Source organism: Haemaphysalis longicornis, unplaced genomic scaffold (genome assembly GCF_048455015.1).
Source record: "Haemaphysalis longicornis isolate Haplotype H1 unplaced genomic scaffold, Haemaphysalis longicornis Haplotype H1 scaffold_9, whole genome shotgun sequence".
In the NCBI taxonomy this organism is placed as follows: domain Eukaryota; kingdom Metazoa; phylum Arthropoda; class Arachnida; order Ixodida; family Ixodidae; genus Haemaphysalis; species Haemaphysalis longicornis.
The window spans coordinates 147,215,381-147,287,469 of NW_027526460.1; the positions used below are offsets into that span (position 1 = coordinate 147,215,381).

Here is a 72,089-nt window from a genome sequence, read left to right on the forward strand (position 1 = left end):
TATCGAACCGTATTTTTCCCGACATTGCGTATATCGAACGCCGCGCGAGCTGGAAGGTACTCTTCGGCGGTCGCTGCACCCCCGATTGAGGTTGAGGAGAATGTGGAGGAATGCGCGGGCATGGCGAAAACTGGCTCGCGGAACTAATCCCCCCTACCGGCCTCCTTCTTTTGCATTTTGCTGCTGTTGCTGCTGTTTGGCGAGTTGTCCCGCACCTTTCGGAGATCACTGTTTCTCTTGAAGATGACCATCGCGAGCGCTTTGTTGGAGTCCGTTCAGAGAGCCTTGGAATTGTTACCTTCAAAGTTCTTGTGGTGCGCGCGCTGCTCTTCTTTTGCGTGCGTGTTGTGCATGGTGTGCGAGGGCGCAGCATACTGCTGGAATGTTGTAGTTGTGCAGCCTCGAGAAGATTGAGACCAGCTTCTTTAATTTAATTTACAGGACGAAGAAGCAGGCCAAGGTCAGCGAATTTTCTTTTTCACGGAAATAAAGCGTCCTGTTGCGTCGTGAGTGCGGAATTAGTTGTCATTCTTGAATGCGACGATCGGTAAGTGCTCGTCCGCCATAGGTGAGGTCTCAGAGCCCATATGTTTTATATCGAATTTTTTATATATCGAACTATTTCGCGATCCCCTTGGAGTTCGATATATCCGTGTTCGACTTAGTCAGTACTGCTAGAAACATTTGAGTAAATACGAGAGTAGCAATTCCGCAAGTAGCAAAACATGTTCCCGCTGACGGAGGTCCATATTTGCACGAAACTGAAGTCGCCTTCAAAGCGGCGAGCGCATTGCCACGGACACGAACTCCTCCTAAAATCCAACTTAGTCCAATCCACAACATTCCGTTAGCATCAGGGGAGTACATTTTGGTACACCCATTGTTAATGAGCATGCCTTAGCCGCTGTTTCACGTAATTCTGATGCTGCAATTAGCGCCCCTTTTAATTATCTCGTTATGGTATCTAAGAGGCATACAGTGATAAATAGAGAGTAGGAAGCGTGAAAATCAGAAGCCAAAAAATACAACATAGGCTGCTTCACTCTGCCCCAATAGCCTGGCGTACGAGGTCGGCCACACCAGAGAGCTACGGATTTATATAGGACAACACGAAGGGTTGTTCTTCGCCTCGATCTGAACGGCCACAGTGGCCGGGAATAGAGCCTGCGTTATCCTGACCAACCACGGCAGGGGATGCTCACATCAGCTAAGCATAAAGAACATCGCCAAAAATTCGACAGAGGCACTTCGCCATCTGTACTCTAATGTCTCCTCCTGCAAGTTTATGTTGGACATGCAGTACGTACCACGGAGACATAACTGTTACATGGCCGGCTCGAGGGAAACCTAGTTTCCACCGGGCGGCTGTGACTGGTAACACCATCCCACACGGTCGAACTCAAATGGTTCCCGGCTCACACGGGCACTGGAGGGACCGAGACGGCCCACACGGCAGCCCGAGCACTTGTCACCCGGGCATACGATGTGGACTCTGCCGTCCACGGAGCCAGATCAACCAGGGATAGTCTCGTGACCTTCAGGGAGGTGACGCAGCATCACCGCCTCTCCCGCCGCAAGCTTTCTCCGGCCCACTCATCCCTCACTCTAGAGGAAGAACGCCTCTGGCGTCAACTACAAACGGAGTCCCTGCCCTGGAGAGCCGTCCTGCATCATATCCACCCCTCCTGTACCCATCCCCACTCTGACCTCGCTGCGGTGAAAGGACCACGGTCCAACATCAAATTTGGGCTTGGGATGAGGATCCATTCCATACTATTAATTCCCCTGACCAGTGGATGGACGCGTTGGGCCGCTCGGACCCCGACTCTGGGAGCTCGTGACCCAGGCGGTGAAAGTCGACGCAACCCTCAAAGTTGCACCCACAGCGCCCTAATCTGTTACGTCAATAAAGGGCATCTTCCCTTTCTCTCTCTTTCTCTCTCTCGCTCTCTCTCTCTCTCTCTGTCTCTCTCTCTGCCTCGGTACGAATTTTCGGTGTTTCTTTTGTTTAATTGGCCATCGCGTTAACCTAACCTGCAGTTAATTTCATTTTACACTGTCTCTGCGGTGCATTGCATACAAAAACTTGCCTACATATGTTGCCGTTTCTTTCCTATTTTTGATCACCTTTGTTTTATTCGATTTTTTTAAAATTTTGGTGTCTTCCTTGATTGCACTCAAGCATGTATGTCCCCCTTGTTTATATTACAGAATTCGCTACTATAGTAGTAACTATTATAGCAACCCTTGCGCAATATTCTTTACATGTACAGTATCGGTGTATTTAAGTTGGCGTTGCAAAATGCCCTGCGTCATGGTTCATCATTACGTGATCCGGTATTGTCCTTCCGCAATTTTTCACGTGGTTTGCACATGACTCCTACTCGCATCATGTGGTCACATGGTGTCCTTCCGCAATTTTTCACGTGGTTTGCACATGACTCCTACTCGCACCATGTGGTCACATTGTTTGTATAAGGAGACATATCGTGCTAAGAACTTTGGAAAAATTACTCCTATATAAATGGAACAAGGGGAGGATGGGGGGTTCCGACAGTGAAATTACGTGTGCCCCAATAGATTGGTAGAGTCTAAGAGAACTCGTCACGGCCAACTCGTCATAGGCGAACTCGTCAAGTAGGACAGGTCGTCATAGCATCTGTTGATCATGCTCAAATAAAACAATACAGGGTTTTGTATAATTTTATACTTATGCGCCGGCACTCGTACGCCTCTCCTTCGATTCACCAACCTTACGTTTCTTTGGTGGCCTTGGAGGAACAGGCAGGACCAAACAGGGCATTTTGTTGGTTTTTGTGTGCTTCGTTCAGCGAATCGCACGGGCCATATTACATTTTGTTTGCTCACTGTCAATTTTTTTTTTCAATTTTACTTTTTTATTTCCAGGTAATCGGGTGATAGCACTCTGTTGAGTAAACCTTCACGAATTCTCTCTCTATGGTGTTAACTATTTTGATCTTAATCTTTTTTATGCCTTATGATAACAAGGTAAAAGAGAATGGGCTAAAAACCCCAGACATTCTGGGGTGCAACGGGGCGGGGAGAGATGAAAACGAACCAACCTGTAGAATGGTGACTAATTTTGCAACTAACTTTTTCCTCGTTAGTTCTAAGCAAAGCATCGAGAACAGTAGGACAAGGCTTGGTAACCTCTTAGCAACTGAACTCAGGGCCCATTAAAAATTAGGATGGCAGAATTCTGGAAAGACTTTTGCTGGCGTTCCAGTGAGGTTTTTGACATTGGACTCACAAGCTCCAAGAAGTGCCTTACTGAAATGGAACATACGCGGCGAAATAATTAGATTGTGTGTAGACACGGAAGCGGTGTATAAAAGAAAGTACGATATCGTGGCATTCTAGTCTATACGACACAACGCTGTGATATGCTACGGGTCAGAGTGGGGACTAGAGACAAAAGGAGATTCGTTATGGAAGTACCACCTGCGCAATGAACAGAACAAAAAAATTGTGGAGACAAATTTCGCGCATCACAAAAACAAAAAGAAAGCTCGCTTGAAATAAAAGACAACTCGTACAAAGACTACAAATTCTGTTAAATAGGTTCGCTTCGGAGACAGGATTTGCAAATTACACAGCGGGGAGGAAACTAAAAAACGTACTGCAAATTTTGTTACAAGAAAAGGCCGAAAAAAAAACACTTTCGATAAAACGTATTCGATTAAACGTCCGTCGATAAAACGGCGTTCGATATAACGGCGTTCGATAAAACGGCTTCGATAAAACGGCGTTCGAGAAAACGGCGTTCGATAAATTGCCCGGATCCCGTTTAGAATAAGAATTAACAACCACCGAGCACACATTAAGTCCCTACTACGGTTCCCAGACAGTTTATCGAACGCCGTTTTATCGAAAGAAATTCCCCTTTTATCGAACGCCGTTTTGTCGAATGCCGTTTTATCGAACCACCTACGTTCGTTTTATCGAAAGTGTGGTCTTCCGGCTTTGATTGTAATTTTCGGGGTTTATTCTGTTTAACTGGCCATCGCGTTAACCTAACCTGCAGTTAGCTTCATTCTACCTTGTCTCTGCGGTGCATTGCATACAAAAACCTGCCTGCATATGTGGATGTGTCTTTCCCGTGTTTTTGATCACCTCTGCTTTATTCGAATTTTTTAAAAAATTCTCTGTCTTCCTTGATTGCACTCAAGCATGTATGTCCCCCTTGTTTATATTACAGAATTCGCAACTATAGTAGTAACTATTACAGCAACCCCGTGCGCAATATTCCTTACATATACAGTATCGGTGTATCTAGGTTGGTGTAGCCAAATGCCATGTGCAATGGTTCATCATAACGTGATCCAGTATTGTCGTTCCCCAATTTTTCACGCGGTTTTCACACGACTCCTACTCGAACCATGTGGTCACATTATTTGTATCTGGAGAAATATCGTGTCAAGAAATTCGGAAAGATTACTGCTATATAAATGGAACCGGGGGAGGATGCGGGGTTCCGACAGTGAAATTAAGTGAGGCCCCAACAGAGGTGGTAGAGACTAAGAGAACTCATCACAAATGAACCCGTCACGGTGAAGTCGTCATAGGCGAACTGGTCAAGTAGGACAGATCGTCATAACATATGTTGATCATGCTCAACTAAAAAAAATACAGGGTTCCGTATAATTTTTTACTTATGCGTCGACACTCTTACGTCCCTCCTTCGATTCACCAACCTTACGCTTCCTTGGTGGCCTTAGATGAACACGCAGCACCAAACACTGCATTTTGTTGGTTTTTGTGTGCTTCGTTCAGCTAATCGCACGGGCCATGTTGGATTTTGTTTGCCCGTTGTCAATATTTTTCAATTTTACTTTTTTATTTCCAGGTAATCGGGTGACGGCGCTCTCTTGAGTAGACCTTCATGATTTCTCTCGTTTTTTTGTTAACTATTTTGATTTTAGTGGTTTTCTCGTGTCTTATGATAAAAAGGTAAAAGATAATGGGCTAAAAACCTCACACATGCTGGGATGCAACGAGGCGGGGAGAGATCAAAACGAACCAACCTGTAGTATGGTGACTAATTTTGTAACTAACTTTTTCCTCGTTAGTTCTAAGCAAAGCATCGAGAACAGTAGGACAAGGCTTGGTAACCTCTTAGCAACTGAACTCAGGGCCAATTAAGAATTAGGAAGGCAGAAATCTGTAAAGACTTTTGCTGGCGTTCCGGTTAGGTTTTTGACATTGGACTCACAAGCGCCAAGAAGTGCCTTACTGACGTAGAACATACGCGGCGAAATAATTATTCGCGCATCACAACAACAAAAAGGCAGCTCGCTGGAAATAAAACCCAACTAGTACAAAGACTACAAATTCTGTTAAATAGGTTCGCTTCGGAGACAGGATTTTCAAATTACACAGCGGGGAGGAAACTAAAAAACGTACTGCAAATTTTGTTACAAGAGCGGAAAAAAAAACACTTTCGATAAAACGGCTTTGATAAAACGTCCGTCAATAAAACGGCGTTCGATATAACGGCGTTCGATAAAATGGCTTCGTTAAAATGGCTTTCGATAAAACGGCGTTCGATAAACTGTCAAGATCCCCCTACCACACCTTCCTCTATCTAAACATGTAAATAATCTAGGCCACCCTTTCCCCGCATTCACAGCCACGGTGCTTCAGTCCAATTTCAAAACGCATTATGATCGTGAAGCCCGTGAATCGTACCTTATTTACATGTTTAATACTGTCTTGAGCGGCATAAATGAAAACACAGGCCGATTGTCTTGCTCGCCCAATCAGGCACTGGAGAAGGCCGATGCAGCGAGCAAGTCAGAAACTTTGTTCAGAAAGAGAAGCGTTCTTACTTCTTCTTTTCTCTCTCTTTTTTTTAAATTGTGTATAGTGTTGTACTTTGTACTGTGTCAGTGTATTGCTTGGGTGTAGTTGCCGTACCGCACAGGCACGAATGTACATCGACTTCACCAAAGTTCCCCTTGCTTGATATTTTTTTAATTTTTTTATTTGTATGTTTATTATTTTGTGTCCTTTTGCACTGAACAATTGCTATCGGGTAGATAAAACCGCTTGTCTTTTTTAAGGTGACGTTCTGTTTATAGTTTTTTCTGTGTGTCTGTATGCGGGTATCTAAAGAAATATGATCTTGCGTGAATGCTGTTCAAAACCTTCATGTGGCACTGTATGTCTCCTTTTTTCTATGTGTTTTAGCCTTATTTCTATTTATCTTTTGGTATTTATGTGATCAAGCTTAAGTTAGCGCTACTTTGCAATGTATTTTCCTTGCATTGCATGACCTCGTGGACGCCTCTTGGACTGCTATCACTTTTTTACGCAGGAAAACGTTTCCGCGATTTCACGTCATGTGAAACCATGAGTCGCTTGGGTCTTTTTTTCAAAACTCTTTCATTCCCGCATTCCCCACGTGCGGTTTCCCCCACCCCTCCCGCTAATCTCAATCCCCCTCTTCCCTCCTTCGGTTTATTTTTTTACTTTTTTTCCTTTGTGTGTGTGTGTGCTTCAGTGTGTTACTGCTTGCACTAGGCATCCGTAATTACCTCTGGGCTCTCCCACCCTATTATCCTCAAGCGGGATTCACACGACGGAGGAGGAGGCGCGCGGAGGCGGACGGATATGTGACGTCAACAGCACGTGGCCCGATTATCCGGCCTGGCGGCGCATCCACACGCGCGGAGCTACGCGGAGTGACTAGCAGACGACAGCGCCGAGGAACAGGTTCCATTCCCCCGCCGAGGGCCACCGCCGTCGAGCGAAAACACGCGGAGGCATTTTCTTTCCCGGAGCGTCCGCGGGCTATCTCCACCGAGGGGCGGAGACTAAAACCAGTCACGTGAGTGGGTCCCGCGGGCCAAAAAGAGAGGGTTTCTCCGTCGTGTGAATCCCGCTTCAACAGTCAATTTCCTCTGGTTATTTGCATATTTTCTGTATTTTTGAAAGTCCCACACCCTGCAGGTTGCCCTACCAGGCACTTGCCGCCAGAAACAGGTCAACAAATGAGCAGGAAACGAGACCCTCCTTAGTTCTCACCTTCTTGCTTTCCCTACGTGACTTCAGTACTTTGCAATGCTTTCCTCTTATCCTATAGCCTCGCCTGCCTTGATTAGGCTTACTTTCCCCTCTGTTCCCTGGCACCACTACAACGGCCCCCCTTTTTTTCCCACCCCTTGCGTTCTGCGGTTTTGTATGCATTTTGTGTCGCGTAGAGCCTACGTTGTTTGCTTGATACATCTTCTTGCCCCGCCCACAACTTAAATGTATATAAACCCAACTGATCTGCACTGTTTGTATCTTTGAAAAAGACCGCCCCCCGGTCGAAACGTTAGAATAAATATTGTTATGTTTTTCAGTCTGACTTCTCTATCGTACAGATAACCTTACAGCCAGGAACTTTTTCTCTTAACTTTACCGCAATGGCTAGAGGCACAGTCAACGCGAAAAACATAAGTTTGAAATTTGCAAAGTACCTACCTACTTCAGTTCTCCTTGGAGACTCGCACTGCAAGCACCTGCACAACCACTTCCACCCAGGGCGGAAAGGAACGCCAGCGTTCATCTCTCAATCCGGTGCGAAAATCTACGGCGTCTACTCCCTGCTGGGCTTCGTCCCAAAGACAACAATTGCCATCGTGCTACATGTCGGCACCAACGATGTGGCCAAGTCCTCAGCGGGACAGGCGTTCGGGCGCTATCGCAACTTTTTGGACGTCATCGCTAGAGACTTCTCGAGCATCAAGAGGGTGTATGCCACCATAATACTGCCCCACTCCATGAATCGCCGCCGGGGCGAAACGAACACTCGTTCCTTCGGGAAATGCAACAGGGAGGCTGCCCGGTTCAAATCAAATCAAATCAAATCAAAGTTTATTTCAACATCAACATCAGGCGATACAGATGCTGAGGGCAATGAACAAAAAGCCACTAGAACGGGCTTGAAGGCGTCCACTGCCCTGTCCACTTGGCAGGAGGCAAGACAACAATATTTGAAAAGCAATAAAGCAGTATGCAATTTGAAAGTAAACTTAGCATGCAGAACACATCTTTGAAAAATTGCACTCATCACAAATATACACGCAAAAGCACGGAAAAAGCAAACCGTAATTAAAAACATCTTGAACAACTACGCTCGTCACAATACGTCAAAACACGAAGGAAAAACAGTAATTTTGGAGCATAGGCATAAATAAACAAAAAATACGCGCACTGTAAAGTTTCCAGTAGCCGTGTCAAAAATACAGGTGAAACACAAAAAGAAATTATGTATAGCATTCGCAGGAGACACTAGAAGATATAAAAAACAAGAAAACATCGAACGGAAACGTCCGAAATAGCCTATGGGGTGATTTTCCGAGCGAAAAAACACAATCCATAGAAAAATATACGCGCACTGCAAACGTCCAGATAAAATGTGCAAAGAATAAAATGGTTATTCATTTAGTACGTGTGGCAGTTAAAAGCGTAACATCTGGTCCCCGTAGTTTGTTCGGCTGCGTGGTACGTTCCAGTTTTCACGAAAGCGTGTGTCACGTATACTATTCTTCAGGGTCAACCTGGATGTAGTTGTAAGAAAATCGTTTTTTCTTTTAACTCCGATTTCAAAACGTTTCGTTAGTGTGTTTTTGTAAATGTCAGGGAGCGGATATAAATTCAGTTCTTTAAAAAGTGGTTTAGTATGACTGTCAAATGGCGCGTTCATGATAGCTCGGACAGCCTTTTTTTTTGTATTTTGTGTAGTTGACTTATATTGGAACCAGTCGTCGTCCCCCACACCAGATAGCAGTAGTTCAAGACCGACATAAATAGAGAATTATAAATAAGAAGTTTCACACTCCTTGGCAAATAAACTTGTACTTTGCAAAGTATACCCGAGACCCTAGAAATTTTAGCAGCTGCAGATTTTACCTGCGTATCCCAAGACATGTATTCCTCGAACAATACACCCAGACACTTAACCACAAGAGCAATTTCAATATCTGAATTTTCAAGTTGTAAGGCAGGCAGCGAGTCTATTTTCCGATTTTTAGGCCTGAAAAGAACGGCCTTTGTTTTAGTACCATTTATCACAAGTGAATTTGCCCCGCTTTAGGGTGCTAACTTGATTACCACCTGGTTTGCCTTAATAACCAAATCACTGGGGTTTCGTCCGGTTAGCAGTATAGTGGAATCGTCAGCGTAGATAACAAAATTAACTGAAGCTTCAATGTTCACGAGATCATTAATATATATACAAAACAATAGAGGCCCGAGAATACTTCCTTGCGGCACTCCTGCAATTATCTCTTTTAGATCAGACGCATGGTTGTTAATAATTACTTTCTGCTGGCGACAATTTAGATACGACTCAAGTAATTCTAGAAATAAACCACGAAAACCATAATGACTCAGCTTTTTTAACAACGTGACGTGGTTTATCCGGTCAAATGCCTTGGAATAATCGATAAAAAGACCCAATGTACATAGCTCGAGCTCAAATGAATCCAAAATAATTTTTTTTGTGCCAAAAGAGCACTTTCAGTTGAGAGACCTTTCGTGAAACCAAACTGCGAATTTGTAATGATGTTATGTTTCTTGAGAAAAGATGTCATACGGACGTGGATTAGTTTTTCTAAGCCCTTTGAAAATACAGGTAATATTGATATAGGTTTGTAGTTTGAGAAGATGTTTTTGTCCCCGCCCTTGTCCAGGACTATAACCTTAGCAACCTGTAGCTTCTTTGGGAACTTTACCGAATAAAATAGGCAGTTTAATAGGTTCTCCAATACAGGGGCGAGTGGATATACGACGTGCTTAATTGGCCGTATTTTAAATCCATCCACGTCACAGCAGCTACTGTTTTTTATGGATGCAAAAATGTTAACTCTTTCATATGCGGTTCTAAAAGCCAACAACGCGCTTTCTTTCTGCTGAAGACCTAAATACTGCATGCAGTCAGAATTATGTACAGTGTTTGTTAAAAAAACAAAATATTCGTTATAGAAATTTGCTAGAACCCTGTTTGAAAATAATTTGCCGTCTACGTTGATTTCCGTTAGCCTGTGTGCTTCACTGCCGCCGCGACTGAGAAATTCATTTAGTCGCCTCCAGACTGTCAGTTTTTTTCATTACATCCTTGCTAAACCGACAATACATTTAGCGTCTCCTTTCACTCCGCAAAAGGCTATTTACCCTGTTTCTTTGAGCCTTAAAATGTTTTAATGCCTCTTGGTTTTTGCTGCGTATAAAGAGCTTGTAGAATTTGTTTCTAGTGCGTATTTCTTTTAGACACCTTTCCGTTACTCAAGGTTTTTTGCATTTTTTTGAAATTTTCAGAGTTTTGTACACAAAACATGTATCATAAATTGCTTTAAATATTTCATGAAAGCGTTCATAAGTGGTATCCGGCTCACTATCACAACAAACATCTGACCAATCCACTAACAATAATTCATTGGGAAAGGCGGCTAAGGTGGTCTCACATATATCTCTAATTTTAATGGGGCTGTTTTTTATGGCTCGTCTTTCCCACATGCTATAGCTGGTGATAAGAAATATAGGGAGGTGATTACTTATATGGGCACTGACAACACCAGACAAGAGATCTGCGTCGTTAATATTAGTAATTAATAGATCAATTAATGTCGACGTACCATTTTGAATACGTGTTGGTACAGTTATTACGTTATAAAAACCATTAACTTCTAGGGTTCTACACAGCTAGGCTTTAGGTGCTGAAGATTGCAGAAGGTCTATATTCAGGTCTCCCGCTAGGAATAACTTAAAACCATTTTCATTGTTCCACGCTAAATATCTGTCAAAAAAAGAAACAATATTTGGGACATTTCCTCCTGGGGGCCGATATAAGACACAAAAAACAATATCGTTACATTGGACAGTCAATATTTCATAACCGTACGTAACACACGTGTACGGCTCTAGGAGACAGCAAGTTATCGTTTTTTTTCACCATCAGCATTATGCCTCCTCCTAATCGTGAAAGACGATTCATAAAATAAGTTGTGTAGCCTGGCGGCGTAAGAACATCAGAGTCATTTCGGTACCACGTTTCAGTCATAAAAAAGACATCAGGTTCGAAACCAAGCGTAGCGATCAGTGCAAATATTTCTTCCTGTTTATTTCTTGCAGATTGAGCGTTAAGGTGAATAAAAGACATGTTATTTTCATGTCTAGCGTGTAGAAGGCCTACTTCACCTGGTGTGAGATAAGAGTTATTCATTGTGCTGTCGAAAGGGGAGGTCATTTCTACAAGTTATAGATATTTAGTTTATCTTCTCTAGATCACTGACGCACCCAACGCGTAGCGTTCGTATAGATTCTGACTTCCTTGTAAAAAGTTTTCCACCCTTGGTCCACACAAAGCGGCAGTTTTTTCTTTCTTTTTTGCCACAGCCATGCCCAACAGTCGTTTTAGTTCCGGGCACAAGTGTTCGTTGATGCACATTGCGGACAACTGCGCATAGCCGATGTCTTTGGTCGAAAAGCGCGATTCTTTCGCTTTCTCGAGAACTGCATCTCGCTAGGATCGGCTCAGGAATTGAACCACAACGTTCGTCTGCGATGCACTTTTTGTCGGAACTCGGTGACAGACGTCAATATCGCTATCTGAGATTGGCTCCCCTATGGCTTCGCCAATCTTGACGAGAACATGGGACAAGTTTTCATCGTCAGAGGCCGGAGTACCTTTAATTTCCAAATTCCTATTTCGCGAGTACTGCTCTAGATCTAAAATCCTGTACTCATGTTCTAGCACGTGTTTCCTCAGTTCGGCACATTCCAAAACGAGAGAGGCGTTTTCAGCTCGAATCTGGGCGTTTTCTTTTTGAACTTCTTTCAGTTCACTGGTCATGTTGACAAGGTTCTTGCTCAAAGTGTCTAAACTACTTTTCACATCTCTATTGTCCTTTCTAAATTCCCTCTCGAGCGAAGCCCGCATTTCTTTGAAATCATCGCGTATTTCTTTGAACCCGCCGCGGTGGCTCAGTGGCTAGGGTGTTGCGCTGCTGAGCACGAGGTCGCGGGTTCGATTCCCGGCCGCGGCGGCCGCTTTTCTGATGGAGGCGAAAAGCAAAAAACGCCCGTGTGTACGAGATTTCGGCGCACGTTAAAGATCCCCAGGTGGTCAAAATTAATCCGGAGCCCTCCACTACGGCGCGCCTCATCGCCTGCGTTGCGTCGGCGCGTTAAACCCCACAATCAATCAATCAATCATTTCTTTGAGCGCCTTCGCTAAGTCAGGATTCATAGCAACAATTTCAGCAACAACTAAAAGACACTCATTGGCAGCAGCGGCAGCAGCAGCAATGATCCATGCAAGAGAGAAGAACGCCAATGCTCAAAAACAATAAACAATACCCAACCTGCAAGACGAGTGAAGGCAGGGGTTGAGATGCAATGCTCAGTTGCTGCAGCCGCTGCCAAGTGAGGCCTCCCAGTCCCGGCTGGCTTCTTATGTCGAGCCGCCCCTAGTGGCCATCGGTTGTCGAACAGTGACGTAGGCTGTGTTGTCCGTGGCCAGCACGGCAGTAGATAGTCCGTCGGTTATAGTCGGTGATTTGGACGATGTCGCCAGCGAGCGGCGAGTAATCTGCAAGACGAGTGAAAGCAGGGGTTGAGATGCAATGCTCAGTTGCTGCAGCCAATGCCAAGTCAACGGCCTTCTTCGCCGGCATTGCAGGCAAACGAGGGGCCTCTTCCTCCTCGACCACGGCTTCCAGTGGCTCCCGCCGGCTCGGGTGCTAGCCGCTGACGGGCTCCACCCACGTTTTGAGGGTGTGGCCATCATGGCGAGCCACCTTCACCAGACCCTACGCCGATGATACGCACACGGAGACGACACGTGGCAGCAGCGCTCTGCCGGCCAGACAGCGGCTGAACCGGCTCCGACTTCCCCTCCATCAGCACCGGCCTCCCCAGCGGCAGCACCCCAGGCTTCAGCCCAGGCTTCATCGGACCAAGCGGCAGCACCTCAGGCTTCAGCCCAGTTTCCATCAGAACTAGTGGCAGCACCCCAGGCTTCAGCCCAGGCTCCATCGGAGCCACGCTACAACTTGCGAAGGAACTCCTCGGCGGTCGTGAAGCAAAACCCAAGGAACTGACTAGAATCAGGTGAGTCTCGTGGTCAGAGCAGACCAACCGTGTAAAAACATTTTTTGAAGGCTAGAAAAATGGTCGGAAAGCGAGTACGATATCAGTGTCATGTTAGTACCCTTATTTTGTAACGCACAAGTGACGTAGTTCCGAAAGGGCTGCGTATTTACTTTAAAGCAGCCACCTCCGAGATGTCCCAAGAGTTAAAGGAGCCATGAAGAGAAAATGCAAGTTGGTTTTATTCGAAAGATTTCGTGTTTTATAGTGCCCCCAGCGCTTGTCCGGATACAAACGGTGCTTTATTCACTGAAAAATTAAACAATTTAGGTTAAAATTTTGATTTTCCCGGTAAATCGTTTGTTTTCGGGGTCTGCAATGACATCACAGGAACCGACCGCTCTGCAGCCTAGAATACCTTCATTCACGCATCCGCCGTACAGGGTAGAGACACGTATACGCTGGCGCCGCCATTTTGGGTCGCTCACTCGCCACCGAAGCAAGTCATTGTGTCAAAACCCCGCTAAAATAATCGTCGCAACGCGGTATAATGAAGATGTTTGAATCATATTGTCTGTTTCGCGTTGCTAGGTCTCGTGGGAAACGAAAAGATCAACGCGTTGAGCACGTTGGCCCAATTGTGGCGGCACGGGACCGTTCAAAGGTTGTCTCCACCCTGTACAGCGATGTTGGTTTGTTCCCGCGTTTCTTCACGTTACCCGAACCTAGATGGCGCCACCATATCATGGCAAGCGTTTCGTTTGTTTTTGCCCGTATTTAAACCTGGCTTGTTTTTGTTCTGGGAGAAAATATTCGTTCCCTGAAACAGTGCTCGCTCGACAAATGGGGTCACGTACGACACCGTTGCTCGCGTCAATCGGCCAGTGACGTCTTAGACAACCCCAAGCCCCGTAGTGGTGTGCAGCTAAACCAAGCATGCTGTGCGCAGTACGAACAGCAGTACGCATCAGTACTTCTATGTTTACATGTGCTTTCGTAACTTCCACTGTTTGTCCCATCATTCTTATTGCTTTGTAAAGAATGTGCTCTAAATTTAGCGCAAATCGCTCGTTCGGCTAGAGTGTAAGCTCTACCTAATTTGCGTCTGCTTCTGCCGGCCTCCGCCCATTGCAGATCTGGCTCGAATGACATCATAGGTTCTGTTGCGAGAAATGAGCTGCTGGGTCGCATGGCCATTCCCTTTTTTCCTAATTATGTAGCTTATTTGAGCGAAGTTTACGTTAAAAGGGGTGTCAGTATCATTCTAACGAGGCAATCTTTTGAATGAACAAAACTTGTGTTTTCTCTTCATGGCTCCTTTAAGGCTAGGTGGGCGCCATGCATACATGAGGCATCCAAGCAACTTTTCATTATGGTTATTGACCACGATAACTCACAAATAGAGCACGTCCTCAGTGAGGAACAAAAAATTACACCATCTTCCCGCGGGGAACCCTGATGAGGATGCGAAGCATCGTGGCGGTTCCGTGTGGTTCCATTGTGTTGCCGTTATGTTGAGTGATCTGGTTTTTACTAGCGCCAGAGCGAATTCCGCGTCCGGGTCCACACTGGTGGCAAAGGCACGCAAGTGCTGTTGTGTTACGGTGAGTAGGCGGTGGTTCTCGAGGCGCCAAAACTCGTCCATCATGTTCTTGTCGATGTTGTCTCTGTAGTAGAATCGGTAGTCTCCGTCAGCTTTGGTGAGGTAAAGGTTGTTTACATTGGTGCACCGGCTGAGAGCAATGTACACGCCCTCCTCTTCGCAGCTTTTTCTTCTCGTTCTTCTTCTTTTTCGGCGGTTCCCCTACGGGAAGATGACGACGGTGGTTGAACGCGAACCTATCTCGTGATGGGTTCTTTGGTTGGCCAATCCCTTGGGGCATCCTGCCACAATCAGCATCAGAGGCGCTGCGGACGGGGCTGGTTGAGCTGCAAGGCCCGTGGCGCTTCCCGCCACAGCTTTCCCACGGGAAATTGAGCATCCCCCTCTAAAGTTTTCAGTTCGTCGTTTCCGTTGACTTTCAGCTTCGCGTGCCTTCGTTGTATCAGTAGCTTCTTGACGTAGTTTGAATGAGTCAAGGACATAAGGCGCGTTCGTAGCACTTGCTCCTGTTCCGGATTTGTAGCGTAGTGGGAAGAGCACCGCGTACCTCCCGTTGCGGCCAGAGAGTCGTGGGATCGAAACCGGGCGCCGCTAACTATTTCTTTTTTTTATAGTTTTTACAGTTTTTTACCGTTACAGTTTTTAACTTTGGGACCCTCGTCTGTATAATAATATTACTGTACTACTTTTTTGGAATGAATAATAAACTGAAACTGAAACTGAAACGCAAGACGGGCTTCGATGTTGTACTGCGCGAGAAAAAACCCTCGTGCCGCGAGAAGCGAGCTCTGATCGCGTGCTGCGAGCTCAGCCCCTCCGCGGCATCTAGCTGTCTTCTTCGCCGTCTTCCTCCGTGCCCCGGAGAACCATGGCGATATTTTCGCAACCGTATTTTGACAAACTCAAGAGACTATGCTGCTCAGTTAATTACGATATTGTCACGTTGCCAAAGACGAGGCAGTTGTCTTCAAGAAAAACAAGTTTATTGGAGCGAACTTGTGCTTCCCTAAAAACTCAAAGAATACAAGGCGGTGATACCGCAATCAACGACGTGACGTGCGTAAACTAGTGTCAGCGATTCGAATGGCATGCTGTCTGCTCTGCAGGCGTTTATCCCTTGGCGCGAGTGTTTCTGGAACCGTCGATTTACATCCAGAACATTGTAGATCAAAGAAGATCATTCGGGGCTAGTGACGTTAGGGCGAGACAGTCGGCTTATCTGAATGTGATAGCCTGTGCGGCATAAAAATAAAGAATGCTACGCTTCGCTTGGGACGCAGACAACACAGCCCGGCATGGCCAAGCAGCAAAATAAAACAATAAACTTATACATGGTTAGCGGCAATATTCCGCCTCAATATATGTGTTTTCAATCTTTTACATATGCTGAAACATGTCGATAGCGCAGGAATTTCAAATTTAATTTCTGTTGCCTCCATTGTAAACCACCGGTACTTTTTGTGTTCCTACGTATTACTTCAGACGCCTTTGTTGAGCAATAATAAATAGAGTGTTTGCGTCAGAATGGGCCGAGAATGGGAATGACGATGGAGATTATGCCTTTATGCGAACACCCCCGAAAGCAGTCGAATTACTGCTATTGAGACTCACAAATTACACAGTAATTTCGTCTTCCAATGCTTCCTGTAAAATGTTCAAATTATTGTTTCAGTTCATGTAAGTTAAACCACGGATCTGGTCAGGTGCTCCACCAAGCTATACCTTGAATACAAACTACGATAAGAAGGCAAGAGTGAATCCGCGATGAAAACAACAACTCGGCTTTTGCTGTAGCATGGTTCCCAGCGTAATACTCTACGTGCAATAGGGGAAAAGTGCCATAAATATATAGCATAAGAAACAGGGGCATTAAAACCGAATATTTCTGGCTACCTAACTATTTCCTGCGATAATAAGTGGTTAAAGAAGATTTGTGAATAATTGGGCATTTAAAGGATTTTCAAATGGTAGTGGAAAGTGCTCGCTCTATATTTGTTTAATCAGCGCTTAAATGAGAACATCAGAAACCAGTTTGCAAAATACATGTCCGCGCTTTTTGAACAGCTTGGAAGCTATCGGCATGCTTGACATATCAACAAATATTCGGGATTTGATAGTGTCGTTGAATTCCTACATTTAGGTTGTCGCTTAAATGTCCCGAACCGCGGGAGAAAGCTTGTGAACTTTGTAAGCAGAAAGTTCACTGTAGGCAGTCATAGTGTCTAAGCATCGTTAAGAAAATGTCCTAAACGGCCGAAAATACCACTCCCGACTACTTCCTTGCCCACGTCTTCACGAATGCTTTACAGCCTTCTGTACGGATATTTTGTTCAAACATAATGTATTTGTAAACACACAATTCATACCAGCATTGAGACTTCAAAAGGTGGGAAGGTCAGGAACTAAGCGACAAGAAGATTCATTTTAATCATACTAGACGAGAAGGCAGCGGGAAAGACAGGGCAGAAATGACACCTGGAATCTCGTTACTCACTTCACAGCAATGGCAAAACTAAAAAACAAACCGATGGTTAGACATGACGCGTTTTCTGGGCGCCCACCATCATTAAGATTATTGTGAACCGATTTTTTTCCCTTTCCCTATTTGCTGTCTTTAAATTTAAGGTCCAGAACGAGAACCTGTCAGTTTTAAGCACTTCAGGAGGGTGTATCTTGCCATGAGGCGAAGCACCTCGGCGTTCATACCTACTGGCTTTTTTGTGGGGGCTGTTTCTTATCTTGTATTGACATGTAAGTTGTCCTTTCTAACATATTTAATATGTCTACATTCGCGAGATGAAGCAGCCTGAGCAGCTGCGTGGGAATGTCGGCATGTTGTTTGACTGTACGGTGTGTGATGATTTCTGATCCAGATCAGCTGGTCGACAGCCACGGGGCGCACAATGAGAGCGCCGGGGACACCAGCCAGATAAAAAATGGACCTGCTAACAACACCATCGTGACAGTGGATGATCTGCACCGCATAGCCCTGCTCAAGTTGGACGCTACCGTGAGGGATTACTACGAGAGCGGCGCTGACATGGAACAGACCTTGCGGGAAAACGTCGAGGCCTTCTTAAGGTCAGTGCTTTGTGCTGCCCTGGCTCTCACCTATTGCAGCTGGGTATTTCGTGGTAACGCAAGGACAACCAGGAGAGACCGGAGGAAAGTTTAGCAAAGGAAAGGGGGAGGTGGAGAACTGGATTATGGTGACATATATCGTAGGAATTGGTGCTTGCCTTTGAAAGAGACATTTATCCTGAATCTAGCATCACCAGTGTAATTATGCTATCTCTCATAATAATGACAATAATAATAACGGTAATGTTGATTATCGCTAGGATATAACACGGGTAAAGATCTATTTTAAAAAATAATAGAGAACTCACCCAAGTAAAGCTCACCCAGCTGATGAAATTTTAAAACAGGTATCGAGGCAAATGAGAAATAAACTGACGGCCAAATTAAGGCTGGCGATATTATGAAAACAAACTAAATTAGCTGCCGAAAAGATATAAGAAAATTATGGCAATTACTAAACTCGTTAACGGGCAGAAAGCCGATAAATGGCATAGACGAGGTTATTACGATCAACTTCCCTGAAAGACAAGCTGACGAATTAGCCAATGAATTCAATGATTGTTTTGCGGACACGACCAGACAATCGAGAAGTCACAGTATCGTACAACAGTCACAGATATACAGTCCTAAAAGCGTTCAGCTTATCTACCTGAAATAACGAAGCAAGAAATATGGGAGATATTTAGAACATTTCCTATTAAAGGAATGCCAGGTTATGACGGAATCCTAATTAGAGACCTGGTTGTGCATTTCGAAAAGCTGAAAGCATTTCTTGAGTACATTTTTTCAAGAATACTAGAAACAGGAAAAATTTCGAAAGGAGTGGAAATTGCATTGATTAGACCTGCCTTCAAACAGGACAAAAAAGACCAATGCGAAAAATATAGGCCCATTGCTATATTTTCCTCCGTGGCCTGTATACTCGAGAAACACATTTATGGGCGCATGATCTCATTTTGCGAAGATTTTCATCTTCTGGCGAATGCACAACACGGCTTTCCTACAGGAAGAAGTACAGTATTTATCAGAATTTCGTGGGCCACGGCGACCGTGGCAGGAGCAGGCGCGCGGCCGAGCAAGGGCACGGCGCTTGCCACTGTCGGCTGGTTGCGCGGCTAATGAGAGCGAGGGGAACTTTTGCTCTTGCTTCTGTAGTGTGTCCGGCGCGACTAGTGCTGCGCGAAGTGCCTGCGCTGAAGCGAAGAGCGCCCGCTCTGAGGAACCGACCCCGCTGCACTTATTGCTCCAGCCATACTACGAAAGGAAGCATGATAGTTACCTTCGCTCTCCTACGGGTGATAACTGCCTACGGATGATAACTCCAAAGAAGTTATTACTATCGAATGGTAGACTCGAGAGCTTCCGGAAAAGGCGGGGTCTTTTAAGTGCGAATGCACTTTATAAGCTACCCCAAACCTTCCACCGCCGGCGGCGGCGGCGGCGTCCGCAGTCCTCCTCTCCCTAGCAACGGCGTGGAGCGGAGAGGAGCGTCGGTAGCAACGGCGCGGTGACGTCACTTCACCACGTGACCGCGCTCGCTCCGCCTCCTCGCCGTGGCTGCGCGGGTGCGCGCCGCTCCCCGCACCGCTCCTCGCGCCGTGACGTCATGGTATGACGTCACAGCGCGCCTCCTCTCCCCAGCAGCTGCCGCGCGCCTCTCTCTCCACCGTGACGTCACACTCTCTCCTCTCCCCCTCGCTCGGCTGCAGCTGCCGTGCGCCGCTGTCCCTCTCCCCTTGCGCTCGCCTCCTCTCTCAGCCACCTGGCTCGGCGCGCTCGGCGCGGCGTACCCCCCTATATATGCAGCGATAAACTGCCAGACCTCCGTGGGTCGGCTCGCGCGCGCTCACGGGCGAATGCCAACGGATTTTAACTTTACTCCCCCTCATAGCATCACCCCGTGCATTCGCACTTAACCATGTTCACCCTCGGGGAAATGCTTGGGAGTTTTTTTAATTACGCCGCAGATAGGACACTTACCCAATGTTCACGTGGTGACATTGCTGTCTAGGAATTACATCTCAAACGTAATTGACTTATGTGTACCTTAGAAGTAGACCGTTTTTTAGCTCACAGGGACAGCTTCAAGTTACGCTGTAAGCAGTAAATATACAAAGTATAATTTTCCGAGCCACACCTTGTCGTTGATACTGAGAGCGTTTTGGCATGTTACGCGCAGGGAATCAAGAGGCCATTTTTAAATTACGGCAATCCTTTTTATTTATTAGGAACGAAATTGTAAAACACATTTGCATCCTTAAAAATGCATTAGCTGTTGCTGCTCACACCTTGTTTAAACGAAAAAGAGTGTTTATGCTGTCTATGACGGCAGAAGATTTCTAAAGGTTGTAGTAACACTGGTAAAATCTGGGAGCACGAAAACTCTAATTCTCCCCGCGCGGGCCACCTTGATTATTCATGGTGACGGTGAGCAGCGACACCGCGGACCACGAGCTCCCAAAATAAGCCGTGTCCAACCGTGGCGAGGTGTTTAAAGTTGAAGGGTAGAAGCCGTAAACGGTGGCCGTCGGAGCCTTCGTCAAGCTCCGGCCGATGGGCTCCCTGCTTGTCTACCAGGCAGGGAGCTCCGGGACCTCTTTGACTACCAGGGTAAGGTAAAAGGAGAAAGTACCCCCGTCTCCCTGCTTTTTCCTATGCCATATGGATAATTCAAACCCCCCCCCCCCCCCCAGACGTGATTGGCCCCCGAAAAGGGGCCGCACCGAAGTTTCCTTTCCATCCCTTCCAACAATCCACATTCCAAAACCTGACAACTGTCCCCGTTTTTTGGTCCGTGAATCAGTAGATAAATCTAAACCCGTCTCCTCCCAGTCTGTATTCCTCGTCTCCAAGTTCCTTGAAGGAATCATTGGCAAATCGTTCCAGGCAAAAAAACTACGAACAGGCGAAGTACTAGTTGAAGTAAAAACTCAGCAGCAGTGCGGAATCCTCCTGATACAAACCCGCATGGCAGATCTGGAGATCAGGGTCACACCCCACCGAAGCCTCAACAGCTCTCAGGGTGTGATCTCTGAGGCAGATCTCATTTCCGAAACTGATGCCGGCCTTTTGGAAGGCTTAAAGGATCAGGGTGTCACGGCTGTAAAGCGCATATCCATACGCCGCGATGAGAAACAAATAGCCACTAAACACATTATCCTGACATTCGATAGATCCACTCTTCCAGAATCTATAAATGCTGGGTATATACATTCCAAAGTCCGCCCGTACATCTCGAACCCACGGCGCTGTTTCAAGTGCCAACGGTTCGGGCATGGCACAAACTCTTTCCGTGGCCGACTTACCTGCGCTAAGTGCGGTCAGCATGACCATCCCTCAGAAAATTGTGAATGCGAAACCTTCACCTGTGCCAACTGCCAGGGACCCCATGCAGCGTACTCGCGAAAATGTGAAAAGTTCAAGCAGGAAAAGCAGATAGTTAATGTCAAGGTAACGGAAAACATCACCTTCCCAGAGGCGCAGAAGAGGTTCGCCTCTTTTCTTCTGGGGAAGTACGCCGACGCAGCTCGCCGTGGGGCGGAGGGGCGTCTTGTTTTGGCGGGAACCCAGTACCGTGAGTCGTACTTGGTCCCGCCGCCGCCCCCCCCTGGGTTGCCTCCGGCAGCTCAACCCACCATCGCGCCGCTTGCTCAGGCAGCAGCGGCTGTGGTGGCATCCACGTCCGTTGGGGATGCTGCACCCTCTTTATCCTCCTCTCAACCTGCCGAAAGCACACACGAGGGCCCGGAGGAGATGGAGACGGAGGAAACCGCAGAAGTTCCCAGCTCCGCCGCTCCGCCTGTGCCACCCGGGGCGCTCCTGACGCCCTCGGCGGTCGCGGCCAAAACGAAGGGCACGGCAAAGGGTGCCAGGTCCGGGGGGTCCGGTACGCCGGGTACCCCTTCCAAATCACATGATGAGGTGGATGTGGGACCCTTCCTGTCTGCTTTGCAGCGGAAGGAGCGGGTCCCTCCATCTAAACCTCCAGAGGAAGTAAAGAAACCCCGTCCAAGAGTCCAAGCCCCGAAAGACCCTACATAAATAGTCACACTCCAGTAGCTCTAATACATCATAATGGGAAGAGAAAATATTGTTCAATGGAACTGCAGAGGCCTTCTGAATAATCTTGAAGACGTGTATGAGATTCTGCATGCCAATCAGCCAAGTTTAATGTGTGTCCAGGAAACACATCTGAATTCCAAACACACAAATTTCTTAAATAGTTACCTGGTATACAGGAAAGACAGGGATGGCTGCACACACTCTTCTGGCGGTGGGGCCGTAATCGCCCGCAAATCCTTAGCATGCCACCCTGTCACCTTGAACACCGTCCTTGAGGCTGTAGCCGTTCGCACAATAATATTTAATAGGTTGATAACGGTATGCTCCATTTACTTTCCTCCTGATGTTGCACTTACGAGCTCCGACTTCGAGGCGCTGGTTGACCAGCTGCCCGAACCATACATCCTTACAGGCGACCTTAATGCTCACAACTCTCTTTGGGGCTCTTCCAGAACGGATGCAGGAGGTCGCCTGATAGAGAAATTCCTTACATCTTCTGGAGCATGCCTTTTCAACAATAAACAGCCTACATACCATAACATAGGTCACAACACATACTCATGTCTTGACTTGGCTATTGGCTCCGCAGTTCTCTTTCCTCTTGTCGAGTGGGGAGTGGGAACTGAACAATATGGCAGCGACCACTTCCCCACCTCACTAACATACATAGGTAAAGGCCCATGCAGTCCATCTTCCCATAATAGGTTCAATGAAGCACGAGCTAACTGGAATACTTTTACAGAGACATTCAAACTACACCACACATCCATAGGACACCTATACGTTGAAGAAGCTACCCAACTCCTCACAGCGCACATCCTCGACGCCGCCGAAAAGTCCATTCCCCACGCCTCTGGTGCCCCGCGACGCCAGAGGAGGCCGTGGTGGAATGAGGACTGTAGGCGGGCGCGAGAAGCCCAGAACAAGGCGTGGGGTATCCTTCGTCAGTACCCCACATCGAGTAACCTCCTCGCTGTTCAAACGGGCCAAGGCGTTTGGAAAACGTGTGCGTCGTGGGGCAAAACGAGAGAGTTGGCACTCCTTTTTGACATCCATAAACTCATACACGGACACACACAAAGTCTGGACACACATACGTAAGCTCAAAGGACAACAGACACACAGCGTTCCCCTGGTCATTACAACAGGGGACACAGTGGAAGACAAGGCTAACACACTTGCACAACACCTCGAACACGTGTCCAGTTCATCACACTACACAAACACTTTCATGAAACACAAAACATCCGTAGAAAAGAAGTCACTGCGTGATAGCAACAAGTCGCACACTTCTTACAATTGTCCTTTTTCAATTCATGAGCTGAAAGCAGCCCTGTCAACATGTAAGCCTTCAGCTCCAGGTGCAGACAAAATCACATACACCATGATACAACACCTACACCCGGACACTCTTGAAACACTTCTACATCTATGCAATAACATATGGCTTTCGGGGCACATTCCTCGCTCTTGGAGGAAGGCCGTAGTAGTGGCTTTCCAGAAGGAAGGGAAGGACCCTTCCTCTCCCGCTAGCTATCGGCCCATCGCCCTTACAAGCTGCCTGTGCAAGCTCCTCGAGAAGATGATAAACAGGAGACTTGGGTACTTTCTTGAGTACAACGGTCTTCTCGAGGGCTGCCAGGCAGGCTTCAGGGCGGGGCGATCTACAAATGACCAACTTGTCGCCCTTGAATCATACATAAAGGACGCTTTCATTCACAAACAGTTTTGCACAACGGTGTTTTTTGACCTTGAGAATTCATATCACACCGCCTGGCGCTACGGGATCCTCAGTGACCTCAATTCATTTGGCGTCTCAGGGAACATGATGAATATTCTTGCTAGTTATTTCTCCGAAAGAACTTTTCTTGTGAGAGTTGGTAGCGCACTCTAAAGGGTCCATGTACAAGAAAACGGCGTTCCGCAAGGTGGAGTTTTAAGCTGCACTCTTTTCATATTTAAAATGAACTCCCTTGGGAAGGCATTGCCACGGACATTTCTTATTCCATGTATGTAGACGAAGTCCAGGTATCTTTTAAATCATGCAATATGTCCATCTGTGAGCGTCAAGTCCAGCTCGCTGTCAAAAAACTTGCCAGCTGGGCAGACAAGAATGGGTTTCAACTTAATCCAGAAAAAAGCACCTGTGTTGTCTTCTCCAGGAAGCGTGGGATCCATCCGGACCCAGACATTACACTTAATGGCGTTTCGCTTCCTGTGAGGAAGGAACACAAGTTTTTAGGAGTGGTGTTGGATGAAAAACGTACATTCATCCCTCACATTAAGCAATTGAAACATAAATGTTTAAAGGCTCTCAACATTCTTAAAATCTTGTCACACCAGTCCTATGGAACGGACAAGCAACTCCTCTTACGTATTTTTACAAGCCTAGTGGGTCCCGATTGGACTATAAAAGCGTCATTTATGGGTCTGCAACAAAAAGGGCACTGAAAATGCTCGACCCAGTGCTGCATCTGGGTGTTCGCCTTGCATGTGGTGCTTTTCGCACTAGCCCAGTCGAGAGCCTCTATGCCGAGTGTGATAAATGGTCCCTCTATCACCAGAGGATTTACATGGATTTGTTGTATGCCTCAAAAATCATGGCCCTGACTGACCACCCTTTTAATTCCACCATTAATAACACATCCTCACAACAACTGTTCATAAATCTCTCCATCTCTCTGCCTTTTTCACTTAGGGTAAGAGAGGAAGCCTCTGAGTATGAGGTACCCTTTTTAGACATTCACAAGACACCCATCACTGATTTTATACCACCATGGAATCTACGCCCTGTGCTCTGTGGCCTGTCTTTTACGCATCTTGATTAAAACAGGGCACCAAGAATTGCGATTCAACAGCATTTTATGCATCTGCAGGATAAATACAGGGCTGCAGAGTTTTTCAGTGATGCTTCCAAAACGTTCACTGCGGTGTCTTGTGCTGCTCATGGACCCAATTTTGAAGGAGGTAGAACCATGAATGCAAAGACAAGTATTTTTTCGACAGAAGCATGTGGCATCTTTCTGGCTTTAAATCACATAGTTGAACATAATAATCCTAAATCCATCATCTATACAGATTCGCTGAGCGTCGTCCGTGCATTATCATCCGGAAAGTCATCGAAAAACCATGTAGTTAACCTTGTCCTGAAATCACTTATGGTGGCGTATTCTTCAAACCTTGAGGTGACTGTGTGTTGGGTGCCAGGCCACTCTGGCATCGGCGGAAATGAAGTGGCGGATGAAATGGCCGCCAATGCTGCACTCCGAAACACAGTAAACATAACAACATTACCTTACACAGACCTCAAGCCACACATAAAACAGCAACTCCGTAAAACTTGGCAAGCAGACTGGAGCGAACAGACAGACAGCAAACTACACGTCATAAAACCACACTTGGGACAATACACTACTGACTCACACAACAGGCACATTGAAGTTACCTTAGCTAGAGTACGGATAGACCATACACATGTAACGCACTCGCACCTGCTCACGGGATCTCCAAGACCCCAGTGTAGCAGGTGTGGGGAGGGCCTATCCGTAGTCCACATACTCATACAATGCAAGGCACTTCACACAACACGACACAAACACTTCAGAGAACTCTACAGACAATATATTCCCGTACACCCATAGTTGTTTCTGGGTGACGATGCCATGGTTTCGGTGAAACGCGTGTTCAAGTATTTGTCAGACATTAAGTTTTTAAACCTCATTTCTTATCATGCATAATCAAATCTGGCCCTATACACCAGCCATCACCATTATCTTTTTTTTTATCTTACAATGTCCGGTTTACACGTTTTATACCTATCTTTTGTGGTAATCACTTCTTTTCAATTAATGACTTTTGTGGCGCTCTTTGCCCTCGTTGGCCTTGCGCCATAAAACACCAACCATCATCATCATCAACTCTAATTCTTTGTCCCCCCGTAAGCCCCACTATCCTCCTCTCCTGTATGGCTTATTCCAGCAACACAGCTAAAGGAACTACAGATGTTCGGACACTGGCCGTGAACGGCGAATGCTGTTTTTGAAATATATTCGCCTGTAAAAACCCGTCCTGAAAAACAGCCATGCATGTCTTTTTCCTGTTCCGTTTGGCGGTAGGTGGCGCCTGCGGTTCCGTGTCCTCGTAGACGTGCACAACAGGAGTCTCAAGACCACAATGCTAGGGAGAGAGGTGAACATGCCCGTCGGCATCGCACCATCAGCCATGCAGAAGATGGCACACGCAGACGGAGAATGCGGCACTGCCAACGGTAAGTTGGCTTTGTTGGTTGAATAAATAAAAATCATCGATGCTAAAATGGTCATGGGCGGGGAATGAAGCAGTCTGGTTGATCAAGGCATTTTACTAAAGAGTTACCATTGTTCAAATCTAACTTTTCAGGTACTTTTTTTTTTCAATTTTCAAACACAGAAGGCAACGTATGCTTGTCTTCACTGGAGGTATGTAATTCTGGTTGTATCACGCATTCCCTACTCGAAATCACGAATTGAACCAGAGTGTAAGAGTGTTAAGACGTAGTTGCCTCCACTTTTACAGTGCTATTATCGGACACACAAAAAGGCTCCCAATTTCACAAATATTGCAAGCTCCCGAGCGTGCTTGGCCGAACTCGACAATTCATGTAGTCTATTTTTACGACACTTTTTTCGCAAAGAATTTATTGCCTTGCTTTTGTCACTGCAATTTTAGCTGATATGCTCTGTGCCGTTGCAAAAATACTACTGTCTTCTGTTAGTATGGATACATACAAGGGGTACAAGGGACTTAAAAGGAAAAGCGTGAGGGGGTATACACAGTTATGGCGTCATCTTTCGCATCGTGAAATAACAAAACTCGAAGAATGTTGCAGGTTGGTTGTAATTTATAAGAAATTTCCATAGCACTTTGCCGGATGTGTACCAAGTGACGCAATTGTGTGCTGCATAAACGCCAGCAAAGTGACAACGCAAAAATTGCCACTCCACTAGGAAACTGGATCACGAATAAGAACATTTTTTATTCTATTCCCGCATAGAGAACGTGTGAATGAGATCTAAATTTATCGTCTTTGAAGCAGCCGCTCAGTGATGTATACGTGTCACAGTACGACGTATGCGAATATAGTCTTAATGTCGCAGATGGTTTGACGTCACTTCTGAATAAGGGACGTCATTTCTATGATCAGCTACGCCATGCAATCCACGATTGTTGCGCGCGCTTCATACATAATTATTGTCAACTTGAATTCCGTCATATTGCAAGCGCTAGCACACTTGCATCGTGTTTTGTGGATCATGTAGAAAAAAATAGACATAGCTTTGTTGAAGGATGTCCGCGGAAAGAAATATTACATAGAAAAGATTCGCATGTGTGACGGACTTCACTGGCTTGCTCAATTTTTTCCGAAAATGAAACCGCAGGCGAATCTGATCACGCGCAAAACAAATGTTTGAATAATTTTTGTAACTCAACTAAAATTGCCGTGTAACATAGATGTTTATTGATAAGAAGCCATGGCCCGACGGTTTCAATTTAATTCTTCGTTCGAAATTGTTGCGACCAACAGGCCTCTCTGAGAAGTCACGTGTGCATCATGTGGTGTCATTTCGCAGGCACCACATTCAGACTTACGGAGTTACGGATTTCCTCCTACTGAAGGCGCAGTCGCACTAGGCCGACATGACGGCGATTACGACGCGACGGCGACAGCGACGAGTCGCCAAACCATCGGCCAACTGCCGAGTTGCCAGACCGCGTTGTCATACTACGCCGACGGCGACACAAACAAGCCGGTCGATGGAAAGTGGCCGTGTGCAACTGACTTGCCGACCTAAGACGCTAACAGAACCGGTCGCCCGACGCGTCGTCGGGAATCGACCGAGAAGTGACAACTGCGCCACGGAAACATTCCTGCCACAATGAATGCAGCTCTATTTTGTTAGTTTATGGAGTTTAATAAACTCCGCAAGGTCCCTGAAGCCCATACAACTTAACATTAGCGCTAATGCGATCGGTATTTTGGCGTTCGACGCTTCGGCGCTGCTCTTCGGCGCCGCCGCTACCCCGGAGCTGCAAACTGCTAATGCGTGTGCGATCGCCTCACCTGTAGAAAATATAAGGTCAGTTTCGCGCTGAAGAAGAGTTACGTAGGGTAATTTGGGTAATAAGAGAATAATATCGGCCAGGGTATTTCACGTAAAACGTAAAACCAAAGTACGGCAAGCACTATCCCGGCAGTGCAAAATCGCAGTCGCAGCCGGGCACACTTATTTTTGCGAGCGCTTTCGCGAAGCGGCAGAGTTGATGGGTATAAGCTATTGCGGGGCTTCGCGGAACCTTTCTGCGAAAACGCTATTTAAGAAACTTCAGTTTACCAGCCAGGAGTTCTGTAAACCAGATAGTAAACACCGACGGATGACATGAAGAATGGGCCTCCATCTAGTACACCGGCTATTTCAGGGCGGGGCGCGTAGCGCCCGCTCGGTGAACGTTGCGGGTCCAATTCCCCGCCGGGACAACTTTTTTTTTTTGAGCGGTTTTTTAAGGGGCATCGTTTGCGTATCCAATTCGCGAACCATTTTCTGCGTGATTTTGAAAAGGAACTACCTCCGTAATAAAAAATTTTATCCGAAACAGCGGGTGACTTCTGGAGCCAAAACAATTAATTTTACTTTTCTTGCTCCATGTTTCTCGAAAATGTGGTTCCATGGGGCACTCTAAAGCCTTGTCAATTAGAGGAGGTTAAATTTCCGCTGACATATGCACTAATTTATACGCATATTCTACGTGCTACAGAGGTCTTTTAGCCGGGGGTTCATCCACATCCGTATAATTACTGCCGTGGCAGCAGCAAACACAGCTCTTTTTTCTTCTTTGCCAGTGATCCAACAAGAAGCTACAAGCAGCGCACACGCGAGTACGCATGAAAGCCTTCAGTCGCGGAAGCGACGACGCGATACTCCAAGTTTGACTAGAGAAAGAAAGAGATCTCCGGCGGAGAGGCGAGGCGGTGGAGTGGGTCGTCGCGTGGTCGTCGGCGTGGTGTGACAAGCAAGTCTCCCGACAGCGTGCAGACACCGACGCCCCACCGATTTCCCGCCGACGCAGATGGTTGGCCAACAGTCGGCGTCTGCGCGGTATGACATGGCCGGCGACAGCTCGCCGACACGGTGTTGGCCGACCAAATCGGCCCATGGTCGACCAAATCGACCACGCCTAAAAGAATGCCGTTGTTGCGTTAGGCGGTGGCGATGCCGCTGCAAAAATATTCATAATAAATAGTAGCAAATCTCGCTCAAGTCCATTCACTATAAAGCGCTCGTGCGAGTAACCATATTTTCATGAGTCATACGAACTTGCAAAGTGCGAATGTCGCCGTTTCAAAACGATGTGTTGTTTTGTAGCAACCTCCGAAGTAGCCTCCATATGCGCATACTGAGTACACGGACTCATTACTGGAGCAGTAGTAAGCACCTACTTTACGTAACCTACAGTCCGACTTCATTTTAAAGGAGTTAAAATCACCAAGTCAAATCTCTCTAGTCAAGAACTTAGTTTTTCTTCCGAGCGACCATCCCGTATGTTCGCGTGTGCAATGTTTGTGTTGCCGTTCAACATACAGGCTAATCGGCATTTATTTATTTACTTATTTATTTATTTATTTATTTATTTATTTATTTATTTATTTATTGTTTAAGCACAGTTTTCGGCCGCGGCAAGAGGCGTCAAAACGAATAAAAACAGCACAAATACAGTTAGAAACCAAGAATTAGAAAGAACAACAATTACAGATCCCGCAGAAGCTTCTTAAAAGCGCGAAAGGAACACAGTACACAACAACAGTAGCAATTTATTCGAAACACTTACGGAATGAGCAAACATACAAGCCTTAAATGCGCTGACACGGCAAAATATTGTTGTGGGACTAAGGTGGGCAATGCCTCGCAGCGCCTTGACCGAAGAACCATTACGACGATGACGACGTTCCTGACACGCATCTTGCGCGAGGTCGGTGTCATGGCCGCTATGTACATTATGTAAATAGACCGCTTTACCCCATCCCATCGTTCTTCTCATCTGTTTCCTGCCGCCAAGTAACATTTTGGTGGAGTGCGCGGGATCATGCCCATCCTGGCCTCCGCATCGCATCGTCTCAGCCTATGGCGAAATCGTCGAGGGAACGTCGGCCATGTCGGGCAGCCCCAGCCCACTGCCACCTGCCTTCGACCACGTCCCCCGCCCCGTGTCCCCAGCCCGTGTGCAGCCACTGAAGACCAGCCGATACAAGACGAGAACAGACCAAAGAAGACGCCGTGTCCCCAGCCCTTTCGTCCGACGTGGTTGGAATTCCGCAGACGGTTCGCTTCTGCCTCGAAGACATCGCTTCTGTGGGGCCAGATATCAACAGGGATGTCATGTTCATCGGTGGCGGCAGGCAAATATTCACTGTATGTTTCCATCGCATCGCTCACCGCATCGCAATCTTCAAGTTGCCTCGGCATCGACCGGGACTATCGCCCTCGAGCCGGGGGGGAGGGCGGAGGTGATGTTGCGGGACTAAGGTGGGCAATGCCTCGCAGCGCCTTGACCGAAGAACCATTACGACGACGACGACGTTCCTGGCACGCATCTTGCGCGAGGTCGGTGTCATGGCCGCTATGTACATTAAGTAAATAGATCGCTTTACCCAATCCCATCGTTCATCTCATCTGTGTCCTGCCGCCACGTAACAATATTTTGCGAAAATTCCAGCTGTTGTCCCAACGTCCATATACGAGAGGTGGCATAAAAAAAAGCTATGTTTATTTCCTCTGTCATAGGAATTAGTGAAAGACGAAAGTAAAATGAGCAGCGAAATCTCCAGCTGAGCATGATTTGCGGGTCGGCGGTTGTCTTGTGGGTGTGCTTGGCGAGCGACGTCCTGGTGGCGGGTCGCTTCTGCAAAAGTATACTGGCGGGCGTGATTTTCGGAATGGATATGACGCCCGTGAAATCGTGCGTTATCGCTGTATAAAACATTTTCAGGTTAAAATATAAAACCTAAAAACTAAAACTGATAAGTATAACGTACTCTTTAGTACTGGAGGTCGCTTTCCCGCAAGAAGACCCTGTGTGCAGGGGTGCACCTTTTACAGGCCGCTTGCTTCGTTGTGCTGGCGTCACTTTCGTGACGGATATGACGTCAGCGAAATCTTCAAGTATCGGGGAACAAAACACTTTCGTGTTGAAAACAGAAATTATTTCAGTTTTTAACAGACAGAATACGGCAAATTAGGTTGGATACGCATCCTACGCTTACTTAGAGCAGTTGTAAACTAGTGTAATGCTGGTGCTGTAATAGCAAACACCCGCGAGAAAGCAGGCGATACGGTTTTGGAGACCATTTTGAAATAATGGGGAAGTCGTGGATCCCCATTAAAGAATGGGGATCCACGACTTAAAGAATGGGGGGGGGGTAGCCCTAAAATTGCCTCGAAGGGCGTAAGCGCCCGGTACGGAGGAAAAAAACACAACTACATGCGCTTGTCGAAGTCAGGTTAGACAATAAGGAAACAACCAGGTAATAAAAGGTGCAACTTTATACAAGGGCATATTGTGAAGTACAAAATTTTATGACGTTTAAGCACTACTTCGCGGAAAATAAATTTGCTGACAGTTGTCGGCATTTCCTAGTGCGGTTTTTATTTATTTATTTATTCTTCTAAATCTGTGTATGAAAGAAAAATTCCTAGAGAATTTCGACGTTAATATCTACATTTTCTCAGACCTTCAGACCTTGCTTTTCTCGAAAACCATAGGGCTGAAATTTGTGAAGTAATCAGGTGTGTAAAGGCTTATTTATTTCCAATCCTGGGGAAAATGTTTCAGAGAAGAGGCGCATTCGTTGGTTGATGCGGGAATTCGCAACAGGAAGGGTGTCGCTCAGAATGATAGCTCTGGACAAACGTGGGCGATTGCCTACTAAAAAAAGTTCAGCTAGAGGCCACTGGATAAAATATCTATGGTGAAATTCAAAAATACGCTCTGTCCCACCTAAACGACCTACTACAGACCATAGCTACTTTTACTGGTGGATGTGAGAGCGAGGCAGAATATATTTAATTGAATAGAGCGAAGCAGTGGCGCTGGATACACTGGCGAAAAGAAATGAAGAGAAAACATACTTTGAAAATACAAAGATATTACATGGTGCACACAAACTCCTCAGTTTCATACAGAATGACGTTCTTTACAACACTCTCTACAGCCCTGTGCTCTGAAGAAACAGCAAAAGAGATTTGGTTGCACGTGAGGCCGACGGGCACCCGACGGAAGACCCAAAACCGACCTGAGCTCAAGTCCCACTCTAAGTCTTACCCTCAAATACCACAGGTTCACAATTCGATGAACCTTGTACTTGCACATTAAATGGCACAGGTAGAGACTTTGGCAAGTTAGTTCGTGGTTGAAAATGTGGCAACATTGCAAAGCAAACAGAAGACAAAGGAGTGTCTGTTTTTTCTTTGTCTTGTCTATTGTTCATTTTGCCCTGTTTCCTTCTTTACTACTCTGGCCCTGCCGCTGATCCCTTCAGGAAGGCCTGTTACCCCTTGTTAGCGCCATAAACCTAGGACAGCATGCTGTAGTCTGACGAATGTGTGGATTGATTGATAGAATGCGGGAAAACGAATCAAGACTGTAGGAAGGCGCAGAGTATGCTGAGTATCCGTAGTATGCATAGTATGCCATTGTACTATGCATACTATGCATACTATGCATAGTATGCGTAGTATGCCATTGTAATCTTAGGGACTGCTACTGCTATAGGTTACTGCTTAGCTTGTAAGTATTTTACGTACGTATTGTATGTTTTTTTTTTCACTTCGCAGCGTCTCAAGAGGCCGGTACGGTGATGATACTGAGCACGCTCTGCACGATTTCTCTGGAGGAAATAAGAGAGAAAGCTCCCGACGCCATCCTCTGGCTTCAGCTGTACGTGTTCAAGAACAGGAGCATCACGGAAGACTTGATCCGGCGCGCAGAGTGCTCGAACTTCTCCGCTATCGTCTTGACCGTGGATGCGCCCACGTGGGGACAGAGGATTGTAGATGTGCGCAACAGATTCACCATACCGGAGAACCTCTCGTAAGGACTTCTGGCGCAGTGCCCGACAGGAAGCCTGGCCTTTCATTTTTGGCACGATAAGCGGAGGAATGATCACGCAGCCATTTGGGGATAAACCTGCGCAGGCTGACAGGTGGCGTGCTTACGCTACGCAGTATTATCGCCATTAGCTGTATTACCTGCTCCAGCCACCATAAATAGCAGTAGTATGAACGTATCCCTCGCATCCTGCTAACACTATCTTTTCCGAACCAGATCTTTCGTTAGCATCCAACTTTTTATCTCAGATATAAACCTAGTTCCTTCTCGTCTTCTGTGTCTCATACCATCCCACGGTATGATATTGTTACCAGTATGACTCATCTCCCAGATGGCCCATCCATACGACATATGTGACTGATCTGCCCTTTTTACAGCGTAGCTCTATACTACCCCGTCCCAGGGATTTTTTCGGTTTGCCGTCCATTGACATAACATGGTTTCCGGTAAAGCCTACTGTCTACGTAATCCCCTGCAGCTCTCAATGCAATTCTACATCTTGGCAGAGATCATAGTTCGTGGCTCGCTGAAATGACTCTATCCCTACGCTTAGTTTTATTTGCTTGCAAAATTTAGCTCACCATTGAGCAGTATACAATATGGAACATCCGTCTCCTGTTCACACAGGATCATTATTGATGATGATGCTGACCATAGGATGAGTGTCAGACGCTTCCCGTTCCTCGATGTTTGCTCGGCTTCCGGGGAACGAAATTCATTTGTTTTGGCAGCACGCCTACCCTATCATTATATTATTTTATCAGTTTTCAAAATCACTTAGTTCACCGCGGTGTTTTAAGAAAATGGGAATTCCTGCATGCCGTGAATACTTAAGGAAATACGTAAGGGCGATTACCTATTCATATCAGTATCAGGAGAGGCTTTCTCTTCATTTTTGTTCATTCTAGCCCTGGGAACAACCTTCATTTGTTGTGGCCACACAGCACACCTGGTCGTATTGTCCTTAATGATCCTTCGCCGCGATTTGCATTCACGCCGCTCTTCGCCACGTCCAACTATGAGTTGCCTGCGAGTACGGTATTGCAGGGACAATAAAATGAGTTGCTAGAAGGCTCCCCTACCACAATGTAACGGGTCTTCCCCAATTTAATAGCGGATAGAAATACGATCTGCCACCTATTCCAGTGGTGAGAGGGGAAAGCAAGGACGCCCAGCTCCGGTTCACCCTCCGGAGTTAATCTTTCATGGTCGTACATCAGGAACGTAGGCGGGGCGTTTCGACCCCCTTAATTTTTTTCAGGTAGAGCGTAAACATGGGCTTCTGTTCCCTTCGGAAAATCCCATAACCCCCTCTTCCCTCCCACCCGGAAAAAAAATTTCTGCTATGGGCCGGCCGTACGTAGATCTGATTGTGTCTAAGCCCTACACTGAAGTAATAGTATGTAACAGTTATCGCAAGAACAGGCCGTGGTGAAGAGGAATTTTATTTTGTGCAAAAAACCGAGAAATCGAGGTCATGGAGTGCAGATACGAGACAAGCTTCGTCCCTCACACGGCGGCCCCCAGCGCTTCACCACAGGCGCTTCGAAGGCTATTCGGACAGAGAGAGAGAGAGAGAGAAATAACTTTTATTTACATAGTAGATTAGGGCGCGGTGGGCGCAACCCTGAGGGTTGCCACGACTTCAGCCGCTCGAGTCACGAGCTCCTTCTGGAGCTGGGGGTCCGAGCGGCCCTACACCTCCATCCACTGGTCAGAGGAATTAATGGAAGGGAATGGGTCCTCTGCACAAGCCCACATTTGGTGCTGGACCGTGGCCCTTTCGCCGCAGCGGGGGCAGAGGGGGGATGGGTACACGGAGGGGTGGATATGATGCAGGACGGCTCTGCAGAGCAGGGACTCCGTTTGCAGTTGACGCCAGAGGCGTTCTTCCTCTAGAGTGAGGGATGAGTGGGCGGGGGAAGCTTGCGGCGGGAGAGGCGGTAATGCTCGGTGACCTCTCTGAAGGTCAGGAGACTATCCCTGGTTGATCTGGCTCCATGGAGGGTAGAGTCCACATCGTATGCCCGGGTGACAAGTGCTCGGGCTGCCGTGTGGGCCGTCTCTATCCCTCCAATGCCCGTGTGAGCCAGGAACCATTGGAGTGCGACCGTGTGGGATGGCGAATTTAGACAGAGAATTTTGTGTGCCTGGGCCGAAATGAGACCTTTGGCGTAGTTTTGGACGGCCGTTTTCGAATCGGAGAATATAATTTCTGGGGTGGGCCTTTGTATTAATGCCAGCGCGATTGCCGCCTCTTCTGCTACATGCCGGTGTCGGGTACGAAGGGTGAGGGTAGCAAGAGGAGGAGATGACGAGGAGTTAATAACGGCGATAGCGAACGCCTCTTTATGGCGATATTCTGCAGCGTCCACATAAAGGGTAGCTCTGGAAGGGGGAAATTTTCGAGCTAATGGCATGGCTCGATGCGTCCGCCTTTCGGTGTGGAATGATGGGTGCATATTTTTTGGGATGGGTTGAATGACGATAGGATTCCTGATTGATGATTTAATGCTGCACACTAACGCATGCCCTTGAGCTGAGCCGATCCCAAGTCTCTCTAGGAGTAATCTGCCCCCGGATGGACTTGGCCAGTGGACTTGGCCAGTGGACTTGGCCAGTGCGGTGGACTTGAAAGATCGACTTGGCCAGTGCGGTGGCCTTCTATAAGTTCTGCTGTCGTGCTGTATGTCCCTGTTTCCCCCTGTCTGGCAGTGGAAGCGTTCGGGGGTAACTGCAGAGCAGCTCGGAATGCTTTGCGAATTAGGCCATCTACTTTCCTTATCTCGCTGTCGGTAAGGGATAGATAGGGAAGAGCTATGTAATCCTGCTGATTAGGAACGCTTGGAAAAGTCTCAGGCGCTCTTGCTCTTTGAGGCCGTGCTCTCCAGCAACGATCCTTCGGAGCAGGCCGATTACCTGGGTGACATGCGCCGAAAGCTTTTTGAGCACGTCCGTGTTGCGCCGATTACTCTGCAGTGTGAGTCCTAGGATTGTGAGGCTAGTGACTCGAGGTACAGGCTTTCCGTCTACTGAAACGTCGATGGACGCTTCTCGGGAAGGTCCTGATCTTTTAGCGGGCAGAACTAAAAGTTCTAACTTTGTTAGGGAGCACTGCAGGCCCGCTACTCGGGCTCCTTGTACGACGGCTCTAGCGCCAGCTTGAAGGGTTTCTTCGATGGAGGCATCACTTCCCCGAGTGACCCATGGGGTAATGTCATCTGCGTACATACTGTACTGGAGGCCAGGCACTCGGTCCAGAGCGGAGGCTATGTGTGATACTGCTAAATTGAATAATAGGGGAGATAGAACCGACTCCTGTGGCGTGCCAAAAGATGGAAGCCGGAGTTCTGGTGATTCCAAGTCTCCCAGCCTTAGCGTGGCTGTTCTGTGAGATCGAAATGCGCGAACATAGTTGTATGTCCGTACGCCCGGTCCTATACGCTCCAGCCCTGCCAAGATGGCTTTGTGAGATACTTTATCGTATGCCTTTGTTAGATCCAAGGCCAGGATTGCTGCTGAGTCTCGCGACGGAGGGTCCTTTAGCAGATCGTAAATAGTCTCAGGTGGACATCGTTTGTCGCAAGCCCGGCCCTGAAGCCATATATATTGGGTGACAAGAATTCCTGTTCTTCTGCTAACCTGTTTATTCGAGTTAGAATGATGCGCTCAAATATTTTTCCTATACATTAGGTGAGTGATATTGGCCTAAGATTTTCTATCGAAAGCTGCTTGCCCGGCTTGGGGATTAGGGTTATGTTAGCATGACGGAATTCTCGAGGAAGAGTGCCCTCCATCCAATGCTTATTAAACAGCTTAGTGAGGTAGGCTATCGAGCCGTCGTCATGATTTCTCAGCATTTTATTTGTTACGCGGTCTTGCCCTGGGGCGGAAGACGTTCGCACGTGCTGTAGCGCTCCTCTGACTTCAGCCTCTGTGATTTCCTCGTCCAAGGAGGGGTTAGGCGGCCCAGAGTAGTCCGGGTGATTTTCCTGTTCGCCATGTGGTACGTATCTTCCGATGAGGTCTCGAATTGCCTGGTTCGGATCAGTCTCAAGATGTCTGGTGAGCTGGGTAATTTGGTTGGCCTGGTCCATTTTAGAGCGGCTTGGATCAAGGAGGTGCCTCAGAAGTGACCAAGTCCTCTTCATGCTCATAGAGCCCTGTAGCCGATCGCATAGCTGTTCCCATCCTGATCTGAGTAGTTTGGCAGAGTAACATTCGATTTCCTTGGTTAGAGTGGATATCCGTTTTTTTATGCGCTTGTTGTGCTTTTGAGTGCGCCATCGCCTTTTGAGGCTTTGAAGAGCTTCCCACATATGCTGCAATTTAGAGTCGACGTGTGGCGTCGGTATTTCCAGATCTAGTTCTTGTTGATGATTTCTTACGTCCCCCAGGAGCTGATCCGTCCATTGAGCTACGTCAAGCGTCGGCGAGTAGGGCAGGTCCTCAGCTCGTCGTGCCTCCCGGAAAGCGTGCCAGTCTGTGATGACAGTCTGCATGCGTTGTGGTGGTGTGGGGTGTTTGAGTGTCGTGTGTAGCTGTATTACGTGAGGAGGAGGAAGAGGAAAAAACTTTATTCAAACGCAACATTAAGCGTCGAGAATGTCCCGGGCCAGATTCACCAACGCCAACTGGTCCGAGAGCTCGTCCGAGGCTATCCAAGTCCGCCACGTTGAAGGAGGTGGGTGGGGAAAATGTGGGGATTGAATTGCAATGGGGCAGGAGAAAATGCAGTGTTCTAAATTAGCGTATGGTTCGGTACAATTGGGACATGCTGGTGAGTGTCGGATACGGTAGGGGAAGGAACGAGCAGGTGTAAGGATGGTGTTTAACTGTACGCGTCGAAGAATGCGTAGTTGCGCGGTTGTTAGAGATTTGTCTGGAACAGGAAGTGTACGAAGAGTTTCTCTGATGTTCTTGTAGTGAAGCTTTATTTCTTGTTTGTAGTGGAGAGTAGTGTCCCACGTCGGTGGATAAGGCGAGGGAATCCCAGGCGCCCGGTGCAGAAGTTCGCGGGCGAGGTTATGCACAACTTCATTGCCTTGGATTCCAGCGTGACCAGGAATCCACCTCAGTGTGACAGTGTGGGGACGTAGCTTTGTTAAGGCTTTGCGTAGATCATACTGCAGTTCTTCAGGAATCCTACCCATGTGAATGGCGCGAATAGCTTGCATTGAATCAGTGTATATGGTATATCCTGAGGGGTTAGGGGGCCGTAATGAGAGGTCCTGGATACTGGTGATTATTGGGAGAGTCTCTAGAGTCGCTGTAGGTGGGGGATTAGTGAAAGGACCAAGGGTGTGTGTCACTACTTCATTGCCACTTGCGATGGAATATGCGGCTGCTCCGACGTGCGTCCGTGATGCATCCGTGTAGACTATCGTAGAATCAATTGGATGGACATGATTGACAACGCAAGCACATCGTCTCCCTGGATTGGTATCAGCTGCAACATTTTTTGGGATGGGAGCTATCCTGAGGTTATCTGGGAGCGGTGCAGGAGGGGTGATGACAGGCAAGTCAATAGGCTTGAGAGCAACTTGGTGAAGGATCCAGTGTCCTTGTTTTGTGCTAGAAAGGCGCGCCATTTGCCGGTCTTTATGTTGTTGTATAAGATCTCCCAGGGGCAAGAACAGCCCCGTAAAGTATAGGCGCTGAGTGGACGTATTAATGGGAACGTTGAGGGCGGTCTTATACAGTGTAGGAAGTGCAACCTCAATCTGATGTCTTTGGGGACAAGTCAGAGAAAGATATGGTATTGTATAAAGAAGTTTACTTAGAGCTAAGGCATGTACTAGCTGCCTAACTTGACCCTCATGTAGCCCAGCGTAAAGCTGATGGCAAACTTTAACTGTTGTAGCCACATTAGCCTGATTAGATGATTCATGGATATGCAGTCCAAGAATTCGGCAGGATATTACGCGAGGGATGGGGTGACCTACCATTGTGAGTGTGATCAGGTGATTGTGTTGGCGCTGATGGCGAGTTTTCGAAATGAGCAGCGATTCGGACTTTTCAGGTGAGGGAAACAGGCCTACAGTGTCGAGATACCTAGTGACTGCATTGATACCTTGCTGCAAGGTGTCCTGCACTGACCCAGGAGACCCAGATGTGCACCAAAGAGTAAGGTCGTCTGCGTAGAATGTATGTTTGAGGTTCGCGATCGATGCTAAAATACGAAACAGGGGCGCCATTCCAAGGTTAAAAAGGGTGGGTGAGAGAATAGCACCCTGTGGAGTACCACGCGTGATGGGAAAAGGATCGGAGACCGAATCAGGGAGACGGAACTTAGCCGTGCGGTCGCGCAGAAATGCAGCAATGTAAACGTACATTTTCGGCCCACAGCCGGTAGAAGCAAGTATATTTAGGAGAGGATCATGGGCGAGGTTATCGAAGGCTTTGCGCACATCCAGGGTAACTATGGCCTGTATCTGGGAAGGAGGAGGAGGGTCAAAGTCATGAGCTAGGAGGAAAAACAGGTCTTGGGTAGACACACCCTTGCGGAAACCAATTTGTTGAGGAGGAAAGAAATCTGTGGACTCAATATAGGCCTCAAGTCGATTGAGAACCATCCTTTCCATGGTCTTTCCCACGCAAGAAGTTAAAGAGATTGGGCGGAGATTTTCAAGGGAAGATTTTTTGCCTGGCTTAGGTAGTAGGGTAATAAGGGATTGCTTCCAAGACGATGGGAGGGTGCCTTCTCCCAGTGGGAGTTTATAATGCCCAGAAAATGTTCCTTGTCCTTGCCGGATAGGTTTCGTATAAGTGTATACGTAATCTGATCCTCACCTGGCGCCGACTTTCGCTTTAGTTGTTCTAGCGCCCACTCGAGATCCCAAAGGGTGAAAGGCTCATCGAGTTCTGCATTGGAGGCGCCCATGTAGTTTGGATAAAGGCTAGGTAGAGAAGGAGGAATATAAAGGTCGCGGAGCTGGGTTGTTAAGGCGTCAGATCCCAGCAATGAATGGTGCTTCTCAAGAGTGGGAACAGGAGCCGGATGAGGCCCGAGGAGCTTTCTAAGTAGGTGCCAGGTTCTTTTCTGATCCAGGCTGCCATTGATGCTGTTACAAATTTCATTCCATTGATTTCTGGCCAGCGTAGCACAGTGCTCTTTGATATGCTCCGTTAATTCAGCGACGCGCTCGGCTAGCCGATTATTATTTGGTTGGGTGCGAAGGGCGCGCAAGAGTCGTTTTCTCCTCTTCCAGATACGGACAAGATAAGGGTCTGGGTCATCTGATGGGGCTGAAGTGAAACATTCCTGTGTGGCTTGTTTGTGGGCCTGTTCTAGTGCTTTAGTCCAGTTCTTGAGATTACCATTCGTCTGACAGGTGTCGCGAATATCACGAAAGATTTTCCAGTTTGTGAGCGAAATTTTACGTTTAGGTGATCGGATACCGGTAGGGATAGTGATTTGAATAATGTAATGATCACTTGGTAGTCTTTCATCTGTAACATTCCAGGTGACATCTCGCGCTCCCCGGCCTGCTGTGAGGTCTGGCATGGTCGACTATTGATGTTTGTTACCCTCGTGAGTAATGGAATCGTTGTTGTTGTAAACTGTCGTTTGAGCTCCGTTTAAAGTGTCGTTGAGTATGCGGCCAGGTCGTAAGGTGCGTGGGTAACCCCAAATAACGTGCGGGGCATTAAAGTCCCCACCTATAATGAAGTCGCAGTCGCGATACAACCTCGAACTAAAGTGAATAAGTGGCTTGAAAAGTGTGTACTCTTTAGGGGGATTATAAAAATTTAGGATTGACAACAGGCGAGAGTGTTCTGGGTACATAGTAAACGCAGTGAGATACCGCTCAAGACGGGAGGGGACATCGATGACCTCAAATCGAAATCCCGGCGAATGTAGGTGCTAACTAATGGGGCACTATCGCTGTCGTAAGCCGCATGTAGGACACGGTAGCCAGGAATACCTTTAAGAGCACGCGATTCCTGTATAAGTATGACGTGAGGTTGCGAAGGCAAAGTCAAAAGCCATTGGATTAAGAGGGTTCGATTGGTGTTAAGGTTTCTACAGTTCCACTGTACAATGTGGGTGTTATTGTTGTCTGCCATCGTTAAGCTACGTTAGCCCGTTTCTCTGGAGGGTTGGAAGAGGATGTAGCAGCTTCTTCGGTGGATGTAGGTGGACGGGGACGTTTGAGTGAATTGGTGAGGAATTCCATGCGTTCGTTATCCTGTAGGATATTACTAAGGAGAGTGTGCATGAGCTCGAATGCTTGGCGAATGGCAGAAATTTCTTCGGCGAGATACCAAAGTATCGGGTCATTCCGGTCTTTTATGTGCTGCAAATAATTGTCAGATGTGATGACTGGTGTGGGATTTGGAGATGTGTAAGAGATAGGCATGGATGGGGGAGGGGGAAGAAACGGGCTCAGCTCACCCGCTGGTAGAAGCGTAGCCGGCTTGAGAAGTGGACGTGGTGGAGCTGACTTCTCCTGAACTTCCAGATGCCAGGGATTGGGTCGAGGAGGTCTTGCAGCCTCCTGTTGGGCTGGGGGTAGTGGGGGGAAGTCATCACGGTTGGGAGTTTGTTGGAGCTGCACATGCTTCTGGTTGGTGCGGCCAGATGACAACTGCCAAGTAGTCGATGTTTCCTTTGGAACGAACTGCCGGGACTTAGATAATTTTCTGTGTTCTTCTGGTTGTGATGTTTCCAGCTTGATCCGGAGGCTTTTCCTGCGCTCGTATGCGGCTTTTATCTTGCTGCTTTTGTACGGGGCAGGAGTTGTCAAAGGTCGGGTGGTTTCCTCCGCAGTGGAAGCAATGGGCGGAGCAACGATGCGGTTCATCCTGTGCGTTGAGCTTGGTTGAGCAGGTGGGGCAGCGTTGATATGTCGGAGGGTGAGGGCAGTTCAGCATCCGATGTCCATATTCGCGGCACCTATTGCACTTCAGGGCATTGGGTCTCTCAGGTTTGCATCTATACAAGACGCGGCGGAAGAGAACGTTGTGGGGTACATGGGTGCCCTCGAAGGTTATTAACACCGACTCAGTCTCTCCCATCATGCGGGCAGACAGGATGGTCGCATGCCACGATTCAAGGCTTTCTAAAAGTTGGTCGTGGAAAGTCCTTTCTCAATCCCGTGGATGACGCGACGGCACGAAACCACGGGGGCCGTCACATAGGCTTTCACGATGTGAATGCACGCTTGAATAGATAACGTGGTGATAGCTGCTACCTTTCGGGCAGTGAATTCATTGGAGGTCTTGAGGAGGATAACATTCTAGCGGTACCGAACTTGGAGGGTCAAAGCCTGCTGCTCGTGTGGTGCCAAGTTTACAGCTGAAGCAATTGCTTGAAGGATTTCGTAGTGTCTCACCTGGGCGATTTTGAGCGTGTTTGGCGTTCTGATGACGACGGTCTTCAGTGTTGCGATTGGTGCTGCGGGAATCTTTGGCTTGGCTTTCCTCGTAATGGTAGTCCAGTCCCTTGCATCGATGTCTTCTTCGATGGAATGAGCGGGTTGATCACTGCCTAGTGTGTCATCGAGCCTTCTCCATTCTGTATGGCCCACTCTGTAGGTTAGGGTGAGGTCGGGGGTGGTGTCTCGTTGTACACTTGTTCCCACCCTGGTTGGTAGGTCCGGTGGAGTTTCTAGCGTCAGCTGCTGATACTGAATTACATCCCAGAGTTGCCTGCCCTTCTTGCTATCCCTAGGATAACCCCATGCCGTGTGTGGAGCATTAAAGTCTCCAGTGACTATGAGGGGTGAGCCCAAAGCGGGTTTTTTGGCGGCCAGGATCAGTGATCGAAAATTATGTGCGTGTTACTTGGGGCTACTGTAAACGTTTAGTATGTGAATGTCCTGTTGTGTCCTACGCTTCGGGTAGACCGTTACAAAGTCGTGAGGGATCAAACAGCTGTCAAAGTGCGTGTGGTGGGCAGATATGTTTCGTTGTACTAGTACTGCAGTGTCGTGTTGTGTTTGCAAGGACTGGCATCCTAGACATTGACCCGCTTTCCAGGTTCCTGTAGCGTAATTATGTCAGGGGGATTATCTACTTGTTCTAGCAGTAGCGGTAGTTCCGCCCGTTTCCGAGCAAAGCCCCGACAATTCCACTGCCAGAGCACGACTCCTTTTTTAGAGGCCTTCATCAGTGATGTCATACATTTGGGCATTTTAAGAATTTATCCGTGCAGCCAGATCTCTGACACTCGACAACATCTCCTGGTGCATATTTTCAAATCGAGCCTGCATTTCGGCCTGGGCGGTGAGTATGGCTTGTACCGCTTGAGTGTATTCATGCTTGTGCTCCGCTAGCGACCTTTCTAGACGGCCTAGTCGCTCCTCCGAGGGGGGCTCGGGAAAGGTAGGCATTTCCCCTTCGGGTGGGCTGGGTGCTTTCCGTTTTGGCGGGGGCTCCTCTCGCTTCGGAATTCGTAATAGATTGATCAATTTTTTGAGGGCGGCATTATCAGCTCGCAGCGCGGCCATTTCGAGGCGCATGGCTTGTAATTCGCGTGCTATGTCAGATGACAGGGAAGGGGTGGGTTGGATGGGGTTGGATGATGAGAGGGGAAATGCTGGCATGCAGGTTGGGTTTCTGACCAGGGGAGTAGAGGCGCTGGGGCCGCTCACTTGTTTCCGTGGGAGTCTTCCACCTTGTCGGAGGACGGCTTTGTAGGTGCCTTTGGGCCCCGCCCCGTGCTGGTTTCGGGGTGGGTGCTGCCCCGTTTTGTGCTCGTTCCCCTCAGGAAGCTTGTCTCCGTCCTTGGAGCTCTGGGCCTGGTGCTCTGGGTGGGCAGTCCGTGTTCCGTGATGGAGTCCAGGAAAATCTACGTCCCGGCCGTCCGGACCTTGGAGTAGGTGTCCTTGTTCAGAGACCACCTGAGCATACGAGGAGGGTGGCTTGCGGGGTTGAAAGCGTTTTGGGCAGCCGCGGAGCCCGCGGAGTGAGGGCCCTCGCACACTATGCACCGGGGGGTGGTGCACGGGTGGTCATCGGAGGGATTCGTCGTGCCGCAGCGGGAGCAGCACGGGTGGGATCTGGCGTTCGGGCATACGTCTTGTCGGTGCCCGGCTTGCCAGCACGCGGCGCATGCCTCCGTCTTGCGGCGAAAGGGTTTGCAGCGGTACGTCGTTGCTCTGCATCGTACCCAGAAGGGAACTCGGTGACCGTCGAACAGAATTTGCACCAAGTTGGAATTGTTCAAGCGTTTGGCGTCGAGAATTGGTAAGTCCTGGTTATAGTTGAAAATGCTGTCCTGCACTTGTTCGGGGGTGTCGTCTTCTGGAATATTGAAGATGATTCCCATGGTCGTATTAGCTGGCACAGACACGTGAGCGGCTATTTCGAATTGCTGACCGCGAAGCACGACACTTTTAATGCCGGCATATTTGGTGGAACGGTCTTCTGAAGGTGTGCTGATGAGGAGATAATTAGCCACATGGTGCACTCGAATTTGATCCTCACGGTTCGGTGGCACTCCCGCTTGGGCCAGGATTGCATCTGCTAATGTGGCTTGCGCTATAGATGAGAGCGCGAGTCCTCTTAGGGGGCGCAGGACAATTTTCACATCAGAAGATGGAAGAGGCGAAGCCGGCGGCGGGCGACGCGGGGAACGCTTTTTCTCTTTCCTGGGTGCTCGTGCGGCGCCCGAGGCGTTCGTGGATGCAGTAGACGCACGTGCTTGCTCGCGCAAGGCGTTTTGCCGGTGGCGAATCGTAGCCCACCCGGGCTGCTGTAGCTCCTCGGGTTCGATGTCCTCCCCTTCCACGATGCTTTCCATGCTGGGTCTTGCGCTGAGCGGCGATGCGCCGGAGCTCGCGCCGCCGCTTGCTGATGTTGAGCCGGCGGCGACGGCGACTCCCTAGGCCTGTTAGGTCTAGCGGAGCTGGTAGCGTGGGAGATTTCCGAAAGGCTGTAACTGACCGTTGGGTTGGTCCTCGGCCACGATGTTGGTGTCCTCAGTATTGGTGTGGCTTACCGGTTCTCGCGGTGCACAAATTGACAACGTGGAAATGAATTAAATGGCAAGACAGGGGTCCAAAAGCGGAGCCGACGAGAAATGGGTTCGCATCGCGTGGCCCCCTAGCGGTCTTCCTATTCGGACAGAGGTTTTTCAAGGTGAGCAGGGATGTTTCCCGCGGCTCTGATGTCGGGACCAGGGCACGTGACAAATGTGTGGAGGGTATACAAGCGCATTCCTGTGTGATGTGCCGGAAGAATTCGCGCATCTGGCGCCATTTACATGAGCCCTTACAGGTGTGTGTATAAGTCACTCCGGGTTAAGGGACTATTAAGAGAAGTACAGACTTTTAGTTAACTCCCTCCGGTGGTTGTCGTGCTTATTTATGATTGGATAGGGGTGTGGGAAACGTAGGCTACCCACTGGCTGCCAGTTTTCCTTTACAGCGTGCGTTGGAGCAATTTATTTTTATATTTGAGTTGAAGAATTTGGAAAGACAATATGTTCCCGAGCGCAAGAAACTTGCTCCTTATGCCTAAGAGCGAAACATATCCCTTTTCCATGTCTCTTGTTCACAGAAGTGTCCCTAAAACGTGTGTAAACGCAATTACTTATTACTTAAATCATGCATCATTTCTCAATCATTCTTTATTGAGACAGTTGCGTTAACTAGGTATCTGGCTTTAATCTGGTTGTGGTTATACGCAAAGCTGCGTGATCACTACAAAAGGCCCATGGACCTACCAAAGGCCTGGGCTACAGTTTATGCCATTGAATATATGTACACCAAAGGGAAAGTGTGCATAGGCCTTTTATGTAGGGCTCCCCCAGAGGTATAGTGGCGGAATGGCAGTAATTGAAACGTTCCAGACATCCGGTTATATTTTTAACACCAGCTCCTCGCGCCGAACATGATATTTAGTAATAATGAACTAATTCAGGTTTGAGTGGCAACGGGGCATGTTATAACTGAATAATTTCAAAAAGTGTGCATGTGTAGCTTTATGCGTCACCTAAATCTGCATCTGTGTCTTTCAAGGCTGGCAAATTTCGAAGGTTCTGAGAGTGCCAAATTTAGCAGCGCAACGGGCTCGGGTCTGACGAAGTATACGGAGGACTTTTTCGACACTTCGTTAACGTGGGATGACGTCACCTGGCTCAAGAACGCCACCAGGCTCCCCGTAGTCCTCAAGGGAATCGTAACGGGTAAGCGCCAAATTGAGGATAAACATTTCGTATTGTTTTTTTGTGCATTTCAGAATACGGAAAATCAGTCGCATTGCAAATGGCGCGGGAAGAAATTTCCCACCCACACTGCTATTGTTAAACCCGTGAAGAAAAGAACTTCCATAAGGACGCTCTTTATTTTACCTTCCATCCTAGTCACGATCACATAGCAGCGAAGTTTACTCACTGACCTACCGCGCTATTTCAGTATAGGAAAAGGAAATCCTTGACCGGCTCGCTTAAGCAGGAACTGTGGAAAGCGAAAAATCGGAAGGGTAAAGGGGGCAATCCTTCTTGGTTCAATTTTTGGAAAGCGGCTTTACTCCAGTCTTATTTCCATCAGAGTGTTTTGCTGGGCAGTAACATAGCGTGTTCGTAAGGCATAACGAAATTAAATGAGTTTAAGCAACGAAATGCCACTAAGTTAACGCACAGGCCCACAAGTCATGCTTAAAAGCAAGTGAGGAAACTAAAGGCATCCACAGACGAATGCCTCGAGTTTATGAATTGCCGTTATTTCCATGACTCCCCCTACCAGTCTCGACATTGCTAGCGCTTTTCAAGACACCTTTGTTTTCAAGGAGTAATGCAGACAAAACGCAAGTTTGTTTTATTGGTGCGATTTGGTGTTTTATAATGCCCCCAGTGCTCTTCCGGCAGGAAACAATGCTGTATTGACTGAAAAAAAAAATAATTTAAGCCAACATTTCGATTCTCCCGCTAAATCGTGTTTCGTATCCAGAGGAGGTGTTCAAGTGAAAGTTAGTGCTCAGTTTAGTGATCAGCAAACTGCGAAACGCCTTTTTTTTCATCCGTCATCCTAGACAGTGCCACCATACTGCGCAATGCCGCTGTCCGCACTCGCTTTGTTTATGACTGTCTTTGCACTGGCGTATTTTGTTACAGTACGTGGTAACCGTTTTATGAAACATTGGGTATGCTCGACAAACAGGGCCACGTAAGACAATGTCGCTTACGCCAATCGGCCAGTTCCGTCTGAGACTACCCCAAAGCGCTGGGCTGCTGTGGAGCTGTAACAAGCATAGTGCGCGCAGTACCAACGGCAGTGCGCGCTGGGGATTTTATGTTTACATGTACTTTCGTAACTTCCTTTGTTTGCCCCACCATTCTTACTGCTGCATAGTGGATGTGCACTATATTATCTTGCTGATAATATTTTGCGTTTTGTTGATTGATATATTTCTTCTTATAACATGCGTTTCTGTCTGTTTAATGAATAACAGGAGGTCCCCCCTTCAGTCTCTGACTCTAGGACCTCCTTCTGAAAAATTTTATTGCAAAATTTCTTGTTGTGACACAAAAACGAAATAATCCAAATTCAAATAAATTCAAATTCGACACATTTAAGCGAAAATAGCGGGTTTTGATGGCTTATAAGCTCTGTGTAACTTCCGTTTGCTGTTGCCGGCCTTAGCCAATCACACAGCTGTGCATATTACGTCACATACTCTACAGCGGGCGTGGCCGACGCCAGCTGCAGTAACCGTTGTTGACGCCATGATGTGAACGGCGTCTAAGTAAGACTCTATTCATAGTTTTGTCGAGCGCGCTGATAAGCCCCACTGCTCTCACTCCAAGGGTCATACTCAAACTGCTTTCCATCCTAATTTAAAGCTAAGAATTAATGCATTTTATTTTTAAACGGTATGCCCAGTCAATAAAACCCATTCTTCTGCACCCTGTACGTTTATCTACGCTGCTACCAAAATTGTGCTTGCTCAAAACAGACCGATTGCACTGCTCCCCCCGTGCCACTGATTTCGTAAAGACGCCACAGCTTGTAGCCAGCAGTTGTTTGCTATAGCTAAAAAAATTTGTCTGCTGCATATATATCACGCTTGTAGCAGATTAGCAAAAACTTGTCAGTGCGTGCGGCAAAAGATGATTGACGAAAACGCCGCCGTCATGACAGTGCGACACTCTCGTGCATGCACACTGTCCTTCGTGAAGTCGGTTTCACAACTCTTATGTTTAGTACGATATATTTGAAAACCCAAAAAACTATCCCAAAAACCACTAAAACTGTGCATACCTCTATATAGTAAATACTTCTGGCATGTTCTGATCTGCCCCTTTTAAAATGATCTGAACTGTGGCCTTTCTTCCTGTTCTGTTCACAAGTTTAGCTGTGTTCTGAAAGTGACCCCCTATTTTCAATGCAGCGGAAGACGCCGAGCTTGCAGTGCATAGAAAAGTGGACGCCATCATTGTGTCCAACCACGGAGGCCGACAGCTGGATGGGTCACCGGCCACAGTGAGCAGCCGTTTCTAGACATCGAACGGATCCCCATCTGAGTGGGGTCTTGTTACTCTTTCAGTAGTTGGCTATGTATTTTTGGCGTCAAGCAAGCACAAACGCGACAGCCTTAGCCCATAGACTATGACCATAGCGCACGATGGACAATGGACGCAACCCTGTTGGCCCAACAATCACTACCTCACGCGAGCCAATTTCACTCTAAAACTTTATGACAGAACTACTTCATTTAAGAATACGCTGTGTCACCCTAAGTTCGACTGTGCATTAATTAACCCTGCAGAAGATATGTAAAACATTACTGCGTGAATTTATTACTCATTTCAGGACAGGGGGTGACGTAAAAAATAGAAAGAGCAGGGATGCCTCAATTGAGGTGGCAAAATGTCAGCCCCACCGTGATGCAAGGTGTCTCTGTGCGTTTGTCGGCGCTATTGCTTCAATGTACCCATGCGCGTGGCGTGCAGGTAGAAGCTTTGTCCGAAGTCGTGGAGGCTGTGCGGGGCCGCATCGAGGTCTACGTTGATGGCGGCGTGCGGAGAGGAACTGACGTCATCAAGGCGCTCGCACTGGGCGCGAAGGCTGTCTTCGTTGGCAGGCCAGCACTTTGGGGTCTTGCCTACGATGTACGTATGCTGTCTCAAAACATCACAGGCACTTGTTGAGAAGTTTCCAAAAGCTAGTTCACTTGCGCCATCAATCATTGTTCGAAATTATGTTTATTTCCTTTTTGCATTTAAACTAGAATGGCATGATTACCTCTTAGGAGCGAACCGCACGTCACGTTGTCTCGCCGGTCCAGTTGCTTTGCAACCCCTGGTGCCCAAATGGGACCACAAGGGTGTTTGGTAAACTGGCTCGATTCGTTGACGCCGTATGGTTGGCGGCGCGGTCATGCAGAAGAACTAACTGCCTTGGTGACGTATGCAGCATATCACATTGTTTGCAACAGGAGACTCGCGTGTTAAATGGTTCAACTCCATGCATTTGAACGGACACAAAACGACACAAAGGACCAGTGCACCAGACGTAATATTTCTCTGCTGGCTGGTATGAGGTTTACACTTATGCTAAAGGAACGGGTCATGCTGATAATCACAATGCTGATAGAAAAGGTAATGCACCTTCTAACCTTTTTCGTTCACTTGAACAAGTTTTTAGAGGCGAAGCCCCTTACGGTTGGACTGTTGGCGTCTCCGTCGTCGTCGTAATCGTCGTCTCATGTAGTCACAGTACTAATACAGCGGGAAAATCGTTTACGCCTGGCGCTAGAACGTAACGCGTACTAAAAAACCCCGGTACACTCGTTTACGCCTCGAGCTGGAGCACTTGATAACGCGTACTAAAATAAACACCGGGACAATCGTTTAGGATTAGGATTAGTAAAAACTTTATTTGTTCCCGCAAAACGACGGTTTTTAAGCGCCGCGACGCGGGCCCGGCGTCGGCCTAGGGTTTGCCGGTACTAAGTGCAGCGCCAGCGCTTCCCGTTGCCGGGTCGCCCGGGATCGCCTGCATGTCGAGCGCACCCATGACTTGCTGGACGGCCCAGAATAAGTGTCCTTGTCATTACTGTGTGCAGCGTCCTAGAGCTGCGTTGGATAAGTCCTTGATTGAGCTTCGTTTGGAAACCGGGCCGTTTCAGGAAATGTGCCACTGGTCTGCCAGACACACACCACACACTAGACACACACCCGCTGAATAGAAATTGGGGATGAACCATGTGCAATGTTGCTGGAGCGAGGATGTACCCGGTCTGAAGCTTCCGTAGTAGCACTGCCTCCTCCCGGCCCACACCTTTGTGTGGGGGGGGGGGGGCGAAGGGGGGGAAGGCGTGACCCGTCGAGCCAGGAGGTAGGCCTTGGTGATCTCGTTGTAGCTTGTTCTCGAACCACCACTGACGGTCGGTCTCGAAGGAGCGAAGGGTAAGTGCTCACGCCTCTGAGTGAGCCGTCTTGTAGTTGGATGCAGTTGCGCATTCGCCCATGTGCGCCAGAAACCAACCACTTGACATGAACTTCTCTGCCCTGGGGCCTGGCCTTGCCGATGATGGCGGCCGCCTCTGCGCAAACTCGAGATTTCGCGCAGTTGAGTACAGCCATTCTCGAGTCACAGAGCACTGTGGGGCACTCAGTCTCGGACACGGCCAGGGTGACGGCGGCATCCTCGGCGTCCATGGCATCGGTGCACCGTACACGTCTAGTCGTGGTCTTGGTGCCCGTGGCGGCCTTAACGGCTGCCGCGACGTAGGCTTTGCTGGTACTCTGCCGCATCGACGTAACGCGCGTGCCCATCTTGGGCGTGCATCTCGACGAGGTCGTGCATCTCCGGGTAGGTATTGGGTCAATGCGTTTGTGTGCCATCGCTTCCTCGTTTATGCCTCGCACTGCAGAATTTCGTGATTCAAATACAAGAGACTGTTACAGCAAAGCAGTATACCTCTACCGCCCAACGGTTTCATCTCCGTTGCGAAAAAACGCCAAGGCGCAAAGATTACACGTGTACACTGCATGCTTCGTCCCTCCCCATGTTTTACGTTAGTGGAGATCGCCCGGGATTTCTTCTCAGTACTAGGCACAAACCAATTCCTATGAACAAGATAAACCATCTGTTTTATGGAGGAAAAAGGCGTATCTCCTTACCCAAAGGATAAACTAGCAATGGCTGCGCATTCCAGGCGTAATCGTAGCTTTCCCAAGTTAATGTGTTCGCACTCCAAAGACCGGTGCCGTCCTGGCATGTCTTCAGTGCAGCTCTCGGCACATGCTCATTGCTCGGCATGCTATAATAAGTTACCGCCTGGTCTTAACGCGAACGTCCCACATTAACTACTCAGTGTGATCAAAAGTGCAAATATGGGGAATGGCGATGCCAGCATCCCATTATGGCAAAAAATAGAATCCGTGTTCGGACAGCAGCCCAAGACGTACATGTGCGTTGTTGTCCCAGCGCAGATTCGACTTCTTGCTGTAATAACATGCTGGGCCTCGCCATGCGCCGTATTCGAATATATGATCACACCTGTTGGTCGTGGTGGGACGTTATGGTGAAGTCCTTCTGTGGTCATTGGCTAGAATGTGCAGAGTTGCATCCAGTTGCAGCCCGAACATAAGCATCAGAATCGACTTTTTGCCAAATTACGCATTGTATGTTTGGCCCGAAGCTTCTGGCGTGGCGCATCGCCATCGTCATCCCCATCGTTATCCAATCAAATCCAGTTTTAATGAGAGGCACAATGAAAGCGACACATTCCACACTAGCTGCAAGAGCTAAACTGGAAGCAGGGTCATAATCCTTTCCGTGACAGAATTTTGCCAGCCCTAGACAGAGAGGCACTTCTTCAATAAGACCTATGAGGTCAGCTCTGCACAATGCTGGGCTTGCTACTTAAGATGGTTGGTGAACATGTAATGAGGGTTAGAGGCTTAAATGAGTAATACAAATAAGAAAAGGACCAATGAAAGAAAATCTATCAGATGAACACACGCACATAAAAATAAAAAATTAGAGACACAGGCAGTCACAAGCTGGAGTCAAATCCAGAGATTCTACGGAAACGCGCGAGAGCTTTTAAACACCGCAACGCACTGCCTTTGCTGTTCCAGGGGCCCAAAAAGTCTCTCGTTCTGAGATTTCTCGCCGTAGTAAAGTTTGTGCCGCCATTCGCGTCGAGCACGAACGTGGACAAACACGGAACAGGCGTTCAGTCTCCTCTCGTACACGGCAAAGGGGCACAGAGGTGATGTCACCAGACCGATTTTGTTAAGAAAGGTTTTGGCATAGGCTGCGTTGAGGCGCAGGCGATGTATAGGAAACGGTGGGGTATGCGAAACGTATACTGGCGGTAGAAAGCGTGTCGAGGGGGCAAGTTGTAAGTCTCGGTTCTCGCAGTGCTGGAATTGCATGCGGCATCTGAGAGTTGGGACTATTTCGTTGACGTCCTCCTTGGATAAAGGGAGTTGTGCTGTTGACCTTGTGGAATGGTCCTCGCGTGCAAGCTGATCAGATATTATATTGCCCGTGACTCCACAGTGTCCTGGCAACCATTGCAACTAAAAAGCGCGTGTTCTGCGTAGTGCCCCTGTGTGTATGATGTTGATTTTACAAATCAGATGACCTTGATGAATTCCTCGCTGGAGATGCTCTTTAGCGCAGAGCGGGAGTCCCCGAAAACCAGGGTTTTGGAAGGCAGTCCTTGACAATCTGCAGCGCAGCTTTCAGCGCTGCCAGCTCGGTTTTTGTAGCCAATGTCTTGTGGCTCAGCTTATGGCTCACAGAGACCCCAAAGGTTGTACCTACACACCTAAGCGGAAGATTCGGAAGTAACTGACCAATCATGATATACGTGGGTATCCCCGCCACCGCAGCAAGATGTATGCTGAAGTGTGTAGTAAGTCAATACCGGTAGAGGCCTTCACCCAAGGCATCTATCCAGAGGTCCAAGAATCAAAGACATCGTCCCTATGGTATGATGAAGCCCGCTATAGCCAGGGCATAACTAGACATGCCGCGTCTGGTAAACAACTTGGCAGCGCATTTTTCAGGCAAAAAAAAAACACACCACTATTTTTACGGAATCTCGCTGATTTTCGTATCGACAGCTGCAGCTGTGCTCGTACGTTTCGGTGGTTTCTTCCCGAGCACCAGACAATATGTCTTCAGCTTACAATATGTATATATTCATGACAAAAGGGATTACTTTTGGGAGGCTAACAAGACAGGTGTTAAAGAGAGTAGAGCTAAGGACACTGCCTTGCGAATACCTTGTCTTATAGCGTGTCGGTTAGTAATCCCGCTATTGGTGGACTTTCATATACCGTCCTGTCTCGTAGATAGTGACTTGGCCACGTAAAAATTTGACCCCTGATACCTACAGCTGTCATTTTTGGTGAAACAGCATGATAGCAACACACACCTCCAGACTTACGTGCACAATGCTTCTGCAAAACGTTTAGTAACGATAAACGGAACACCGATTCTCACTATTCGTCGTGCAAGAAAAGGATTTTATTTTGCGTGAGCGTCTTCTCGGAAGAGGCGCTTCTAGGTTATAATCAGGTGTGTCACAGACGGAGTCGTTGATGTAAAATGTTTTTGGGCACAGGGTGAAAAAGGCGTGACGAAGATGCTCGAAATATTCTACCATGAAACAAGAAGAGCCCTGGCACTCATGGGTAAGTATCATCCACAGAATCACTTGAACTTTGCGAAAAGATCAAATGCCCTAAGTTCTTCACCCAGAGCGCACGTGTTACAATGTGCTATATATGATAGATTCCAGGTTATTTGGCAGGGTATAGAAGAAAAAAACTAAGAATAAATCTGCAGAAGTTCAGATAATTGTCTACTGATGCGTAGCGTGCTTGGGTCGCTTTCCCAGAGTGTGATGTCTTTACAGCCAAATATGGCTATGAGTAGCGAAAGGCATTGGATTATTTTATTCTTTTGAAGTTTTCTTTTGTTTCTTTTCGCAAATGATATAAATGTATACCATTGTAGCGGGGAAGTGGCTTTACTTCGCTAATTATTATTTTTCCCCGAATATGCAAGGCGTACTGCGGAGTCAGTTCGTTTACGTTATTTTTTCTTCGTACTTGCACGTTCTTCAGTTTTGTTTAGCGTTCCGTTTCTTATTTTTGATTTCTACCTTTTGATTTTGACAGACCATTTTCTTGAAAATTGTATTTTGTTACGTTTCTTATTTTTTTGGCTTTTCTAAATTCCGTCCGGCCAATGATCTCTATTTACGCTATTATAATGATTACAGGTGTTGCTTTCGCCAAATCTGCATTTTTGTTGAAATGCAGGGCGTTACACGGTCCTAGCCGGGTGGTAGGAGGGGGGAATGAGAAAAGAATGCTACGCATTAAAAATTTATACCTCGTTCACAAGTGGGATGATATGGAAGACAAGCGATGCTAAATTACTGTAATGAATGTTTCTATGGCGACATACTATATTGATCTAACGAAGACACATACACATAACGTTCTTTGAAACACGTTGAAATAATTATCGCCTTATTTGTTTAGAAATAATTTCGCTAAGAAAGACCTAAAGCCGCTACCACACACCCTTCGTAGACATCCATGTATTCACAGCTGACGGTAATTCGGTAATTCTTGCAATTTAACTGTGAACTACGTAATTACGAATAGTAATTGAAACTTGGCGCAATGGTAGAGCCGTCTTTCAATGGGATTTTTTCAAGGCGCATATTAGCGTAATTTTTTAAAAGATACCTGCTGTTGCATTTTGTTGCACTGGACATAGAGCAATGACCTTAATAAAGAGAAGGGCATCTCATAGAGCAGCCAAGTGTGGGAAGACAAGTATCGAAGGAAGACGAGTAATTTTCGGGCGCCATGTTCGTACTACCCAAAAATTTCATGTGATGCAAACACAGATATTCTTTCTTTAAGGCGGCGTCGGACTCCGTTTTTCCACACCTGCGTTTTTTGAAAGCTACAGGTCGTGCGACTTTAGCTCTGGAACAAGCGCGTGCGATTCTTTGTCGACTCGACCTTATAGACCACGCAATCTTGGTCAGAACCTAGCTCAAGACATTTTCGTTGTAAAAATTGTGGACTCACTTGTAGCAGTCTTGCTATAAGTATAATGCCCCACTTGTGTGTGCCGATACGAGGTTATTAATACTAAATCAAGATACGTTGAGTTCAAATATCATGTGCACGGTTAAAATAAAGCATACGCTTAGCCCAGGAACGTGTTATTTCAATTCGTAGAATGAGTGGCTTCGAGCAAATGAGAGAAGCCTTGCAGCTTACCTGATGTGAGTGAGTGAGCGAATAAACTGCACCGCGACGCGTATCTGGCACTGGCGGGTGGGGAACACCCGGTGGAGGGCTTCGTCTTTTCCGTACAGTCATGTGCAATTCAAATGCGAACCGCAGAGCGCACGGCCGAAGATACCGGTGCCGTCACGTGGCAGCGGCTGTGGGGAAACTCACGGACATACGCGGTTGAGATGAAGGGAGCGAGTGCGTCTCCCACTCCGATATGTTGCCCTCTGCTCGCTCGCATGCATGCTTTGTCGCCGCGCCGCAAGAGCGCTAAACGCTGAGCTGTTAGCGAGGCGGCGCAAGATAGTAGGCAACTGCGGTTTAACAAAATTGAACGTTGGGCGAGTTGGTATGATACATCTTGGGAAAAAGCGCGAAAAACGACTACACGTAGAAAAGAACACAGGACGGCGCGCTGTCCTGTGTTGTTTTCTACGTGTAGTCGTTTTTCGCGCTTTTTTCCTCCAAGAGGAAACTGCGGTTACTCAGCGCTCAGCGCCCACTGTCGGCCGCTCCCTGCCTTTGCTAGAGTCACATAGGTGCGCGTGCGGGGCGCAGTGACTCGAACAAACGACGACCATTTGGACTGGCACAAAGCCATGTTTAGTGCAGCCAGGAGTTGATCCTGAGACGTCGCATGCATGCCACAAGTCCAAAAGAAAATAAATTAGCCCATTGCATCAACGACGTCGTAACTCGGTTTATTTCGGCCAGGTAGCAGCCGCACAGTGCCGAGGAATACAGATCGAAGGAAGCGCTTTGTGCCAACAACAACAAAAACAAATGAGATGACGGTGAGCGGCAACCCGAAAACTGCCGTGGCATTATTCCAAAACAATGTTAAAAATGCAAGTGTCATGGCGAACAGTCGCCGGGATAGGCAGCAGCCCCTGAACAACAAAGGCAGTGGCGGGAGCCTTTTTGAGACACTTCAATACTTGGTGAAGTCTCCCTTGGCAGACACAACAGCGGCCACACGTCGAGGAATCGTCGAGGAATGCTCTCGAAAAGGCGCGCCGCGAAGTCGGTAGCCCGGAGGCGCTGCCACTCCTCTTCGACACCTTGCCACAACGCGTCACGCGAGCCGCCCTGTAGCTGTCGGCTACAACGGGACTTATTTATTGCTCCCCACACGTTTTCAATTGTAGTAATCCGCCCCCTGCGGTGGCCACTCGATCATCATCACGCCTCGCTCGTCCAGTAGGTGTTTTGCTGACCGAGACTTGTGTCGTGCTTCGGTCGTGCTGCAAATAATACAGTCCATCCGCGAATTGACCATCGAGGGCGTAGGGTATCACCACGCTGTCAACGATGTCCTCGTAGGAAGCCGCGTTGAAGCGGCCCTCGATACGAACTAACGTACCGAGGCCATGGCTTGAAATCGCACCCCACACGCTAACGGCGCACCGGCCGCTACTTGAAATCCGCTGCAGGTTGCACGACTCGAATCTGAGGAAGAAAGAAATCGCAGTAGGTTAGTGCCGAAATCGTTCGGACGTTTGTTTATCTCTGGGCCATTCGACAGATGCACCTGATGCATAATTTCGCTCCGGGAAAGGCAGGGCTGTAAGCAGCTAAATGACTGCATATGCCTCCGCGATTTGCTGCTACGGCGCGCCGCCTGTAGCCGAACGCGGAGGCCACGGCTCCGCCGTCGTTTTTTCTATTGTAAGTCACAAAAGAAACTTGGCGCCCAAGCTTAGGGGCGCAATTGTTCTGACTGCTGGCGAGGGCTACGCCGAACAAAGATATAAAATAACTGCACTACAAAACGCGTGGTGAGTGGCAACAAACCTTCACGGAAACGAACATGCAAGCAACACGAAAGCTAGTCATGGGCTCGTTTGCAGCTGGTCTATCTTTTAATTATATTCGCACTATCGCTGTGTATTCTATTCCTATTTGGTTTTAAAAGAAAAGGCAAAACATTTGCATCACTCATCACGGCCCTCCAGATGCGTTGGCGCTGGTCCCAACGGCTTGAAAATGTGGATTCGTCCGTGAAGAGAACACAGCTCCAGTCTTCCGCCGTCCAGGTTGCGTGGTCGTTTGCGAAAAGCAGTCTCGCAAGCTTGTTCGTTTCGGAAAGCTTGGGCTTTCTAGCAGGGGCACAATGTAAGCAGCGTCGAACAGTTTTCGTGCTTGCCGAAAGGTCGAGCTCCCACTTGATTTGTTTAGACGTCAGGGACGGCTTTACTGCCGCATCGGCCACGATTAGCATGTCTTGCTCACTTGGGGTAGCCCGTGGTCTGCGTCCTCGGGGAAGATTCTCGATCCGGCCCTCATTGAGGAACGCTTGCAGGATGCTATTCACGGTGCATAGTGGTCGTCCTGTGGCTTTCGCAATATCGCGCTGCCTAATACCTTCTTGGAAGAGGTGGATCATGCGCAGTCGGTCTTCCTCCGGAACGCTTGGCATAGTCGGTTTCAAATGAAGGCAATGCTGACAGCCTCTTGGCATTTTATACAGTTTTGTGTACACGTCACCCTTTTCCTGGTGTCGCGGTTGTGTCCCCGGTCGTAAGCTGAACGCGGCTCCATCTGCAGTACTTCTGTTATCTGCGATTCAATTTCCAGTATTGCTTTAAACATCGTTTGGTCTGCAGGCAGTATGAAACTGCAGTATTAACCCCCCCCCCCCCCCCCCCCGCTTCCAACAAACAAACATCATCCCTAAAAACTTCATCTGGGCACTCCCAGCACGTTTAAAGACATCGGAAGAGTTCCCGTTCTCCACCCTTGGTTATTATTTTTGCCTAGCAGTCTACACCCGTCGAGGAAGTCATCAATCATGTTGTCGCTCGAAGGATAAAGTGTGTGGCTTTGTTAGAAAGGAGGTGTTAATGGACGGCAAAAGGCCGTTCTCGAAAGGACGAGTTGCAGTTTTTACGCGGCTGACAGACTACATTGGTGCACCGGTGTCTGAATGTTATCGCTGCCTCTTTTTCTTTTGCAGGTCACAAATCTGTACAAGACCTCAGACCCAAAGACGTGATTCGTCAAGAGCGCTACGGCTTTAGGATCGGAAATTAAACAACGTGTTGGCCCTCTAACTCGCTTTTGTAGGTTCTGTTCCAGGAGCCTTCAACAAAACGATGGCCTGCTCATTCTTAGCGTAGTAATACCAGGGGCCGGACACTTAGGCTAGTTTTGGTTTTGGAAATAAAGTGCCGCCATGACGCTGGTCGCCAAGCTCAAATTCAGCAACGTTTGCATACGTGGCATTACATTTCCAACATACGCAGCAATAAAGTGAAGGGATGCTATTATTGTAGAAATAAAATGTGTTTCTGGCTATTTCCTTTCTTTTTTTGAAGCCCTGTTTATTTCTTTAGTCGCTTCATGCGTTGCACCGACGGGCGGCGCTTTCGCTCTTATCTCTTCTGCTGCCATCCTGTCCGTCTGCTCCTGCCGCACGTGTAGAAGTTTTGTATACCTTGAAGGTGAAAAATTCGGTGTCAGTGAGCGTGAACGGCGCCAAAATGTCAAAGAAACTGAGAAAAGGACGCAACGCGTGCTTTGCTACTGTGCGGCGCGACAACTCGGGAAGGAATAGCACAGCGAAATTTTCCCGGTTCCCAGCGGACGGGAAGTCAGCACACTTTTATTCAGTCAAAGTTATGAAGAGAAGCAAGCGCTATCCCTATCGAAAAAGCTGCAGGGCGAACTGAAAACCTTCCGTCGTTTTACAGGGAATTTCCTTTGTTTGGTACAACGCATTTGTCAGTAACATTGCAAGCATATGAGGCTACTTGTAGACAGTTTCTGATAAGCCGATTGATGCACGCGGACACGCAGACCGAAATTTCGCTTCGGTATGGGTTTGGTGAGTGGTTGCTCTTCATTTTCTTTTTCCTGTAAAAGCTTGGAAATTATGTTAGCCGAATGGGCTTAAACGCTTCTTTTTAAACGCACAGGCAGCCGTGGGGCAGGGGCTCCGTGCGGAACGAGTTGTGCGGCAGGCCCACGTCGCCGTCGATGATCCTGAAGTCCAGCGCGTACTGGGCCTTGTCGTCCAGCCGGAAACCCTGCAGGAGCACCTGCTGCATAGCCTGCGCCACCTGTTGGGCGCTGGCCCTGGCACCCAGCACCACCAGGTGCAGCACGCGGTCGTTGGCGCCCAGCACCCCGCCGCCGTTGGTGCCGGCCTCTCGCCGTTGCAGCAGCTGCTCAATGACGCCGTTCACGCAGTCGGGCTGGACGGGGCAGTGCTCCCTCTGGCACCTGAATGCTTGCCGCCGTGCCGGTGAATGTCCCCACCTCGGGCTGGAACAGGATTCCGAGTCAAGAGATCCAAAGAGTCAAAAGATCCAACGAGTCAAAAGGTCCAATATTGGATCTTTTGACGCGTTGGATCTTTTGACTCGTTGGATCTTTTGACTCACTGTGGACCTTTTGACCCATTGGATCTTTTGACTTGGTGAATCTTTTGACTCGTATTGGACCTCTTGACGCGGCTAAGGCAAGTCAAAAGGTCTGAATCAAGAGGTCAAATATTAGACATTCTGACTTCTATCTTTTGACGCAGCTAAGGCCAGTCAAGTGATCTAGTCTCTGTATGGGCCTCACCTTGGCGCACTTTCGTTTGGCAAGGGTCAAGGGTCAAGAGTTCCGCTACCTCTTCGTTTTCCCTACAAGGAGCGTGTCATATGCTAGTTTTTCTTTCAATTATATGCATGTTTCTCTCATACAAAAATACGTTTGCGTCACGGATATGGGAAATTATCTCAGTGGTTAAGCGCACATTAACAATGCCGTTTACCAGCTTCGGTCTTTTCAGTATAGAGCATTTCGGTTTCGGGGCCTTTCGGTACACTGAGCTTTGGGTACAAAAACAAATTCAAGCGCGCGTTGTAGGCAGCAAGATGTGTGCGTCGTGGTAGGTGCAGGCACAAAAATCGTACGTATTTATTACACGTGTTTTTGCTCGTAATTCTTCGTTATTTTAACGTAGTGAAAAGGTCATGCGGCCTTACCAAATGAAGCGCTATTTATCTGTGGACTAGTTGCCGAAATAACTGCAGCTTTGAGATAATATTATTGTTGCATATACAGTTTTCTTTTTAGCGGCTTATTATCAGCATATCTTTGTTTTAAAATCAGTGAAGGTAACAATTTTTTCTCACTTTCGAGTACCTGTGATAACAGCTGCGTAATTGATTGCCTTAGCTAGTGGGTAGGAACCAGTCGCTTTCTAACTCAATCACAAAAACTTGTAATATTTTGACAATTTGCATCCATGTGCTCTTCTGTTCGCTGATAACACAACGCACATAATGCCTTATGACGAATGCTTTAGCAAGGGTACCTTCTCTACCCCGCCGGACGTTTCCGTCCTGGCGTCACCCCCATTTCCAGGAAATCGGTGTGTGTGTGTGGGGGGGGGGGGGGGGGTTTGAAATACCCAAAGGCATTTTTAATGCTTTCTGGAACATACAAAGATTTAGTTTGCTGAAAGGAGAGCACATTTGTAATTTTCAGCGTTTTTCCTCAAGGCATACTGGTCGTAATATGGTCGTGGCTTTGTTCTTATCCGAGACCAATGTCATCATCAGCTCCCCACCGCCTGTACCTCTTTATTTGCACAAAAGGGAAAAATCACTTATGGAAGCGAAGCCGCACAAGCAGGGGTTGGCACTACATTATCGAGAGTGTCAAAAAAAAAAGACACGCGGACTGCAACTAGCGGCTTCAGGTTATCATGAAGTTCTTCAACTCGCGTCGCCTGGAAACCGAGCTTCCCGAAGTGTAACACTCATGTAGCACTGATATTCGAACTCTTGATTTTTTTGCGGGTGTAATCATGAGTCATATAATGGTCATTTATTTGATGGATGCTGACTATGATTACCAAGATGCAAGAACATTTGTCGGGAATATTTTCAGCAGCAATTATACAAGTCAGCGCAGCGTAGCCGAATATGAGCGACATGGGGTCGTGGCTCGTTGACATCATTGAAGCTCACACTCTACACAATCAATAACTACCAAATTATTCTAATGTAATAGTATTTAATGACAGAGGAACGAGAAAAGATAATAAGTTTTCAATGACAGAGGAACGAGAAAAGATAACAACCTGTGAAAATAATGAGAAATAAAAACACGCTTCATGAATGGTGTTGTTTGTAAAGTTCAAATTACCTACGGCTTAATTCGGAGCGCCAAGTGCATAGCTTCTACATTTAGAAGTGAAAGTTCAAGTATGGAAGCCAAAACAACACTAAAAATACAATAAAATGGCGTAGACTACAAATTGTATACCCTAGTCATAGCTCCGAAGGTTCTCATAATTCGTCGGACCATCTGACGCGGTTTCGGAATTATTGGACCTTTTGACACATTGGATCTCCTGACCCGTTGGATCTTTTGACTAGCTTTGGACCTTTTGACTCGTTGGATCTTCTGACTCTTTGGACCTTTTGACCCACATGGGACCTTTCGACCCGTTGGATCTTTTGACTCGGCTGTCACGGGGTTATTGGATCTTTTGACTCTTTGGACCTTTTGACTCTTTGGATCTCTTAACCATAAGCGCTGGAACAGGGCCTCGAACTTGGTCAGGAGGCCGGGGACGTCTGCCACTGCATGCACTGCTTCCTGGTACTCCGGCAGCCTCACGCCCAACGCCTGGATCCAGTTCCGGCCCAGCAGTGTCGGTGACGGCCCCTTGGTCAGGTACAGGGGCAGGGTTGCCTCCCTGTCGCCAAGGCGCACGCTGACCTGGGCTTGACCCTCGACCTGGGTGAGCTGTCCGGAGTAGCTGCGCAGCATGACGCCCGACGCCTCGATGGACACGCCAGGAAAGGTGCGCTTGAAGGCTTTCCCGGCCATGACCGACACACTGGCCCCTGTGTCCAGCTCCATGGAGATGGGGCACCCGCAGACTTCGACGGTCAGCCAGTATGGTGGCACCGGCGGCTGCACTGTGGCCGCGTGCCACATGTCGAAAATCTGCGGGTCTTCGGCCACGACGTGAAGCCTAGCCGTTGCACCCGAAGCTGCTGCCGCACGCCCCCGCCGCCTACCCTTGCGCCGACTCCCTCGGCCGTGGGCTGGCGCGGAACCTGTGCTCGACGCCGGCTGCTGCTTCCGTCCGTCCGCCGTCGTCCCCCCTCGGCAAGCCCGAGCAATGTGCCCAGTTCTTCGCACGCAAAGCACTCCGCTTGCGCGAACTGGCACTGGGAGGGGGGGTGGTCACCACCGCAGCGAACGCACCTGCCATGCCGTGCCGCCATCTTGTTCACCGCCGCCTCCGCCGACGGTGAGCCGGCTGCACGCGCTAGCTCGCCCGCGTCCTTGGCCGCAGCCTCCATCGCCAGCGCTGCCTTCACGGCGTCGCAGACGAAACGGTCCCGGAGCAGCGAGTCGAGCTGCTCCCCGAAGGCGCAGCCGCTCGCCAACCCTCGCAGCGCTGCGACGAACTGCCCGAGCGTCTCTCCGTCTCGGCGGCTCCGGTTATTAAAGCGAAAACGCTCCATTAACGTCGACGGAGCCGGGCTGTAGTGCGAGCGTAGCATAGCGAGCAGCTCACCTAGCGACTTGTCGTGCGGCGTGGCGGGCTTGAGCAGGTCGAGCAGGAGAGCGAAGACACGGGTCCCGCAGCTGGCCAGGAAGATGTCGCGCTGTTTCGCCTCGGGTGTGTCGTTCGCCCGGAAAAACACGCCGACTTGCTCCTCGTAGACCGGCCAGGCGGACCCTTCACCCTCGAACGGCTCGAGCCTCCCGTACAGCGGCATGACGTAATGGCGGCTGGCTTGAGGGGGCGGTGTCTCGGCGTTCTCGGTGGCGGCGTTCACGGTGGCTTCGGCCGCTCCGCGGGCTTCTTTCATCGTCGCCAGTGTCACGATTTAGACCCGCGTTCGTGAACCTGGGAGGGTAGGGGTACCCTCCAGCCGAGAGACGACATGCAGCGTGCTGGTGGTGACGGTGACTGACCCCCGAGCAGCCGTGCTCGGCGGTGTTTATTGCCCGGCCACACACAAGGTTGCCCACCGAGCCTGGTGGGGCCACTGAACTTAGCGGCCAACGAATATCAGGGATGGGGGGCGCCACACACTTGTCACAGTACCTTTCTAGGGACGTTTTGTCGCTTATCAGACCCGTTTGAGCCATCGGGCAACGGCTACAAACAAAGTTGCGCTGTGCCGTTGGCTAGCGGCGCAGACGATAAGCGGATGTGCGATGCGTCGGCGGCGCGGGGTCAGACAGTGTCCGTCTGTTTATGGTCGAGGCCTTGCATTTTCTGCGTGTTTTGCGTTTCCTTGATCCTACCCTACAGCAGCAGGTGATATGCAATCGTCAGAAAAATAGTTATTGCGAGTGCTGTCAAGTTCCTATACCACTCTGTGCTTCTATACCAGTTGGTGGCTGATTTGGAAAATGCCTGCACTACGTGTCTGAGCCTTGATATTGTGGAGGTGGTAAAGGAAAAAAAGGAGCTCCAGCTTGACTGCCCTGACCACTGCAAAAATGTGGCACCCGAGATCACTGCTTTTAAAATAACAACACGCTTTTTTCACTAAGAGCATTAACAGCAGCAACACTCGAAAGCGCCAGGCTTCGAAGTACTTGAAACTGAGTCGCAGAACTTAAATTCGCAGGTGTGTTGCTTTGTTTTAAACACTTTTATGCGATATAACTTCGCCTGGCTAAGCCATTGTCGTGACGCCCGCCTAGGGAAAATGCGTTCTCATTTTTATTTTCCAAACTTTCTTGAACTTCCAAAAAAAAAAAAGCTCGCCTTTCTTGTATTAGTTATCGGCCTGGCAACGTCATGCTCATTCTGCAAGTGAGGCTGCAAAACATTTTGTGTGCAAAATATAGGAAACAGAATAGGCCGCCTAAATTAAAAATCCCTTCACTTACCGGTACTACTGGACGCGTGAATGCTCGGTATAATTTCCTTCCGTAGAGGCCAAGTCGCAAGTAAGTTCATGCCGGGACTTTATTACAGTAAATAAAAAAAGTGAACCCATTCGTAAAGATGTAAACACGGCAGTTGTCCGCCGGCAGCACGTCGAACGCGTACATTCGTATCGATCGTCTGCGCAGGTAGCAGACGACACCAAAAAACTCAATTTATATCCGTTTCCCTACCCCTCGAACGGGCGGATTTGCAGCAAAAGTTCCTATGGTACGGGGATGCCAGATGAGAGCAGCCTTTTTTTGTAAAGGTTAATTACTGCCAAACATTGAAACAACGACAGCCATAACCACTGCCAATCGCCTGAAGCACAGCGACTTCCGCGGCGGCACCTCTCGAAGAGGGCGTGGTGGCGCCACCTGGTGCTTTCTACACAGAAGAGCACGCCCCTTCCTCGCCGTTCGCGCCACTAGATCATTCTAGTTCACTATAGTTTCGCTTTTTCGTGTTGGTCCTTTATATCCATGGCGGTATGCCTTCCATTTTCTAGGTGTGAAGTATGGCTTAATTAAGCAGAAAATTCGGTAGCTATAAAATGTTTTATAGGCTAGCAAGTTTACAAGAATTAAAATATGGAGCGGCTGTTAATGCCGGAAAAATGCGCTGGTCATCTCGCTGCATAATCATTTTATTATTCACGAATGCGTATTTTATGAAGCATAGTTCTCTGTAGAATTTTATTGTGCACAGCAAAGGTACTTGGTGACCTATCAAGCAATTTTCTGGATACGGTGAATTGTACGAAGATGTATTTTGTTTGTGTAACCGACATAGAATGCAAACATTTGTACTTACTGTACGAGATACACAGCTCTATGCTATTGTGGCATGTATTGAACTTCGCTTGCGATACGTTGCTAAAGAAATCATTGAATAAACTACATTTCTCACCTACTGCTTCTTCTTTCCCAAACAATCTCTATCTAACAATATTTCTGGAATATTTTTCTAATAACACATCGGCTGGTTACGACGACATTAAGACTCAGCCTATTAAAGCTGTCGCGAATTTTTCGTGCATGCCTTCGCTTCATATTTGCAATCATGCGTTCGCTACTACCACCTTTCCGAATGCAATGAAAATTGCCTGAGTAGCCGTATTGCATAAATGTGTGCATAAATAACTCTAGACCAATTTCAGTCCTTCCAATTTTCTCGAAGTTACTAGAATACCTAATAAAGAAAAGGTCATCCAAGTTTCTCGATTCGACTGGCACGACTGTGGATCAACAATTTGGCTTTCATCAAAATCGTTCTTCCGAAATGGCATTATTAAATAATAAAGAAAGAATTCTTAATATTTTGAAAATAAAAATATACCGTTGGACTTTTTCTAGATTTCAGAAAGGCATTTGTCTCCATTAAGCATGACATATTGTTTGATAAGCTTCCCTACTATGGGATCCGAGGTGTCGCCTGAATTTGCTCCGTAGTTATCCGAACGCTTACAGTTTACCAGTCTCAATGGCTACCGATCATCGACAAAAGGTATTTCCTGTGGTTTCCGTCAATGTTCCATTTTGGGCCCACTGCTGTTTATTTTAAACATTATTGACATAGTACATACTGCTTTCACTCCCGTTATTAGGCTGTATGCCGTGATACTAGTGTGTTTTTTCTGGTCTGTGTTTGCGTAACTTAGAAACATCGGTTAATAACTGGCTCAGTGAACTATCAAAGTGGTTGACTTTAAATAAACTTGAATTAAACGTCAGAAAAACAAAACATGTTATTTTTAAACCCAGAAACAAGCTCGATGATTACCAACCTTTGCTAGAATTTCAGAACTCTTCCATCGAACGGGTGCCCGCTTTTAAATTTCTAGGAATTCTTTTTGATGAAGACCTCAGTTGGACTCTTCATATTAGTAAGGTACACGTCGCTGTGTCACGGTCTGTTGGTTTGCTTTAGAACATTAGATGTCTGGTCCCGATCAGGCTCATGCGCCAAATGTACTACGCGCTAGTGCAGTCTCATCTTGATTACTGTCTTTTAGTATGGGGAAGTGCGACGGCAACTAATGTAAACAAACTTCTAGTACTACAAAAAGAGCTCGTTCCTGCATTGAGAATGTACCTAGTACGCACCACTCCGCCCCGTAATTTCTGCAGCACGGTATTCTTACAATACATCAGTTGTTTGACATTAAGCTTAGTCTTTAAATTCATAGGGAAATATAAAAAAAAACCATTATTTTTAGAACAATATCCATCAGTGAATGTGCATTACAATCTTCGGCAGAGTTGTTTTAGGTCGCCAATGATCCGAGAAAACTATGCATCCAAAAATAAGACCACCAAATTCCCATCTATGTAAATAAGCACCCAGCTGTTGTGGAATTAGTGCAACACACCACGTCTTGGCTCGCGCTAAAGAAAACAATTAAACATTAGTTAATGTCTGGAATTCTGTAGCGCTACTCTGTGTAGTTTGTTATAATTTGTGTTGCGCACCTGTTTTTCTTGCTGCTGCTATATTACTTTTGATAAATGTACAATTTTGGCTTTTCCTGCATTTTCCTGCAATTAAGTGTGTAATTGTGTAGCGTTACTCCGTGTAGTTTGTAATTATTTCTGTTTTCGCCTATTGTAATTGCTACTGCATTATTTTGAAAAATCTATAATCTTGTTCTTTCTGCATTACCTTTCTATAGCTAGTTGTCGTGTTTTGTTTCTTACCGTTGCCGTGCAAAGTTGCAATGTCACATGTACGGGGTTGATGGCCGCCGTCAGGCAGAGTTAATCTGCTTTTTGCCTCTCCTCCCGAGACATGCTTTGTCTTGTCTAAATTCACAGAAAGTTAAAAGGTAAAGTTAAACAAAATTGTCACGCTTCAAGGCGTGCTGACTTCCGCGTACTGAACTAAAAAAGATTTCCAAACAAATGATTTGTGCACGTGCTTAGAGTTAAAGCAAATAAGCAACTGAAAGCTTTCGAAAACAAGATGTGCAGCAGCAGCACAATCGGACAAAAAAATGCAAGCAGTGTTTGTTCACGCTTGCGGCACACAAAGATAGTCGCGCTCGTTCTGCCCATACATAGCAGACGATACGCGGCACGGCGTTTCCTCCTCGCACATCAACGAAAGCGCCGCCATAGCAGCATCAGTGATTTTTTGTTGTTTTTTTTTGTTGTTTTAACAGTTTGGCCTACCAAGCACCAGGCGACAAACTAGCGCTAGTGACGCAATTATCGGTTACCTGAGGGGTATACCAGCTGACCTAGCCGTGGTAATCCGACGCGCGCATTTTACACACTTCCTCTGATTCCATCTCTGTTGCTGCTTGACCTATGTAAGACGTTTAATGACGTTTGTGTTACGACCCAATTTCGCAGTCTGATTAAAAGTAGACGTTACACGGGTTATATTTGCATGTTACACATTAACTCAAATAGAGCGTTGCATTCTCATTTGGCCCTGGCTTTATTTCATTATGGCAATGATATTCGCAATGACTCACGTTTTTTGCCTGTTTTTATCGTCAGTCTTGGTGGTAACTCAGTGGCTAAGGCGTGGTGTCGAGCAGCAGCACTATAGAAAGTTATCTGTTTGAGTCTACTAGCGAGAAAGGCCATGTGTCGAGATGTCGGCGCTAGTTAACCATCCCCAGGTGCTCAAAACTATCATTGATCCCTCCACCACGGCGCGCCACATAGCCCTGGTGTAACTTCGGCGCATTAAGCCCAACAATCAATCAATAAATCTTGGTGCACTTCGAAAATTCCCGTGGTTATAATATAATCCGTAGCTCTCTAGCAGGGCGTGCCTCGACGCGCAGCGGAAGTTAACAAACGTAAAACACGAGTTTGATTGTTTCATAATTTGTTTTCTGCGTTTTTACCTCGTAGTTTTAAAGTAATTCGCCAGGTGGAAGAAGGGTTTACTTGAAATTATTGGCAACCACCTGACTTGCTGAATTCGTGTCAGCAGCAACCCTCTTAACACGACAGGCACACGACAGCATGTCTCATCACGCTGTGGTAGTGACCATGTCTTAGATTAGAATTGGTAAAGCTCACAAAGAAAAGAGTCGCGGTCGTGTGTTCAGAGGAGCAGATGAAATTAGCGTACATCTGTTCGATTTTCTTTTCTTCATGATTGATTGATTAGGGCGTGCACGCGCCGAAGCTGCATCAATGCTGTGAGGGGAACCTTAGTATATGGCTCAAGATTATTTTGAGCAACTGGGGATCTTTGACATGCGCAAGAAATCTCGACAAAATGCCGTTTTCGCTTTTCGCCTGACCACTGCCGAGCTCGAACCAGCGTCATTGGGGCTCAGCAGCTCAATTCCTTTGCCACTGAGCTACCGTGGCGGATCTTCATTTTTTTTTTTCAAGGCTAGATAATGCCCGTAGTAGCTTTTACTTGTTTATTCAAGAGCGCGCGCGCCTCATTCTGTCCCAAACACAAAGTAGAAAAGAATAGAAACTAGTGGTCTTCCTAAGGATGTACAGTCTTGCTCGACCACCTCTGCTAATTTACAAGCTACGCCAGACGGTGAGGACATGCTTTCTGACACGTTTGTCTTCTACATCTTCTATAGTCACCTACAATCATGTGAAGCTGAAGACGCGTAATCTCGGGATATACCCTATACCAAGAATACGAGTACTACGAGACTTGCCGCCAGTGCAGCGAGTGTCAGCTTTACGGTCATGTGGTTGACGCCTGCAGGCTTTCGCAGCGATGCCCTCGTTGCCGTGGGGGGGGAGGGGGGGGGGGGGGCTTCTGCCTGCGTCCCTGACAACATCCGTTGCCGGAATCGTGGACGGACGTATGAATCTACAGATTCTCATTGTTCTGTGCGGCAAAAGGTGAAAGCCATTCACAAACTCAAAAGCTCAGAAAACATGGACTACATGGCGGCAAAAGGCGCATTGCAGTAGCGGCATGATTTTCTCCGTTTATGCGTCAGTTGCTGCTAGAAAGGCAAGCAAGCAGGCTAGGATGTACGCTATGCCTCCAGAGCTACATGTTCACATTTTTGCTCCACTACCCACACATCAGCCTGAACAAGCGCCCGCAGAGCAAGTCGCACCTGTCGCGACAACGCCTTCGGTCATGCAGGGTAAAAGAACTGTGTTTACATTAGAATATACCCAGAACATGTCCGATCAGTGCCATCGTTCCTGATCGTCCTCTTCTACTTCCTGAGGTCACTTCTTTGTTCTCGGCGAAAGAGTTCCAATCCCCCCCCCCCCCTCCGCCCCCCCGCTGCGAAAAAAACAGGGATACGTAGGGGGTAGCCATTGGCCTTTGCGTCTGTACTTCCACCAGCGCAGTCGTTTCCTGCATGGTCCGTGTCCAGTTGTCCCGGGCAAACGGTCACTTCTCTGGCGGTTCTTGTGTCGGTATTTCCGAGTATTACGAAGAGCCGGGGAAACGTTCATATGGTTGTCGAGGCCCTGCTCTTCCTTACAAGTGTGGGTGCTCTCATTGTCGTGGTTATAACCCCGGTGTCTGCCATGCAAGCCATGTGTGCCGTGACTTATTGGTTCCATGTGCGCGCGTCGGTGTCGAGCGAGCTTAACACAAAATCCGGCGATGTCCTCAGTGTCATTTTGAAGTCTCCTATTGTCTTTTCCTATGCGGTTCACCCCAATTAGGTTTCTTAAAGTTTTCTTCAATGCGCCTACATTAATCTCCGATTCACGCCATAATTCTCTTAAGGACACATAGTTAGCCACGATGGCTCCAGGTATGACTCGGGTGTAGCTTATTGACTAATTCAGCACACCGTAGGTTTTAGATGCGGAGCAGCTTATGGTCGAGCCTGTTCCCTCCGCCTTTGTGTGGGCGCCGTCCACCCCCCCCCCTGCGCATACCTGGCCAGGCACCGCTGATGATGATTGTGGCAGGGTGCCCCTAGGGATTGGCCAACCAAAGAATCCATCACGAGATAGCTTCGCGTTCAGCCGTCATCGTCATCTTCCCATAGGGCAACCCGCCGCAGTGGCTCAGTGGCTAAGGCGTTGTGCTGCTCAGCACGAGGTCGCGGGTTCAATTCCCGGCCGCAGGGGCCGCTTTTCTGATCGAGGCGAAAAGCAAAAACGCCCGTGTGTACGAGATTTCGCCGCACGTTAAAGATCCCCAGGTGGTCAAAATTAATCCTACTACGGCGGCCCTCATCGCCTGTGTTGCGTCGGCGCGTTAAACCCTATAATCAATCAATCAATCCCGTAGGCGAACCCTGAGTACCACTGCGCATGCGTGGCCAGGCACCGCTGATGATGATTGTAGCAGGATGCCCCTAGGGATTGGCCAACCAAAGAATCCATCACGAAATAGCTTCACGTTTAAACACCGTCGTCATCTTCCCGTAGGGGAACCCCGAGTTGTATGCGAGGCATTCCTCCTCTCCTCTCTGACGCTCCTCTCCTCTCCTGCATTCATCCTCTCCTCTCTGGGATTGCGCAACGAATGACAACACCAGCGGCTCCACGCGCGATAATGCGCAGCAGCTTAGGGTTATAGACGCGACAGTAGCCGCTGCATACTCCGCTGGGGGCGCCACTGTAGCTCCGCGGAATAAATGACGCGCGAGCGCGCTCCGCTCCCCGCATTCTCCTCACTCAACGCCGCGATCAACTTGAAAACTAATGGGAACTTGAGTCGACCCCATTGCTGCTTCGCATGCTTCCCAGGGTTCCCCTACGGGAAGATGGTGAATTTTTTTAAGTGCAATGCACTTCTTAAGCGACCCTGAACCTGCGTCCACTGGCGATGTCCGCGCACGTGGAGATGGGCGCGCGCAGCCTGGCCGCTGAGATGGCACATACCCACGTGGGGGATGGGCCAGGAATCTCCTCGTCTTCCTTGGCAACGGGGGGAGATTGGCGCGCGCTGCCTGGCCGCTGACATGGCACATACCCACGTGGGGGATTGGCCAAGAATCGGGCGTGAGAAGGGCTAATGCACCTGCTTAAAGGAGCACTGACACGAAATTGCAAAGCTCAGATCCGCTCTAGCAATCAAGTACAACGACAACACAAATAGGTGTCTGTGAATATATGCATCTTTCTTTCTTTGTAGTTGTGTGTGTGTGTGTGATCTCTCTTTCGCGAACATTACCGAACCGCGCAAATTCAACTCGTGCATTCGCAATTTCACATTCTTCCCCTCGGGGAAATGCGGGGAATTTTTTCCTTGAGGTCAAGCACAACGTCAAAATATGTACCTTTCTCTGAAGGCACACGTTGCGGTTTCGGTTCAGGTAGAACGGTAGCTCTAGGCGTCATTTTATGAATGTCGGTGTCGTTGCTAGAGTCCTCGACACGGGTGGAGGCAAGGCGGAGCCGTGGGGATAATAATAAGCTCTTGATAATATCTCGGGGCAGGGTTAAAACGCTTTTAAAATGCGATTCATGCTATTTGCTGATTATTGAGGGGACGTAATCGGTCCCGGGCAGCGCGCTCTAAGGATGTGCGACTAGGGCGTGGCACATCTTGCAGCGCGTTCTCTCGTTCCTCTGCTGCGCTGGTCGCACATCGGTTCGCGCTGGTCGCACATCGTTCCACTGCTGCGCTGGTCGCAAGCAAATCGAACTACTTTATTTTATTGTATTTTTCTTTATTAATATGTATTTCTCTACAAAGTTCATTTGATTGTTTATTCCAGGCGTTTATATGAGCATTTTGTTTGAAATGTTTCGTCCTAAGAAGTAGCCTCTGCCGTGGGTGGCAGACAGTGCAATCACGTGACTATGGCCGACTGGAAAAAAAAGAAAGTGGGTGATAGAAGCGCGCTACATTCAACACAGTCTGTGCTCGTATTATGTTATCGAAACCCTCCGCTTTTCGACACAAACTTTCTTCGGCGCTGAAAAATTATAGGCCTCTTTCTATCTTGCCGATTTTTCTAAAATAATAGGAAAACTTATAGATTCCAGGTGGACTACGTATTTTCCTAAGCATGCAATATTACAAGATTTTCAACATGG

The 72,089-nt window shown here is 47.9% G+C and overlaps 1 protein-coding gene across 1 annotated transcript; it reads left to right on the top strand.

The window, feature by feature from the left end:
• Nucleotides 1–7,430: 7,430 nt before the first annotated feature.
• On the top strand, nucleotides 7,431–58,448 carry LOC144153482 (2-Hydroxyacid oxidase 1-like). Its single transcript, XM_077685124.1, has 11 exons — nucleotides 7,431–7,759; nucleotides 12,913–13,119; nucleotides 14,233–14,255; nucleotides 17,575–17,782; nucleotides 25,960–26,111; nucleotides 32,710–32,965; nucleotides 45,952–46,118; nucleotides 48,323–48,414; nucleotides 48,885–49,043; nucleotides 53,522–53,591; nucleotides 58,177–58,448. Exons 1-11 carry the CDS (start codon nucleotides 7,431–7,433, stop codon nucleotides 58,251–58,253), a joined length of 1,740 nt encoding a protein of 579 aa, XP_077541250.1. The 3' UTR covers nucleotides 58,254–58,448.
• The last annotated feature ends 13,641 nt before the right edge of the window (nucleotides 58,449–72,089 follow it).

Excerpts from the sequence above, each read along its gene's own strand:
- LOC144153482 (XM_077685124.1), top strand. The coding sequence starts at position 7,431 with ATGGCTAGAGGCACAGTCAACGCGAAAAACATAAGTTTGAAATTTGCA. Across the intron at positions 46,119-48,322 it reads CCTCAAGGGAATCGTAACGG|CGGAAGACGCCGAGCTTGCA; the intron begins GTAAGCGCCAAA and ends TTTTCAATGCAG. Across the intron at positions 49,044-53,521 it reads TTTGGGGTCTTGCCTACGAT|GGTGAAAAAGGCGTGACGAA; the intron begins GTACGTATGCTG and ends TTTTGGGCACAG.